This window comes from Primulina huaijiensis, chromosome 13 (assembly GCF_012295235.1).
Source record: "Primulina huaijiensis isolate GDHJ02 chromosome 13, ASM1229523v2, whole genome shotgun sequence".
Taxonomy (NCBI): domain Eukaryota; kingdom Viridiplantae; phylum Streptophyta; class Magnoliopsida; order Lamiales; family Gesneriaceae; genus Primulina; species Primulina huaijiensis.
In genome coordinates this window covers 14329988-14394345 of record NC_133318.1, presented here as the reverse complement: position 1 = coordinate 14394345, position 64358 = coordinate 14329988, and the positions used below count along the sequence as shown (strand labels likewise).

General features: G+C 33.6%; 3 protein-coding genes across 3 annotated transcripts; 2 read left to right on the top strand and 1 right to left on the bottom strand.

The window, feature by feature from the left end:
- The first annotated feature begins 83 nt into the window (after nt 1-83).
- Nucleotides 84-2035, top strand: LOC140956255 (protein neprosin-like). The gene is made up of 5 exons (XM_073412954.1): nt 84-369; nt 581-745; nt 852-905; nt 1013-1159; nt 1523-2035. The coding sequence occupies exons 1-5, from the start codon at nt 154-156 to the stop codon at nt 1898-1900; spliced, it is 960 nt and encodes a 319-aa protein (XP_073269055.1). The 5' UTR covers nt 84-153; the 3' UTR covers nt 1901-2035.
- A 26012-nt stretch (nt 2036-28047) lies between these two features.
- Nucleotides 28048-29989, bottom strand: LOC140991248 (uncharacterized). Its single transcript, XM_073461184.1, has 2 exons — nt 28933-29989; nt 28048-28289 (listed from the first exon to the last, which is right to left on the bottom strand). The coding sequence occupies exons 1-2, from the start codon at nt 29519-29521 to the stop codon at nt 28048-28050; spliced, it is 831 nt and encodes a 276-aa protein (XP_073317285.1). The 5' UTR covers nt 29522-29989.
- A 12769-nt stretch (nt 29990-42758) lies between these two features.
- LOC140991749 (serine/threonine-protein phosphatase 7 long form homolog) lies at nt 42759-44438 on the top strand. Its single transcript, XM_073461886.1, has 5 exons — nt 42759-42926; nt 43011-43129; nt 43216-43303; nt 43408-43851; nt 43942-44438. Exons 1-5 carry the CDS (start codon nt 42783-42785, stop codon nt 44347-44349), a joined length of 1203 nt encoding a protein of 400 aa, XP_073317987.1. The 5' UTR covers nt 42759-42782; the 3' UTR covers nt 44350-44438.
- The last annotated feature ends 19920 nt before the right edge of the window (nt 44439-64358 follow it).

Sequence of the window (64358 nt, the reverse complement as noted above, 5' to 3'; positions counted from 1 at the left end):
TTCCCTTTCCTCTTTTTTTTTTTTTTTAATGTATGTTCCTGTTTCTTTCTTTTGGGCTAGTGTATTATTATTGCATGTTAACCTGATGTCTGTTTTTTTTATTTCCAGGCAAGGCCTAGTTACCATCCAGATGGGCTTTTTGATGAGAACAAGATGATGTCAACAGGGCCAAAGGAAAGAGCAAATTCAATCACCCAATTGTGGCACATGAATGGTAAATGTCCCGAGGACACCATACCCATAAGAAGAACAAAGAAAGAAGATGTTTTGAGGGCTAGCTCTGTAAAAAGTTTTGGAAAGAAAAAGCATAGAAGCGTCCCCAAGCCCAGGTCTGCAGATCCAGACCTCATAAATGAAAGTGGTCATCAGGTAATTAATGTAGAATACAAGCAAGAAATCTTTATCTCTATTTTCTTTGTGATCATTAAAAGAAAACACAAGCTTTTACCCATGGAAAATTCCATCTTACACAACTTTGTTAATATTCTTGCTGATATTTTTTGTTCCTCTTTGGTTTAGTTTTTCTCTTTTCTAAAGTATTAATATTAATTTGTTTTGACCCATCTTTCTTGTTCACCAGCATGCAATAGCATATGTTGAAGGGGACAAATATTCTGGTGCAAAAGCAACTATTAATGTTTGGGAACCACAAATACTTCAGCCTAATGAGTTTAGCTTGTCACAAATTTGGGTTTTGGGTGGTTCTTTTGGCGAAGATCTTAATAGCATTGAAGCTGGTTGGCAGGTATACTAATTACTAATGGATTTTAATTTTACCAAAATTGAGATTGATAATTGAGTAGCTTAGTTATTTATTTTGGAGTTTGATGGATCTGTTTTCTTGATTTCAGGTGAGCCCTGATCTTTATGGTGACAACAACACTAGGCTCTTCACTTACTGGACTGTAAGCTTGTTGCTTTTGCCTTCACGCTCCTATTTTCCTGTTAAAATAAGAACCAGCCGGTGCTAAAAATGTTTACTCGATTATTTTTATATCTCCACTATTTGCAGAGTGATGCCTACCAAGCCACGGGTTGCTACAATCTCCTCTGCTCCGGCTTCATTCAAGTTAACAGTGAAATAGCAATGGGTGCTAGCATCTCTCCTGTTTCCGGCTACCGGAATCCGCAATATGATATAAGTATTCTTATTTGGAAGGTAATAACATCCACGGTCCACCCTCCATCAGTCTCCCTGCCACTTTGTTTGGTATTCCACTTTGTCAAGTCTTTTGCTGCAAAATTTGAATTTGTGCTTTTCACATTGATAATCTTGCGGTATTTGGACTGCAATATCTTTTGAAATTTGGAGTTGCATCTGTACCAAACTTTTAGTTCGGCTGCGTTCGCATGGTCCTAATGCCTAAAATCTTGCTATTTTGTTATGGTTGCATGCCAATATTAACAATTTAGATTCCAAGTTCTTTTTTATTCTTTAGGGGCGCAATGCAAATTAAGGGCATTGTTTACTTGGTTTCTTGATTAAACACTTATCTGACTTGTTTTTTTCGATGATATGTAGGATCCAAAAGAGGGACACTGGTGGATGCAATTTGGCAGCGACTATGTGTTGGGGTATTGGCCATCTTTCTTGTTTTCGTACTTGGCAGACAGTGCATCCATGATCGAATGGGGCGGCGAGGTTGTAAATTCTGAACCCAATGGACAACACACGACAACTCAAATGGGCAGTGGCCATTTCCCGGAAGAAGGTTTTGGAAAATCAAGCTATTTCAGAAACATACAAGTAGTGGATAGCTCCAACAATCTTAAATCTCCCAAAGGTCTTGGCACCTTTACTGAACAATCCAACTGTTACGATGTCCAAACCGGGAGTAATGGAGATTGGGGACATTACTTTTATTACGGAGGCCCTGGTAGAAATCCTAATTGCCCTTGAAAAAAGCTAAAAAGTAGATTAATTTTAAAAAGCCAAAAAAGAAACGATAAATCACCCTTGGATTGAAGATCTAAGCTGGTTAGCACTTGTAATGTGTAACTCCCCTGTCTTCAGTCTATGTATAAGCCCTTGATATATTCTCTACACCCCCCCCCCCACCCCCCATCTATCTAGTTTTCTTAGGTTAATTGCTTGGTAAATGTGAGCTTTGTGGTGGGAAGTTTTGACCCTTCGTGTCTTCCTCGAAAAATTCTCCAGTGGAGGGAGGAATCGGTCAAGTTTCTTGGAAACTGGAAAGAAACAGGCCTGTCTTTGTCATTTTCTCAGTATTTTATTACCGTCTGTTTATACTCCTCCATGGAGTGTACTTTGTTATTATACTCCTCCATGGAGCGTGCTTTGTTACTCTACTCATATGAATGGGTTGTGCCATAATTTTATCCAACATAAAACAAAAATTATATAAAAAAAAGGGCGTCAAAATCAATTCCAATGGTTGAAAATGAGAAATTAGATGTGGGTTTATTGTCTCAGATGGTTTGGGAAGTCAGTGGGATATGTTTAATTATAAATATGTGATTCCAGTTGGATGTGGTGTGCATGTGATAGGGAAAACCTTCTTTATAAGTGCATCACCTTTCTGGAAAGATCCCTTCGCCCCCACCGCACTCCCCTCAATTATCTGTCTTTTGCTCAAATAATGATAATAATATAGTGATAACATAGCAATCTATATCTACATATTATATGCATGTAAAAGTGTGGTGCGGATGATTTTTTCAATTATGAACAAATATAATTAGTTTTAATACGTTTACTTTCAGTTACCAAGTGGAAATTGTGGTATTTTAATATTTTATCTATTAAGTTGCACTAGTATTAAGTAAACTTGTTAATGAAAATTTTCAGTTACGTTCAAATTCATAAAAGGGTGTCTAATGTTGGTAAGCAATCAAAGTTGGAAATTGGGGTTTTTTTTAAAATAATTTAATTTTAAAAATTTTTTTCAAAAATAATGTAAAAAAAAACACATTTCCGAAACTACTGCAATCCGTGCACGGACGTTGGTCCACGTAAGCGACGGAATATTTTAGCGACGGAATATACAACCGTCGCTAATTAGAAATTTTAGCGACGGAATATTAAAACCGTTGCTGTATTGGAATCAGCGACGGTTTAAAAATCGTCGTTAATTGGAAATACCGTGCACAGTTGGTGAAAAATTCCCAATCAAAACATTTCTTTGGGTTCACTCCCTACCCAAAAACTTGTGGTACTATGTCATACAAATTGTGGTACACTTCATGTGGAAATGTGGTACACTTCATGTGGAAATGTGGTACTAAAAAAGTACCCAGAGACTGAACACAAAAAAAAAACGATGGCTGGGGACTGAAGGCCAATTTCCCGAAATAAAGGGGAAGTTGGTGCGCCGCGGATAATATTGAACTTTCAACGGCTTGCAATTTTGCAGCGTGCAATATGCGCTACGAAAAGCTATTTTTGTTGTAGTGAAGATAGAGAAAAAAACAAACAAGAAATTCATCAAGACTGGGATATCTCAATTGAATGTTGTTCATTTTCCTCAACATCATTCTGTGGTCGAGTGTTATGTACAAGATGCTGCGGACCAACATTAAGCAAATTTGTAAAACTGTGTATGTTCGACCAAGACGGAGCCTTAAAATCCTGCTGACCAAACAAACCAAAGTCAGCCACCCCTGAATCGCTGAAAAAGCTAGGTTGAATAGTAGAGGTTCCTGAAAAAACTTATTTTTTGATGAGCTTATTGTTTGTTTTTTTTCTCTATCTTCACTACAACGAAAATGGCTTTTCGCAGCGCGCAAATTCTTTTTCCGCAGTGTATATTGCACGCTGCAAAGTTGCAAGCCGTTGAAAGTTCAAGAAAATCCGCGACGTATATGTGCACGCTTGGCATTTAGCGACGGTTCAAAAACCGTCGCTGATTCCAATAAAACGACAGTTTAAAACCGTCGCTAAAATTAGCGATGTGTTTAATAAACCGTCGCTAAGATTAGCGACGGTTTATAAACCATCGCGGATTCCATTTTAGAGACGGTTTAATAAACCGTCGCTAATTAGCGACGGTTTTCATATATATTCCGTCGCTAAAATATTCCGTCGCGACCAGCATCCGTGGTTACGAAGCGCGGATTGCAGTAGTTTTGGAAATGTTTTTTTTTTTTACATTATTTTTGAAAAAAAATTTTAAAATTAAATTATTTTTAAAAAAAAACCTTGGAAATTGTCACTCCCTGAGACCCAGCGAGTAGATATCGAGGTTGTTCAAAAATCGAAAAATCGTCAAATAACATGTCTTGCTGTACAATATAATTTAAACCAATTTATTTCATAAATATCATAAAATTTTATTGTATTTATAAATCTCCAAAATAATAGCGAATAAAACAAATATGATCGTGGAAGCGTTTTATAACTTTATTCAAATAATGGAAATTAAAGACTGATCTACATTGATTAGGGATTCATCATCATTCCCAAAAATACTCTTGTTCCTATTCTTCAACTTGTTTTTCGTCATTATCTAATGTGAATGTAAAGGGTGAGTATTTTGTGNCTTGAATCGTAAAGCATATTCATACTTCGTAATTTTGACGTCGTAACATAAATCATAATAAGCACTGAAATTTATCTGATTTTTATGTTTACTGATTTCAGTCACTAATTTTTAATTCTTTAAAGTGGTGTGACCATAACAACGATTACAATCTCACCGTGTAAGGGACCATATTATATCATAGTTCGGAAATCCTTCTCATATCTAGTTGTATCCTGAGAATATTCAAAACATAAGGTAATTTTAACACAACACAAAACGAATAACTCAGGCTCGAAACTTTTCGAAAATTGAAACAATTTACATACAAATTATTTTAAAACATAAAACCACTACAGAAAGATGCTCCAAAAACGTGGAAAATAACTAGCAGAAAATTGATCACCCGAATTTTATTAAATTTGCGTAAGCGTTTGTGAAAAATTGAACTATCAAATCGAGCTTAAATTTGGATAACACGTTCAAAAGGGAGTCAACTAAATTGTGAATGGTGAAGATTGGGTTTGGAGATCGTTGGAAGCAATTTCTAGATGAAGAACAATAGTTATGATATTCTCATCCAGAATTTGTGAAGTTTTATTACATATGCTTTATACAAAAATCGAACCATTGCATGGGGCAAAAATTTGTATATATTATTCAAAGCATAAGATAGTATATTCTGAATTGTGGAGATGGGATTTGGAACAGAATTTCGTCTTGAAATGTCTTCGAAAATGCTTCAAGACCTTGAGGATGCTATTCTCGAATTTATGGTGTTTGAGAGGTGCAAATTTTGAGGAATGACATAGGTGTCTATTTATAGATGTAATAGACATCAAGATAAACATATCATCTTCATTTTAAAATTTAAATTTCAAAAATTAGGATAGATTGCAATCCTAATATTTTAATTTTGGTTGCAGATAGATGAATATCGCAATCTTCTTATCTAGTAAATATTTCATCTTGTATTCAAATTTCGAAATTCATGCTCACAATCTCCTTATTTTGTAAATATTTTATCTTGAAGTATACATCTGGATCCATGTACACAAAAAGTCGAAATCTATGAATTTATCTAGTTGAAGTATTGTATCAATGGACCTTGATATATGGAATGGTTATGTGATTCCCGAAAATCAGTCCACATAGATTGCATGTATGAAAATTATTAAATTACTAAAATATTTTAATTAAATGATTTTGGATGTATGAATAATATATTTTGAGTGACTAAATGATTAATTGTGTAAATTTGATCGATTGCATAATTTAAAGATTTTCAAGCAAATATCAGTAGTTGGCCGGGGACGGAGGAGTGGAGACGATTAAGGTGTTAAAGATTTAAAAGTTAAATTTTTATTTTTAGTTAAGAAAATATTTATTTTAAATAATTTAAGAATTTTAGCATTTTTAAGGTCAAATTAAATTAATTTGTGAGAGCAAGGAATTTTATGTAATTTATAAGGTATTTTTGGAAATATGTATTTTTAAATCTTTTAATTTGAGGCCTAATAATTTTATTAATCTTAATGGACCTAATTTATTAATTAAAAATTATGATTGATTAAGCCCATTAATTAAGTATTTAGAAAACCTTTTGTTTTTTGTTTTTTTTAAATATAATTAAGCCTAAACCCTAAACATAGACACACCTACACACACAAAAATTTACATGAAAGTGGTGCAAGAAATGGCCGAAACTTGGGAGCCTTGGCAAGGGAAGATTTTGATTTTTTTTTCTCATTCTTTCTTAGATTTTCTTCCTCTTTCTTCCTTTCAACAACGATCACCCAACTAACTTGCATCCCAAGGTGGATTTTCGGTGGGGTTTTGATGAGAAAAAAGGGTAGAAAATGGATAGAAATCGTCCTACGTTTGTCACCAATAATCCACCGCTTCGGTATTCGTATTTCGAGTGTTTTAAACGCAAAGAAATGTTTTCAAACCTTTATTTATGTACCATTCAATCCATAATATTTCATGTATTCGATTTTGTGTGAAAAGTTCATAAAGATGAGCGGTTATTCATATGCATCTCATGTTTTCAATAAGAAATCCTTGACGTTTTTGAGAATTGTTGAAGGAGTGATCCAAACCAAGAGATCCAAGGGTAGATGTAGCACCCTTACCCGAGCCACTACTAAACAGACTATTAAGCATGCAACATTAAATCTTAATAACAACAATTAAACAGCGGAAACCAAATAACTTAATCATCTTACAACCCAAACGAAACAGAACAAACAACAGCAGTCTTAAACATTAATACAACCATATCGAAAACATAATTCTGAACGAGAAAACGATAAACCACACATAAAACCTCCACTGGATCACCACCGAAAACCCAACTGCTCTAGCCACTGCCCTGGTCATCCGCACCGTCCAACCTAAGACCTGCCCCGTGGAATGGGGTGCCCAAGATGAAAACAAGGACGTGAGCGACAATAGTCCAATACGAGAATGTACGAGTATACAAACTGATATGATGCATGCGAAATTCAATATGCTCGGATATCAAGGATCAAGCCAAGAATCTCATGCTCAGTCTAGAGACGCCTGAGTGTGTAGTCTCTGATCTGCCCTAGGCATGTTTTGGCTCCCACACTCATCATCAAGACGTGGACCTACAATGTCCAGGTCATCAGAGCCCGCGGGTCCCGTCGGACACTGTAGCTCTCGATGCCCCATCGTCCACAATACAGAATAGGGCTGAGCGGCCCCAACAAACGAGGTATATCTCAAAAGATATCAGGCTCAACATGATATGCCATACATAATATGCCAAAGCAGTAAAACATGTATAATGCAACACATAAATATGCAGCATATAAGTGTGTATACTACGCTTGGATATCTCAGTCAGTACATCACGTACATCACTAAAACAATCTGACAGAAAGCTCTTAACCTAAACAATACCAACAATATGAAATCACTATCAAACCAGATTCTGAATTACCAAACATGCTATAAAGTTCTTCCTAAAGGCTTTAGGATTATACCTACGTCCGTCGTCAGCCCGCTGATGATGTCTCGATCTCAGCTCACCGACCCTTCCTCGAGTCGACACTAGCTCCGAAACTTCCCGACACCAAAGTGTCCTAGAAACTGGCTAGAAAACCTAAGGTAAAAGACTAGAATTCTCTCTCTGAAGGATGCGGTGTAGGAAACTAAAGAATTCGGCTTCCATTTATAGGCTGCATCCGGATTATTTCAGAAATCCGAATCAATCTTATCTGTCACTTGTCAAAATCTCATTCGTCTGGTTGGATTTCTTGAGATAACGTAATCGGAAGTAGATCTGGTTATCCATTTAAAATTCGGTGGATCCAACAGATTAATCCCAAATCATCAATTCGTTAATAATACTTAATTAACAACTCTTTAATTATCTCTTAATTAATACTTCATTCAAAATAAGAATTCGGGTCATTATAGTAGACCTAAATGTTTAGAGTATGTTTTAAAGGGTAAGATTCATAAGAGAGGCTGGTTAAGGGCTGCATAGCCCTGCACGCAACAAGAGTGCAGGCCGAGAGGGAAGGGAGCGCGACTTGGGGCTCCTTTGGCTATAGGGGCTGCGTGGGGTCCTATCCGTGGTCTTGAGGGAAGGTTTATGGTCCTAGGAAGGTCTAGGAGGTGTTCGATCAGGGCTTGGACAAGCTCGTAAAGCGCTGTGACCGTGACTTCAAAAGTTGCACTTGTTGTCTTGTTTTGGTACGTATGGTTCCTAGGGCTAAGGGGATGGTGTAAGGACAGGACCATGGTCTGGAAACATGCCTTAGGGTCCTGGTGAGGGTCTGGTGTGAGCCAAGAGTCAAGACAAAGGCTGCAACAGCTACTGGTGCATGCAAAGATCCGCTGCTGCGCAAGAGTGCGTGTGGTGTTCTACTGGTGCGTGGAGTCTAGGGCTTATGGCGTCTGGTATTTGTACAAAATGACCTGATCATGGTCTTATTTAGGATCTAATGAAGATTTCTAGGGCCTGTTTTGGGGTTGTTTCAAGCCGTGGTCCGTCCGGGGTCGTAAATTGTCCGAACGTGTCAAAATAGGGACAAATTGAGCCTAGGTTAAAATTTGGATTCGAGTTTCGGTTTGGGCTTGGGTTTTGGACTTCTAATAGCTTACATTGAGTCTTTGGAGGTTAATAAGGGTTTGGTCTCAGGTTGGTTTGAATCGAAAGGGTAATTTGGTCATTTGTTTAATCAAAAACACGAAAACGGTGGTAAACGAGTCATCCGGTAAGCGAATTGAGTCTTTTTTGAAGCATAGGTCTTAAGATTGAATTTCGAGGAAGCTACTGAATATTTTTGGAAATTTAGAAGGTTTGAAATAGAGTAGTTTTCGTTAAGTCAAGGTCCGGGGTCGTCCAGGTACGTATAGCGTTGAATCGTGGACGGTCGGTTCGAGGAAAGTCCAGGACGGTTTGCAACTTCCTAAAACAAATCCATATCATGTTAAATGCTATTTTAAAAGTTTTAAAGTATATGTATGATAGATGCTATTTTCAGAAGTTTTAAACGTATCTGCATGTTTATGCTATTTTTAGCAGTCTCGACGTATACGAGTGATATAAGCCGTTTTTGGAAGTTTTAAGGAATATGAAAAGTTATGCATATTTTTATGAATCGATAAAGTGAAGGAAAATATTTTTGAGGACAGTGAATTGATCGTGATGTAAAAGTAGTAAGGGATTCGTTGAAACAGGAACGGTAAACTTGCAATGAAAAGGGAGTGAAATGTCGAAAATGAGGGCGGTAATCTCAATGATAATAGATTCGTTGAAAAAATGAACGATGAAGTTATTTTTATGATAGTCGGAGGGATAGTCGAAGAAGTGGACGTTGAACCCGGCGGCCTAGTACTATAGTTTATAGACTGATCAATTGATTGAATGTTGTTACTATCGATGATCGGACTTCAAATAAAAATGCTATTTTAAATGGAAAAAGTTCATACTTAAGCATGGTTTCAAAAGTTGCATATTTTTGGAGATTTCGAGGTTCTATGAAAACAATCTATTTTTAGTAAACATAATTTCCACGCATGTGAATTGTATATTAATGTACTCGTTATATTCGGCTAAAGCTTGCTGAGTCATTAGACTCACTAGGTTTGAATGGTTGCAGGTGATGACGACGTTGAGTCATGAGGTGCGAACTATCTAGTCATCCGAGAGGCGCAGTGCATACCCGAGGACCTATAAATTCCGCATATGTTAAATACTTTTGACAATTTTATGGATTATTGCTTTTATTTATATACTGGTAGGATGTTAGAATTTATTGAGTTGAATTTTAGACTTTTATTGCTTTATTTACTTATTCCGCATGAAGTATTATGGATATTATGAAATTCATTTATTTGATTATTTATGCTATATTATTTATGATGAATTAATTTTGCATGGTTTAGGGGGAAAAAAACTAGTGTAAATTAAATGAATCGTTTCAGGTTCTCCGCCTTGACACTTGATCCTTCATATCCACAATTCGAATAGGAAGCTTTTCATTTTCCAATAGGCGTGTCAATTCAGATGGGTGAGGTGGGTTGAGTCGGGTTGAGCAATAATACTATTAAAAAATTTTCCAACCCGAACTCGAGCGAACCCGAATACTCTCAACCCGAACCCGAACCCGAACCCGAATCCACCTCGATAAGCCCGATCAACCCGATTAACTCGATTTTGAATTTTTAAATTTTTTTTAAATAAAATTAAAAAAACTAATAATATTTTAATTTAAACACATAATAGTAAAATCTCCATCATATATATGATTTAAATTTGAAAGTCTAATTGTAGAAAAATAAAGTATATTTACTAAATCAAATAAACAATTATTTAAGAAATAAATTTATGTTATAAATATACAATAACTATTTTTTTAGATATAAAATATATAAAATGTAGGCAATATTTATTAATTATATTTTTTTAAAAAAAAAAAATTTTCGGGTCGACCCGAACCCAACCTAACCCGATCATTTTTTTGGGGTCATCTATCAAGTCCAATCTAATCTGACCCAAACCCGAAAACCCCAAACCCAAACCTGATTTTTTCGGGCTGAACCGTGTCGGGCTGGGGGGTCGTGTCTGATTTTGAGATCCATATTTTCCAATTCTTCTCCCAATTAACCTTCATCTAAGACGTTCCAATTTCCAAAACATGGTTCGGGTACGGGATGTTCTCTTCTCTTATAAGCCTGCCAAGAGCCTCTTATTGTTTGTGTAACCTCATGGAACCGATGATCACCCTTGCTCTGTTCGGCCCCAGGTGTCACATGCTTACTATCTTCCACTTAGTTCGTCCCCGAACCACACCGTATTAGAAGAGATCGACTCTGATATCACTTAAATGTCACTCCTTAAAACTGAAGCGTGAGACATTATGCGTTGTTCAATGATCACATAATTTTAAAATAACAAACCTCGTAGTATAATATAAACCAAACCAGTCTATTTCATAAATATCATAAAATTGTATTGCCTTTACAAATTAAATCTCCAAAATAATAGCGAATAAAACTAATATGACTGCGGAAGCATTTTATACTTTTATTACGACAACGAAAATAAAAGACTGGTCTTCATTGATCAGGGATTTGTCACCACCCCCAAAAATACTCATGTTCCTCTTCTTCAACTGGTTCCTCGTCCTTATCTTGCGGTTAGTATTGTATGAAATACTCAACAAGTGAAGGTCGTTTGAGACACATAATAACACACACACACACATATATATATTTTAGAAATATTTGCATAACATATCTGTGGGGACCCGGACGCTAATCATGTTTCTTAATCGTCATTGGGACTAATTAATCAATTATAATAAACAGGGTCCAAATTTTATTTTATTTTTTTAAAATATAATATCAAATGCGGAACGTAATGGAATCACTCTACTATACATATCAGTATAAAAGTAAAGTACAAGTCTTATTTTAACTCCTGAAATCTCAATTTTGTCAATTAATCAATGTCTGACTACAGTACTAAAAGCTCGGGCATTACATTTCTCCCTCCCTAAGATCTGATTTCGTCCCCGAAATCACAGGCAATCAAATCATATCAGAAAGAAATGTATAACAGAAGCTAAATAGGAAACTCACATCATTGAAATAACTCTGGGAATCTCTGCCTCATATCTGGCTCAGTCTCTCAGATAGCTTCTTCGATGCCATGACGACTCCACTGAACTTTCACAAGTGGAATAGTCTTCGTTCTGAGCTGCTTTTCTTTACGATAGAGAATTTGTATTGGCTTTTCGAAGTAACTCAGTGTTTCGTCAAGCTCGGCCTCATCTGGATGAATAATATGTGAAGCATCAGAAATATACTTCCGCAGCATAGATACATGAAAGACATCATGTATTCCAGATAGAGAAGGCGGTAATGCGAGTCGATAGGCACAATCTCCTATCTTCTCGAGAATTTCATACGGCCCAACATAACGTGGAGACAACTTCCCTTTCTTGCCAAATCTGACAACTCCTCTGAAAGGTGAAATCTTCAAGAATACTCGGTCTCCAGCCTCAAATACCAACGATCTTCTTCGAACATTGGCATATTTGGCTTGTCTATCTTGAGCTGTCTTCATTCTCTTCTGAATCAGCTTTACTTTTTCAGTCATATCTCTGATCATATCAGGTCCAATCTCAGGTACCTCAGAGATATCATCCCAATACAGAGGGGATCTGCACTTCTTTCCGTACAATGCTTCAAACGGTGCCATCTCAATACTCGTCTGATAGCTGTTGTTGTACGAAAACTCACAAAGTGGCAATGAATCTTGCCAACTAGTGCTAAAGTCAAGCACTACAGCTCTCAACATATCTTCCAATGTCTGAATAGTCCGCTCTGACTGTCCGTCAGTCTGTGGATGATATGCGGTACTCAGATGCAACTTCGTACCAAGAGCCTGCTGTAAACTCTGCCAAAAGTGCGAAGTAAACCGAGGATCACGGTCTGAAACAATCGACTTCGGCACTCCATGCAATCTGATCACTTCTCTGACATAGATCTCAGCCATCTGGTCATGTCGATATGTCATCTTGTATGGAATAAAACATGCGGATTTGGTTAATCGGTCAATTACAACCCAAATCGCATCACAACCTCGGGAGGATCTCGGTAACTGCGTCACAAAATCCATGGAAATGTGATCCCATTTCCATTCAGGAATAGACAAACTCTGCAGTAGACCTCCTGGTTTCTTTCTTTCTGCTTTCACCTGCTGGCAATTCAGACATCTGGATACAAACTTTGCAATATCAGCTTTCATTTGTTTCCACCAGAACTGTCTTTGCAAGTCATTATACATTTTTCTGCCACCAGGATGAATGCTGAATCGACTGCTATGCGCTTCTGACAATATCTGTTATCTCAACTCGGAAACATCTGGCACCATAATACGATTATTCACATACAGTACATCATCACGTACCTGATATTCTGATCGATGCTCTGCTCTGACCATCGATATCGAGTTCTGTACATTCTGATCAACTTTCTGAGCTGCTTTAATCGTCAAAATCAGCTCTGGTTCGGCTTGAACAGCATATAATCTCAATGGTCTACTATCTGTCTCAAATATCAATCCAGACAAACAGCAATCTTCTATTAAATTGGAAACACTTATTGTCGATAAGGATAAAGAACATACCTTTCGACTCAGTGCATCAGCTGCTGCATTCGACTTTCCCGGATAGTACTTGATTTCACAATCAAAGTCTTTCAGCAAATCAAGCCATCTTCTTTGTCTCATATTCAATTCTGACTGCGAAAACAGATATTTTAAACTCTTGTGATCAGAATAAATCTCAAACTTCTCACCGTAGAGGTAATGTCGCCATATCTTCAAAGCAAATACAATAGCTGCCAATTCAAGATCATGAATTGGATAACGAGTCTCGTGTGGCTTCAACTGTCTTGAGGCATAGGCGATAACATGCCCTCGCTGCATCAGAATACAACCCAATCCTCGGTGAGGTGCATCACAATAAACCACAAAATCACCAGTACCTGACGGGATAGTCAACACCGGAGCACTGGTCAATCTCTTCTTCAACTCAACAAAACTGGACTTACACTCCTCAGACCAGACAAACGGAGCATTCTTCTGAGTCAGCTGCGTAATAGGTTTAGCAATATTGGAGAAATCTTTAATAAATCGTCGATAATATCCTGCCAAACCCATTAAGCTGCGTATCTCTGGCACTGATGTCGGTCTCGACCAAGAAATCACAGCCTCAACCTTGTTGGGATCAACTGATATACCTTCTCCGGATATAATATGCCCTAGAAATACAACTTGTCTCAACCAAAACTCACACTTCGACAGTTTAGCATACAGTTTCTCAGCCCGCCAATTTCTCAAAACAGTTCTTAGATGTTTAGCATGCTCAATCATATTCTTCGAATAAATCAAAATATCATCGATGAATATAATCACAAAATCATCAAGATATCTCTGAAAGATACGGTTCATCAATCCCATAAATACAGCCGGTGCATTCGTCAAACCAAACGGCATGACAACAAACTCATAATGTCCATACCTGGTTCTGAATGCTGTCTTCGAGATATCAGAATCCCTGACTCTCAGCTGATGGTATCCAGATCTCAAATCGATCTTGGAATATACAGATGAACCCTGCAACTGATCAAACAAATCATCAATGCGAGGCAAGGGATATTTATTCTTTTCCGTTGCTTTATTCAGTTGCCGGTAGTCGATACAGAGTCTCATAGAACCGTCTTTCTACCTCACAAACAGCACTGGAGCACCCCAAGGAGAAACACTCGGTCTAATGTATCCCTCGGCCAGTAAATCTTCTAACTGCTCCTTCAACTCTTTCAATTCAATAGGTGCCATTCTGTACGGAGCTTTGGAAATCGGAACTGTACCTGGTACCAATTCAATGCTGAAATATATCTCTCGAACCGGAGGCAATCCCAGCATCCCATCTGGGAAGACATCAGCAAATTCACACACCACTGGCAGGTCCGCCAATGATGGACTCGATTTCAGTAAATCAACTGAATAGACAAGGAACCCCTCTGCTCCTTTCTGTAACAATCGAGTCATAGACAATACGGATATCAAAGGAATTCTAGATCGAGCACCCTTACCGTAGAATTTCCACTCATCAGCCATATCCGGTCTGAATCTCACAATTTTGTTAAAACAATCAACAGTGGCTCTGTACTTGGTTAACATATCGATACCAATAATACAATCAAAATCAGATAACCCAAGCACAATACAATCTAACTCAATCTCATGCCCATCATACTGTAGCATACAACGTTTCACAGATTTCACTGATATCAAACATGTCCCCAACGGAGAAGAGACAGACACTACAGCAGATAATGACTCAATAGGCAAAGAATGCATCAATGCAAATCGTTCAGATATGAATGTATGTGATGCACCAGTATCTATCAATACATATGCAGGATAACTAGAAATAAAACAGTTACCTGCAACAACATCGTCTGGTGCGTCCTGAGCCTGCTCCTCAGTAAGAGCGAACACTCTGGCCTGCTGTCTAGGAGGCTAGCTAACTGTCTGGCTTCCTCCTGGCCTCGGCTGTGACTGGGATGGTGCTGGTTAAAAGGAGTGGACTGCAGCTGGTCGTTTACCAGTCTGAGCTACGGATCCAGATGACTCGGCACCCTGTGACCTCTGAGTATCTCTCTGGGGACAAACTCGAGCAAAATGTCCCTGTTGCCTACAACTACGGCAACTGCCAAACACTTCTCGGCACTGCTCTGTGGAATGCTTCCCTCCACAAGTGTTGCAATAGGGTCCTGTATAACTCTGGCCCTGACCGGTCGGTCTCGAGCCACTAGAATTGGATGAACTACTTCCAGATTTCTTAAATTGCTTCCCCCTAGCTTTCAGAAATTCTTTCTTTCCACTACCACTGCCACTCTCAAATTGGGGAGATGGTGGAGGCATCTGGGGTCTCGGTGCCTGTGGCACAAACGAAGCTCTTCTCTGTCTCATCAGACCGGCTTCGGCTCCCTTAGCTCTGTTCAAGGCATCAGTAAAATTATTCGGTCTCCCGGTATTTACCAAAGTAAAGATTTCCGGATTCAGGCCATTTATAAACTGGTCCGCAACGGCCTCATCATGTTCAGCTACGTGGGGAGCAAACCGCAACAGTGAAGAGAATTTGTCCACATATTCCTCAATATTCAGCTGGCCCTGTCTCAAATTGGCAAATTCCGCTCCCTTGTCTTTCCTGTACGACACTGGAAAGAACCTCTGATAAAATTCAGTTCTAAACACATTCCAGGTAATAGCCGTACCTCGGTGTTCCAATGCCTTTTTGGTCGTGATCCACAAGTTCTTGGCAACATCATGCAACTGGTGCCCTATCAGTTTCACTCTCCGCTCGTCAGTGTAGTCTAGGGACTCAAACAGCATCTCGATATCGTCTAGCCAACTCTCACAATCTATTGAAGTCTCGGTACCTTTCAGAGTCGGCGGATGAAAAGACTGAAATCTTTTTAATAGTGTCTCCATCGGAGTAGCTGTAACATCCATCGGAGGATTTGAAGTACTGCCCTGTTCCGGTAATCTTCTAGGAGGCATATATGATTAACAAAAGGATTAATAACCCCAACCAACCATTCTGTTTCAGTCCTCCTCCGATCATCTTACTGCTGATCTAGAATCGTTGCTATTGTATTCTCAATAAACATATTACCATATCAAATCAGATAATTCAAGTAACATGTATTAAAAGCAGTAAACATGCTGGCAATCAAAAGCAAGGAAGGAAAACTCATTCTACCTCGCTCATTAGCTTCTATTTCAGTCTAAAGGATCTATCGCTCTGATACCACCTGTTGTGGGGACCCGTACGCTAATCATGTTTCTTAATCGTCATTGGGACTAATTAATCAATTATAATAAACAGGGTCCAAATTTTTTTTTTTAAAATATAATATCAAATGCGGAACGTAATGGAATTACTCTACTATACATATCAGTATAAAGTAAAGTACAAGTCTTATTTTAATACCTGAAATCTCAATTTTGTCAATTAATCAATGTCTGACTACAGTACTAAAATCTCGAGCATTACAGTATCATAACTTGAATCGAAAAGGATTTCATGCTTCTTAAACTTGACGTCATAACATAAATCATAATAAGCACTTAAATTCATCTAATTTTCATGGTTTATTGATTTCAGTGCCTAATTTTTAATCCTTTAAGAGGGTGTGATCTTAACAATGGTTACAATCCCATTTTATAATGACCTATATCATATCATAGTTCGGAAATCCTTTCGATATCCAGTTGAATCCTAATATTGCTTAAACATAGGGTACTTTCAACACTACAAAAAACGAATAACTAACGCTAAAACGAAATTTTCAAAAACTGAAACAATTAAAATATAAATTATTTTAAAACAAAAGCCCTCTTATTCAAAGATGCTCCAAAAAAGTGTAAAATAACAAGTTGAAATTGATCACCTGAATTTAAGTAACACACGAGGAAAAAATATATGTTATTATCATACACCTACTATTTTTACAAAAAAGAAGGAAAAAGAAAAGGAAGAAGAAACCCCATTCCCCAACCCGAATCCGAAGGCCATCCAAGCAGCAGCTCCAGCCGTCACGTCGCGCCACGCTATGCCACCAGCTGCTGGAGATGAAGCGTAGAAGCACAACATCGGTTACCTAGCTCAGTGTCCTGTTTCTGACTTGAATAGAGAAGGAAAAAAACCAGCTCGTTTCCAACCATGTATCAGCTCATTTGTGTGAGAGCTCTTGATTCGATTCAGATGAGATTTTGGTTCGATTTCTAGGTATTTTATGACTTTTTTAGTGCTTAATCGAAGCCCTACACTTCCCTTGTGTTTCAGCTAATTTCTAACCAGTTTAGGGTGATTCCGGTGAGTTTCCGACAGTGTCTCTGGTGAACAACCACCATGGGATCGTGACCGACGATTTCGGTTGGGAATAAATTTAGCAAGCGGACTATGTCAAGTTATAATAAATGGATGATGAGTCCAAGTATCGATCTCACAGAGACTGACATTTAATTACTAGAATTTTTATCACTTAACTTAAGCTAGACAAAATAAATAAAAAGATGATATGCAAATTATTAATCTAAACTATTAAATAAAATAATTGCAACTAAAAATGACGAATTCAACTATCAAGAGAGATTCAACTTCAAATAAAGAACTAATACACACAATAGTACCAAACTCTACTATGTTGACACGTGTTAAAATTCAATTAATTATTTAATTCTTGACAATCACGGTGAAATCTCCAATTTTATTTATTAAATAATTCCTCGAGTTAATAAACCAATTTAAATCTAAAAGGCCAATTATTTCTAATTGAATTTATTAAGATCTAAATGCATTAAATTTTTGTGAAATTTCAGTTTTCACCTAAAACCGCACATTGAAACCGAATACTATTTCTAGTTAGTTTAACCATGCGTTGATGACGTCTTTGTTGCTATATTTAACCAATCATATTTCGATTCGTGATTAATCAACAAACATGTAAATAGTTGATCATGCTATTAACAAAAATATTAAACTAACATCAATCAATAATTAAAATCAAGAAAATAATATATTGAAAATAAACTAAATATCAAACAAAGTATTGTTTGACCCTATCGTAATCTTAGTCTAAAGAAATTTATTCCATAAATTCAAACAGAAATGAAAATTCAGATTTAATTTCATAGAAGAAAACAAAATAAAGAAGGAATAAGAGGAATTCTCAGTGATTTTTGGCGTGTGTTGAGGAATTCTTCATGCTTCTGCCTCTTCCTCTTTGCTGTTGTCTTCCGTGTAGTCTTCTGTTCACCTTTGTTCTCAGCTTCCTCCCTTCACTTTTGCTCCCTTCTATATGTCTCTCTCCTCTTCCTCTCTCTTTTTTTCTCTGTTCTTCTCTCCTCCTTCCCCCTTGCTTCTCTGCCTCTCTCTATCCTCACGCCTCTTCTACACTGCTTTTTTTTCCTCTTTTTACGCCCTCCTTCCCTTGCTGGTCACGTACGCTGCCTTATATATTTCTTCATGGGCCTAATCCTCCAACTCTTTGAAGCCCATGTCAATTCCAAAATTGTAGATAAGATTGTAGAGAGTTTATTTATCAAGATCTGCATAGATTTTTTTTCAAAACTTCAATATTCTCAAGATAATAAAATATGAAAATATTTATTTCCTTTCTTTTGGTATTTTGTTTCCTATGAAGTTTTCTAAAATCATCTTATCTCCCAAATTAGACTTTTTTCCTCTTTTATTTAAATCTACAAATATTATAAAAATTAGTTCAGATAAACACATAATTAGAGAAATAATTACAGATAAGCAAAATATTATAAAATAAAATTCCTAAAATCTCTATAAGATTTGGCCTTATCAGACTGCCATCTACTAAATGAAAATCCGATCTTCGTATTTTCAGGTCCGAAAATCCAAGTTCTATTCGAGTATTTAGGCTGCCGAGTTCGGGGATTTTGTCCACTTTGATTTAATTCGTTTTGATTTCTTTAAATGTGTTATATTGATGTATATATCGGGTTTATGTTATAGATTCGAAGGTTGGAATGTGTTTAAGGTCTAATTATTCAACCAATGATTTAATATTGAATTAGTTAGTGCGTATATTGAGAATTATCTTTTGAACATTGATAATTGAGGTTATTGTGATAACTATGGAGTAACAATTATTCAAATAATTGGTTTGTTTGTAAAGTTGAGAATTAAATGGCTTGTTGAATATTTTGGAGATTTTAGTCTATTAATGGATCTAAATTGTGAAATAGAGAATTAGTGAAAATATTATGTGACTCGGTAGAATATATATTGAGAACATTGGGACAAAGTTTTGATAATTAAGTCATTTAGTTGAATTTTTAGCAAATAAATTCAACTCTAGTAATTTTTTGAAATAAATTGGATTATTTTAGTTTTTTTGTGGATTCTAGAATTATTCGAATTAATTTATCATTGTTAGGTCGAGAAAATTAAAACAATCATTTTACTATTGTTCAAAAGGGTATAGGTAAGTTACAGTTCTGTAACATATGACGGTAACATATAAATTATGTTTTAAACATATTTATATGTTATTATGGCTTCTAATATGATTATGTGGATTGTATGAATTTGTTAAATGTCGTATTGATTATATGTTCATTTATTGATATATTTTATGGCATTTAGTTTTAAGTAGGTCTCTTTTGAAACATTCTCACGAATCTTTATCAGTGAGACGGGTCAACTCTACCGATATTCACAATAGAAATTAATTCTCTTAGCATAAAAAGTAATATTTTTTCATGGATGACCCAACTAAAAGATCCGTCTCACAAAATACGATCCGTGAGACCGTCTCACACAAGTTTTTGCCTTTAGTTCATGACATGATATTATGACATACATGTGGAGCCCTATCGTTCTTGTTAACCATTGTTCTGTTGTATTGTATTTCTGGAAAAAGTGGTTCTTATTTTGGAATAAGAGGGTTACTTTCGAGCCTAGTTTTCCCGAAGACTGAAAGTATGATTGTCTATTTCTTGATGCATTTTCTGTGTGATATGCTCTTGAAATCTTGACATCATAGCTGTTCATTATTGTTTCTTCCAATTGTATCATCATCAGCTGTATGGAGGTCGAGTCGTGAGTGTTTGATTGGACACAACATGACATACCTTGCCTACTTGACAAAGCATTTTAGCTACATGATGATGTAACTCTCCTGTGTGTTTGTTAGGATCGATTAGGGGGGCAATCGTTGAGCTACAATAGCTCGGTTCTTGAAATATTGAACACCGATGAATTAAATCGAGTTTGGTGTTCAAACCAAGCGGAAGAAACTCGAAATAATCCTTCGTAGAAATCGATTAAACATTTTTTAAACCATTTAAAATATATGCAAGTTGAATGACNGACTAGTTGAACTGAACGACCAGTTGAGTTGACTAGAGTTGACCAGTTGACCAGAGTTGACCAGTCGGGAAAATGCCCAGCAAGACGAATTTGACCGTTACAATTTCAGAAACATTACAAAAACTTTCCAAACGGTCATATTCTTGTGTCTAACGTATATATCATTGTTGGGGCTTATAAATACATCATCTTGAAGATCAAACAAGAGCTTTTGAAGTGGATTCAAAGCATGGGCAGTTAGCATGAAGNCTCACACAAGGGCTTGTGCTCTCAACTAGCTGATTCTTCATGCTAACTGCCCATGCTTTGAATCCACTTCAAAAGCTCTTGTTTGATCTTCAAGATGATGTATTTATAAGCCCCAACAATGATATATACGTTAGACACAAGAATATGACCGTTTGGAAAGTTTTTGTAATGTTTCTGAAATTGTAACGGTCAAATTCGTCTTGCTGGGCATTTTCCCGACTGGTCAACTCTGGTCAACTGGTCAACTCTAGTCAACTCAACTGGTCGTTCAGTTCAACTAGTCAGCAGCTGGTTCAGTTCAGTTCAGTTGGTCAGCTGCTGGATCGGTTCAGTTCAACTGGTTCAGTTCGTCTGATTCAGTTCAACTGGTCTGGTTCAACAGGTCTTCAGCTAGTCTGGTTCAGTTCCAGCTAGTTCAGTTCAACTGGTCTGGTTCAACCAGTCTTCAGCTGGTCTGGTTCAGTTGGTCAGCAGCCGGTTAGTTCAGTTGGTCTTGTTCAGTTTCAGTTGGTGTGCTGAAATCAGCCTAACTGATTTCAGTTTGTGCAGAACCAGTAGTTTCATCATCATTTATCAGCATCTTAAGCTTCGATTCATACTTTGACTTCTGAAGATGATTTGTAGATCTTTGTCTTATCTTTCCAACGCATACTGAATCGCTTCATTTCAATAACTGACTTGAAAGATATGACCAAAATACCGCAACTGCTCAAACTCAACTGATTGTTGTTTTCGTGTGATCAGTTCGGTAATTCATTGATCAGTTAGACCATGATAACATCCGATTTTGCCCAACTGACGTGAAATACGACTTGTTTCAAATTGAGTTTTCTGATCAGTCTAGCTATCAGATTGTCATTTGCATCATCCAGCTAAGAGATATAATCAAAACACAGAAGCTCGCCAGAAAATTCAGTTTGTGCAGAATTCAGTTTCAGCTTGCTTCTTGTGTTAACAATTTCACACTTGAGTAAATATGTTAGAAACACAATAACAAGTTTTGTTAACATCAAAATCAAGATTGCGAACTTGAAAAGTTCCAACAGTGGTGTTGCTCGATCAACACTATTGTTGTTATCGTATTGTTTATTGGCTCATGTTATCATATTGTTATCGAGTCATGTTCATGCATTACATATTTTATTTTATTATATTTTATGCATTATTTGTGATTATTTTTTATTTAACAGTTTCATACCATAATCCTAACCACATATTTTATACTGAGGGACTAGTGTGGCTTCTGTTGGGCACCATAGTAGGTCACCTGAATAGTTTTGCAGCATCAGGCGGAGGTTCTGTACGTGGAGCTCGTGAGTGAGATATGATTTCTCGGTTGTCAGATGTTGGAGTCTCCTAGTTAGTTTATATATATTATTTTGAGTCCTTGTCAGCTTTAAATCGTATTTTATTTATCGAGGAGTTGTCCCGTGCATCTGTATGATTATGTGGAATTATTGTAGTGGGTTTGGGTTTAGCTTATAATATTGTGAGCCTTGTTGTCTTTATTTGAACAGTTGCTTGTGAGTTATTGATTTGTGCCTGGCCGACACTTGCCTGTGACTGTTTATGAATACAACAACGTCATCCTTGAATTATTTTATTTTTATAGCTATTTTAAATTTTTGATATGTCATATTTAAGAAAAGGTAATGCCAAAATTTTTATAAGCCATGAGGTCTATTTTTAAGTATTTTAAACCATTTTTCGTTGCAGATTTAAATTAACCAATAATGTTGATAATTAATTTTAATAATAATAATTTGGCTTCACAAGGATAGATTGCCATTCGGAGATTTGAATTCTGATTGCAAATAGATGAAGATCACGATCTTCTTATCTAGTAAATATTTCAATTTGAAAATATATATCTTGTACTTAAATTTCAAAATTCTTGATCGCAATCTTCTTATCTTGTAAATATTTTATTTTGAAGTATACATCTTGATCCATGTAAACAAAATCTGAAATCTATATATTTACCTAGTTGAAGTTTCGAATCTCTTGGATACAATCTCATACAAACTCGAAAACTAATCCAGTTCAAATTTCAAGTATTTTAAAAAATAAATAANCCAGTATGTAAAGTTGAACAATACAACTAGCTCATTTTTCTTACAATAAAATATAGTGTACGCATAAGGTATGTAAACCTCCTGTTTGCTCAAACGTTCAAGAACATTGATGGCTATGACTACATTATTATTTAGCCCATTAGATTGGACTCATTATCCAGCCCACTAAATCTTGTACACTCTCTTTTTTATTATTCATTAAGGTGGTTTATCAAGGTCCAAAAATTCAACTAGGTTCGTAGAAGTCAAAGTCCTAAAATTCTCCGAAAATATGTAAATAGATCAAATCACCTCGTTTTTAATGTACGTTTTATATTATGAATCAAATGATCTAATTCTTTAGTACTTTTATTGACAGCTAGTAACTTGAATATGAGAGTGTTTTCGTCAGACACACCTGAAGCCACTCACTGTCCTTCACGATGCATGTAATAACCCAAAAAATTCGGTCTCTGGACTTGATCGAGTGTTAATCAGTCACTCGAATCTCCACGGACTACCCGGATCTTCCATAATCGAGTAATATCATTTTTTAGCTACATCAACTTGGCGTCGTCTGTGGGATTAGTTAACTCATCATTTCAGAACGTATACTCGATTGCACACATCTCACGATGCCAATTGAACGGATGCCCTCATCATGTTTCTCAACAACAACGACCGGTGTTCATAAAGGCTACTGATAAACATAAAAATAGTATATTATTAAGCCTATTTTAAAATATTTAAATAGTTTAAGCTTTATAAATATCTAAATTTTATAAACTTTTTAATAATTTTTATACAAATATATGTTGTTGTGTAACTGTAATTTTTTTTATGTTTCACAAGTCCGGTAAAAAATAAGAATAACTTTGACTTCGGAAATGATATTTAGATTATTTTTGAACTTGTAGAAATTTGATTTCAAAATGTTGATGAAAAGAATTGGAAAAAAAATCTCATCACAATTAAAGTCAAATTAAACAACAAATAAAATTTGTTCCAATGGAATAACAGTTTTACCATGCTTGAATATTTTGACAAATTCTCCTGAAATACTTAGTAGAATGACACCAAAATTTACCACAAAGCAGAAAAATCAATTATCTACCACTTTTGTTTCTTTATGCAACTTCAAAATCCGAAGAGAAAATTGTCAAATATGATGATCAATATGAAATAAATGATTGGGGCATTTATGAAGTTTAATTCCAAAAAAAATATTTTATTTATTTTTGTTTCTCCAAATTTACCTATAAATAGATGTGTAATGTGATGTTTGGCCATCTTTCGTTCGATGAACAAAATTTTGAATTCATAAATTTTTTTCTTTATTTCTTCACTTAAATAAAAATTTCATGTTATTACATATTCAAAGTTCTTCGTTAGTAGCTAAGTTTCTAAAATGAAGATGAAAATGTGAAGCTCTTGGTACGATAAAAAATTAATTAAAATAAAATAATATATAATTTTTATTTATTGTTCAAGTTATATATATAAATGTATATATAAATATATTTAATCATTATTATACGCTACTTATAGGTGATAATTTTGATTTATATTTGTTAGAGTAGGTCTCTTGTGAGACGGTCTCACGAATCTGTGAGACGGGTCAATCATACCGATATTCACAATAAAAAATAATACTCTTGGCATAAAAAGTAATACTTTTTCATAGATGACCCGAATAAGAGATCTGTCTCACAAAATACGACCCGTAAGACCGTCTCACATAAATTTTTGCCTTGTTGTTATATGTTAAACCAAATTCTTGGTATCATTTAAATGTTAGCTTGGTTTTACCATCTGTTTAAATTGGGAACGTTGATTTACTATACATAAACTATCTTGTGATATTAAATTTTTGGTACCATTTAAATATTTTTTCGGTTTTACCAGCCGTTTAAAGTTAGAACTTTGATTTGGTATTTATAATTATATAACACAATAATTATTTTATATCATTTATAAGTTGTGGTATATATAATATTACTATTAAAGAAATAATATATAATAAAACATAAATTAGGGTTAATTAATGTTTTTGAACCATTTTATCAAGTGGATTACAATCATGCATGTTCATTAATACTAACTTTATTAAAATATCTAGAGTGAATCTAATTTTGACTATTTAATATAAGATTTGAACATATAATAATCATCATTTAAGTCTCGGAAAATTAAAAGTAAAAAAAAAAATATTATAATGAACTTGTAATTTCATTATCTTCTTGTGGATACCACATTCTAACTCATGAAGTTATACTACTTGTGGACAACATATTATTGGGTGTGCAACAATCAAATTTGTAGCAAGTTTTCTACGCCGTTGCCGAGAAACCATAATTTAAAGTAAAATCTATCTGAATATACTTTTATTTATAGTGTTTATTTTAACTTTTATCTTTTTCTTTTGTTTCATTTTCATTTTCATGAGCATTTGGTCATGTTCACATAGTGGTCGACTAATTCGTAACAACCCCTTATTCTTACAAAACATGGAGGAAGCAACCAATCAATTGAAAAATGAAGATGAAACGCAATCCCAACATGATCATAATAGACGAAGAACATTTAAAAATCATGTGAATCTTACACAAATTAGTGCACCTTTATGTCTAGTCTGTTCTCCTGATACATCTCATTTTAACTTCAAGCCGCCTAAAAGAGAGTTCGTAGAAGTGTACAACACGTATAATGATTTAAATTGTAGCATGAATATCATTAGACTTAAGCTTTTTCCTTTTTCTTTAAAACATATAGCTACAACTTGACAACAAAATCTTAGATCAGGATCCATTACTTGAGATGAATTGCAACAACAATATTTGAATTTTTTTTCAATCTCATATAAAAAATTCTTTCAAAATACAAATCATCACTTCCACTTAAAAACAAAGAGAAACTTTTTATCAGTGCAGGGATTGGTACAAAGAATTTCTTAATCCTTTCCCACATCATAGTTTTAAAACTTGGAGAATTGTTTCTAAATTTTACGAAGGTTAGACACCTAAAGATAGGCAAACAATTTAATTTATGTGTAATGAAACATTTGAGTATAAAGATCTAAATGAGACAATTGAGTATCTTGAATCATTAGCTAAAAATTCTCAAAATTAGGACATTGTAGGCACAATTAAATCATCAAACAAAATTCAATCTCCCACATCTAGCGGAGGTATGTATACTCTCAAGGATGGACACGATCTTCAATCTATATTTGCATCTTTGGAAAGAAAATTTGAGGCATTCGAGATGAAATATGTGTAAACTAAAATCTGTTTAAGAGATTGCGTGTCATATTTGTGAAACTAATGATCATTCTACAAAATATTTTCCCACTTCGCCTTTTTTCAAAAAATATCTCAGTGAACAAGTCAATGCTTTAAATACTTTCAAAAAACTAACTTTGAACAATACTCTCAAAGTTACAATCATGGTTGGAGAAATAATCCAAATTTTAATTGGAAGAATGATAATGTTGCACAACCTTCACAACAATTTTTCCAAAATCAACAAAATTTGAAAATTATATATGCAACTTATGTTCTTCCACATAAAAAGTACCTGGAAGACACATTGTTTCTTTCATCGCCAAAAAATAGTCTATCAATACTCAAATTGTCCCAAACATAGCAGATTTAAAAGACACTTTTGCGAAATTTGTATCTGCATTTAATTTTCATGAAAAAGAAAATTTCCTTCACAACCCCAACATAAACCCAAGGATCATCATTCAAAACTGGAACTTCTGGAACTTAATCTCACAGTCGTAGTCCTTTACTAACTCAAGCCATCTACCTGCCTTATATTCAGTTCCTTTTGGGTGAAGAAGTATTTTAGACTTTTATGATCGGTGAATATTTTGCACTTCTTCACATAAAGGTAATGTCTCCAAATCTTCAATGCAAAAACTACTACTGCAAGCTCGAGATCATGAGTATGGTATTTTTTCTCGTGAATTTTCAACTGTCTTGACGCATAAACTATAACTCGGTCATTTTGCATCAGAACTGTGCCCAAACCAAGTTTAGAAGCGTCGGTATATAGAACATACTCCCCTTGCCCCGATGGCATAGATAATACTGGCGCTGAAATCAAGGCTTGCTTTAACTTGTCAAAATCGTCTTGACATTCGAGTCTCCATACAAACTTTGCATTCTTCTTTGTCAAGGCGGTCATAGGCACCGCTATGGATGAGAACCCCTGAATAAACTTGCGATAATAGCCAGCTAGTCTCAAGAAACTGCGAATCTCGATAACACTCTTAGGTACTAGCCATTCTTTAACTGCCTCCACTTTACTCGGATCAACTTCAACGCCATCACTAGAAATGATGTGGCCTAAGAAAGCCACTCTATCAAGCCAAAACTCGCACTTGCTGAATTTTGCATAAAGCTTTCTGTCTTGCAGTACTTGCAGTGCTATCCTTAAATGACGACTATGCTCCTCTTTATTCTTCGAATAGATCAATATATCATCAATGAAGACTATAATAAACTGATCCAGATACGACTGAAATACGCGATTCATGAGATCCATGAAGATCGCTGGCGTATTAGTCAGACCGAATGGCAAGACCATAAACTCGTAGTGCCTATATCTAGTACGAAATGACGTCTTGTGAACATCCGACTCTTTCACTTTCAACTGATGGTACCCAGATCGAAGATCAATCTTAGAGAATATCGATGCTCCTTGCAACTGATCAAATAAATCTTCAATTTTTGGCAGTGGATACTTATTCTTGATAGTGACCCTATTAAGCTCTCGATAATCAATGCAAAGACGCATACTAACATCCTTCTTCTTCACAAATAATACCGGTGCGCCCCATGGAGAATAACTAGGGCGAATAAAACCCTTGTCTAGCAATTCTTGTATTTGATCTTTTAATTCTTTTATTTCAGCGGGTGTTAGACGATACGGTGCTTTAGATATAAGAACGGTGCCCGAAATTAGCTCAATAGAGAATTCTACTTCACGATTGGGTGGAACACTAGAAACATCTTCGGGAAAGACGCAAGGAAAATCTCTGACAATATCCACATCCTCCAATTTCTGACTGATGGGAGCATGTGAGGTAGTGACACATGCTAGAAAAGCTTGGCATCCATGTTTAATAAGCTTCATCGCACATAGACAAGAGATAATGTACGACATTTGCTTGTTTCTCGCCGCCTCAAAGACAAAAGATTTACCACTAGGCAGTCGAATAGACATTGTTCTCTGAAGAAAATCAATCGAAGCTCCAGTCGCTGATAACCAATTCATCCCAAGTATAATATCAAATTAAGGCATAGGAAGCACAATAAGATTTGTCCGAACCATATCTTTGAATAAACGAAGCTCCAGATTCTTGACAATTTTAGACGTGAGCATTTGATCACCAGAAGAAATAGAAACTTTGAAACCCAAACCCATATCTTGAGGAGTAATATTCAGTCTTTTGATGAAGGTTTCAAATACGAATGAATGTGTAGCTCTTGAATCTTGCAGTGCATGGGTAGCTACCCTTTGAATGATAATCCTCCCTGCGGTGAAAACGTCTTTTAAATCTTTTTGTGTTGAAGCTTAATGAATTTCTATCGTTAATTTCCCAAAGTTATGTGAATATTGCGTGTTGAACTTAAGCATTTCTTGAAAAATTGCATTTTAGCCCTTCAATCTTTCGAAATTTGCATTTTAGTATCCAAATTTTCGATTATTTACAATTTGATCCTTAAATTTTCGAAGATTTATATTTTAGTCTCTTAAATTTCAAAATTACATTTTTGGCCCTTAAGAATTCAGAAATTGCTTTTTGGTCCCTTAACTTTTGGTTAATTGCATTTAGGTCCCTAAATTTTCGATTATTATATTTTTAGTCCTCAAAATTTCTAAAATTGCACTTAGAACCCTTCAAAAGTTCGAAACCCCTTACAACCCTTAATTATGATTTTTCTTTAATTTTGGTTCTAAAACTTTTATTTGGATTTATTTCATCCTTTACCTAAAATAAGGCACAAAATTCAATACCAATTTCTATGGTTCCCAAAATCATATCTTAAGTCCAACTAAGTAGAACATGCAACCTAATTTCCACTAGGATAAACTTGGTCCAAATTCAATTCTAATAACCAATTTAACATTTCATGCAAATAGGACCAATACAAAAATGTTAAATGACTAGGTTACCCGTGATAAGCGTAGTGTCTGCCTCCTCCTCGGCTTCTTCAGCATTCATCACATAAGCTCGTCCCACTGTAGGTGCTTTCCTTTTCGGGCAATCAGCAGCCTTGTGCTCATTCTCCTTGTAGTAGAAACACTTGAATGTCCCACATTGGCATTTGCCAAGATGTAAGCGATTGCACTCCTTGCATGGTTGCCTCTCAGCAGGCTTTGGTGCTACAGGATTTGGTGGCTTTTGCTGTCCTTGCTTTTTGATTTGACCCTGGGGCTTTTGAGGCCCTTGAGGTCTAGGAGGACCCTCTGTATATGGTTTCTTGTTTGGCTGATTGTTATTATGGTGTTGTTGCCTCTTGCGTTGCATTTCAAACTCTATGTCCCTCAAAGATTGCTCAGACTGCAATGCACAAGTAGTAGCAGTAGCGTAATCCAGAGGATCCATCATCATGACATTATTTCGTAATTTAGGTCGTAGACCATCCATGAAGTGTCTAAGCTTCTCCGCAAGATCCTTCCCTATAAGGGGTACAAAGTGACAACCCCTATCAGATTTCTTCACAAACTCAGCAACAGACAAGTCTCCCTGACGGAGGCTCATAAACTCCCTCTTCAGTCGCCCTCTAACATCAGCAGTAAAATATTTCTCATAGAATATCTCCTTGAAATGAGCCCATGTAATAGTAGCAATATTAACACCATGCTCGGCTCCTTCACACCATAAAGAAGCCTCATCCCTAAACAGGTAAGTGGCACACCTCACACGGTCAGTATCCACCACATTCAGATAACGAAAGTGTACCTCGAGTGAACGAATCCAACTCTCAGCAGCAAAGGGATCAGTGGTGCCAGAAAATTCATTCGGCCCTAGCCTCCGGAACTGATCATATATGTCATGTTGTGGCCTAGGTGCCTGCTGTAACTGCTGCTACAACTGCTACTGCTGTAACTGTTGCTCGAAGAAACGAGCCATCCCCTCTAACGCACGACTAGCAGCATCCCTTGGAGGAGGTGGTGGTGGTGGTGCATTCCCTTGATGGTTCACACTGTTCTCGGCTTGATTCTCATTAACAAGGGCACGTCTAGGAGGCATTTTATCTGAACGTTTTCCAAATTCTAACGTAACCAACATGCATTTAAATCTAAATTTTCTAATCATGTGACATATCTTTATTCATTTAGCAATTTGAGCATGCAAAGCATATATACTCAAAAAAGCTAGTAACATGTATCGTAAACATGTTATTCATGTCATCATGCAGGTAACATCTTAATGAATCATATAAAGCATGTAAAACTTACAAATTGAGGCTTGACGACTGATTTTTTCGGCGCTGATGGTGGCACAACCTTTTACAGAAACCTTTGCTCTGATACCAACTGAAACGTCTGCCATTCTTATTGCTTTAAAAGTACTAGAATTTTTTTTTAAACTATGAAATCGGCTGAACCCTTAACCATAAATACAAATATTTTTATAAAATATTTTGCATCATTTTAAAATAATAAATCAAACAACTAATATTTGAAAATCCAAAGGAAATAGTCCAAACATGAAATCATCAAATGTTATACCAAACCTAAAAAACAATAAATTTGAAAAGTATAGCCCATATTAAACCTCTAAAAAATCTCTCAAAAGCATAACTAAATAATCTTAAAAATCTTTAACTTAATCATAAACGTAAATCATAATTGCATAAAAGTAAAAGCGCTGGTCCTCGGGTCATGTGCATCTTCAGTCCAGTCAGGTCAACCATCAAAACCTCCATAAAACTCACCTGCATCCATCACACCTAGTGAGTCTAAAGACTCAACACACCATAATCTTTATAACAAATAATGCGTAAAAAATCACAAGCAACAGTGAAAATACTTTTACGTAAAAATAAAATTTTCATGACATGCATAACATAAGCCTCAACATTTTCGTTTTCCTCATTTCATAACATGTATCCTTTTATCATGATCATAAACATTTTTTTTTNAATTCATTCATTTCCTTCAACGTTTCATATTTTCATCACTTTATAAAAATCATGCATTTAATATCCTTTTTCTTTTTAAAAACAAGCATGCAACATGTCTTTTAACTTTATCGTTACGTCATAATTTCCATGAATAAATCATAAAATTTCATAAACCTTTAACATGACCATTTTAGCATATAAAAATTCTTAAACATTTAAAATGATCATAATAGCATATAAAACAGAATTCAGAGCACTGCCATGACATTTACTAATTTTTCGGGTGTAAAATTACAGTTTTATCCCTAGACGTAAAATTTTACGTTTTTGACTTTTTCTTAATTTCATTGACTTTAACAGGTCCCAAATAATTATTTGAGCTTAAATGAATTTTTCCATAATTTTATTTAACTTAAATAATAGACTTTTTAATTAATCGTTTTACGACGTTTTAATCCCGAAAAATCCCAAACTTTAATATAAAATTCTCATATTTAAAACTTAGATTATTTATAATATTTTAGCCCTCGTGGACCACGACTCAACCCCCGTGAGCCGTGTTTTGATTTAATTAGCAAGGGAAAACCCTAACTTGACCCTTGAAAGTCCCACACGAACCATGTCCCGATTTCCTCGAGCCACCCTCGAGCCATGCTGGACCAGACCCTGACCAATCACTTAGGACACCCTCCTGGACCCTTGGAACCCACGGACCAGCCCCCCAGGCTTGAACTGAAGCCACACCAGCAGGTGCCAGCAACGACCGAGAACTTCACTAATGCATGGACTCTACGTTTTGGTGCATAGGACCCTAGCTGACAGAGCCACCCTTGAACCAGCCTATTTTACCCTCACCTAGGACCCTAAGGACGCACCCTAGCCCAGCTCGAAGTCCCCATACCGAGCCATGTCTCCTACGCAAGCCACTGAACCCATGTGACGCTACTTGGACCTCTTGGGTAGGAGTCCTAGCTAGGACTCCTACCTGCCCCCTCAACTCGAGTCCTAGCATGGCTAGGACTCTTCCCTCGACTCAACCAGCCCCTGGCCGAGCCATGGCCCCAAGCCGTGACCAAGCCACCCACCTATACCTGAAAACCGAGCCCTATGATCATTCTATGCCCGATTTGGTTCCAGCTTGTTGTTTCATGTTGTGCTGCGTTTTGGATGGTGTTCTAGGACCCTTAACTCATTTAGAAACAAGGCTTGATCATATCCTAATCATGGCAGCCTCTTGAACAACATAAAACATGATTTGGATAAAAAAAAATCATAATTTTAATACATGTATGTGCAATATTACGAAAATATTAACAAGAATACAATGTTTTTCATACCCACATAATTTAAAACAATAATACGATGTGATAGACGAGAAAAAGAGATGTATGGCGTGTCTTTGTGCTTTAAACGCACGATTATACGTTGACGATGCGAAGAACTTTGACGAGGAGGGCCTAGGCTTGTGTTCCCTTGAAAACTTCGACTTCCTCTCTTCAAACTAAGATGTGTGTGTCCTGTGTTTTGATGGAGAGAATTGTGAGAGTGTGCAAATCTGAGTGTGGACGTGAACAATGAGGGTTTGGGGGTGAGTTTTGCACTTTAAATACTCCTTAAATCAACTAATAAGGCTTAGGCCTATTAAGGGTATAATTAGGCCCATTAGTATTTAATTAAAATACTAAAAAATAGTTTTGTTTAAATAAGTTCGTGAATTTAATAGCCGGGTTGCCAAAAAAGTTCGTGTTTTTGTTGAAAAACCTACACCAATAAAAATTACGTCTCGGCGTATAAAATCACATCGAAACCTTTATTTTCAAAAATATGAAAAACCATCAACCATATTTTAAATAATTATTTAATAAAAACATTTTACGTTTTTCAGCCCTCGGTCTCCGTTCCTCGATCGCATCTTGAATAATATTTAAAAATATAGTTTTATGCAGAATGATAAAAAAAAATCCTATTTAACCTATAATCATGCATGTCACATAATCAATTAAGCAATTAAAATAAATTAATTAGCCATTTTTCATAATTCCTAGATTTGCATGCAGTTGGGTTACGTCATCTTAATTTTGGAACTTACACTTTACTACCAAAAAGGGAGAAGAATATGCTAGGGAAAGAATAGAACTAGATGCTAGGGAAAGAGCAAAACCAAGCAACAGGTCCTGAGTGATACATCTGAATGAAAGTGATGAGATCTAAGAAATCAATTTTGTTGAAGAGTAGATAGTAGAATCAGAACTTGTTTTTATGCCTTATTTTATTAACTGATTTTGACTAACAATTGCTCTTATTTCAGTCGTAATGTTATCTAATTTGATGATCTTCGTTCTTGTCTGGTTTATTAGTCTTCTGGGTTTTTTCATCACCATAAAGGAGAAAATTGTTAGGAATATCTTAATATTGGTGATTCGAATTACTTAAGAAAAATCAGAACTCTTTTATAACTTAAGAAAAGCAGAACACATCCTAAGAATAAAATAATAGAAGACTTCCGCATGCTTACATTTCCGTGGTACTTAACCAAAAGAAACAGTAGCCCTTATTATTAGAAACCAGAAGTAATAGTCATATTGATTGTCTTTTATGATGACAAGTTAGATTATGACAATTCTTATAACCGCTTTGTTCAGAGATTATTTATATTTATTGTAATTGTTTTAAATCAGTAGTACACTTAATTAAATTCCCTTTAGTGAAACTTACTATTGCTACCATATTTGGGTACAAAACAAATAATAAGTCTAAAATCTATTCAGGTACTCTCAACTGACAATAGAGTTGTTCTTATCCACGTTGAAGAAGTGATATATAAGGATTTTCGATCGATTCATGAATAGCAAGTGATATATCGATCACTATATCAAAAAAAATTTTTTCAATCACTCTCATACTCAAGCTCTTCATATATTCAATATCTGAAAATCCAGCACACGATTAAAGTTTTTATCTGATTCAGAATATCACTTGTTTTATTATTTTTTACACTCATTCTTTTATCATCAACCGTAAAGTGTGAAGTATTTGTAACATGTGGAAAGAGTTTTTCCCATAACCAGATTTTATTAAGTTTTGAATTGTAATTGTAACACCCCATTCCCATGACAATAACATTTAAAAGAAATGACACACGCGAAAGCCTTAACATTGAAAAGGAAAATGAACCATATAACATTTGATTATAAACATTTTCTACTAATGATACATAACCATTTACAAAATATCCAAATGCCACTACACTTTAGTTCCATTTACCATAATACATGTCTATTAAAAATTTTCCCATGTTCACTACACCAAAAATAAGAGTGACATAAACAAAAGTTTTTCCTTTCCATAGCCATATGACTTCTTCTTCCTCGAACAATCCGCTTCAATCTTTTTTATCACCTGCATCACATGACATTAACTGAAATGAGATAAAACTCATTAAGTAGAAAGCTATACATAACAAGTACATATACATGGCTTGGCTTGAAACATGGCTATGGCAATGACAATGAAAATAGAGTAATACCATCTTCAATGAACAATACATAATCAAGGCAATAAAGATGGTATAACATGGCACAATTAACGGAAAGGAAATGATAGTTCTATGACCTGTGACCTGTGAATAGTATCTCTTTGGTATATAAATATATCAAAACTGTGAGATATACTCATAATTATGAGATTGGCTAATGACATGCATGAATACTATCATTCTTTGGCTTTAATTATAGGAAAATTAATTGGGACATTTTAACAAACACTTGGTAGGAACAAAGAATTACTAGCTCTTTTGTCAATCAATTCAATTGTAATCTTTGAACAATGAGTATATAACAATATACCTATCAATTGTATGCCAATGAAAGGAGCTAATTAACAATAACATGACTTGATACATATATAAATCATGTGAACATTTGAAAGGAAGCTTCTACTTACAACCCACAATCACTTTGGTTGCTATGATGTTCTTTGAATGATTCCTACAACAATAATCACAATAATATCCATAAATCATTACCATTAATCCAAGGAAACAATAATTCAAATTAACCCTTCATTACTTCAAACCCTGCCACCTCCAAGAATATAAAATTTTTTACCTTGTAGCTTGAAGTCTAAGATAGGAGACACTAAAAATCAACTATAATCCTTGCAATTGGAGTAAAGAATGAAGGAGAGTAAATCTTGAAGGGAAAAGAGCTAGGAACGATCCAAGGAAAAAGAAGAAATTAGAAGTGAAAAGAATAGTCTAGAAAGTGGATTAAAAGCCTTCAAATCCACCAAAAACGTGTTTACAACAGCGCCGCGGAGCTGCCCAGCAATGCTACAGCTCTAGGCCAGCGCCTAGCAGCGAGGCAACGCTGTGGCGCTGTCCCCTGCACCAAAATACACCCCAACACAACTTTAAATCCAATATTTTCCAATACCATTCAATACCAATAAAATTAGCATCCCAATACATCCTCAATTTATCCATTAAACCATCACAACAATCCATTTCCATAAGCAACACTAACCATAAACATAACATCAAAACAATAACTATACTTTTACCATTTCAAATAAACATAACCATAACCATAAACAATAACCAATCCTCAATATCTCTTCCATCACACCATATTAAATATCTATTAATCATATTTCTTAAACACCAAACCATAGAATACATCATAAACAATAACATAATAGAAGGTCGGGCTGTTACAGTAATACTAAAAGTTTGAGTACGCGAAGATAAGTCTTACTGAATTGGGTTTGTACAAGATTGTACTTGTCAAAGTTTTTTAGTGATGCCTTATTGAAACAGAAGAAGGGCTAGTCCTTCGAACTTCCAGAAACAAGCCTTGATTTATTGTATTATCTACTGCTTTATTGTTTCACTCAAGTGTTGTGGACTATTTCCTCACTTATAATAGTCTACTGCGCTTTATCATTTGAACGGGATTAGCTTTTGACCTCACAAAAGGTCTGATTCACTTTTTCAATAGTAGAAAAGAAAAATTTTGGAGTGTTTATTCAACTCCTTTCTAAACACTCCATCAATCCTTACACTCAGAATATATGTGTACCACAAGCAATTGAAAATCTCTCAAAATAGAATAATAAGTTGGAAATGTCAGTAGCGTGTATCAACAAATCTCGCAACACATAATACAATTTCATTTTTCTTCACAAAAATTCGTTCACAAGAACCGATACTCTCATAGAATAATACAACATTTAAAGCTCACGGCCTCTCTCGACCACACATGGTCACATTTAACAATCTTCAAAATGAATGAACACTCATTTTTTTAGAAGACCTCATCATATCCAAGATATACATTATCTTTTCAAATCTTACATCATATCTTTTCATGTCAATCAAGATAATATATTTCTATATTTTCATAATATCTTCGACTATCACAAGATATATACAACAAAATATTTCCCTCAATTATCTCTTTATGTCAAAAATTTTCAAACCAAAATTTTAAATTTTCTTGTCATAATAATTTCAAAAATTAAGCCTACCAAAAATAACAACTAACAAGATATATTCCTATTATTTTTGTTTAATTTGGAGTTGGAAGCTAAACAACATTTAAGTGGAACCCAAAAGATGGAATCAACTTTGCAAACTTCCGTTGATGGAGGAATCCAAATGTCTAATCTTAAAAGTACTTTAAATGCTCCACAATAATGAAGTGGTGGGAGAATGTCCATAATATTATCATGTGAGAAAAAGACATTGATAATTGAGGGGTGTGGTGGTGGGGTAATTGAAGGGCTCTTTCCAGAAAAGTGATGCTTCGATAAAGTAGTTTTTCCTATCACATGCACATCACATCCAAATGGAATCACATATTTATAATTGAACATATCACATTGAGAGTCCCCATACCATCTGAGAAATAAACCCACATCTAATTTATCATTTCCAAAAATTGGATTTTGACGATTTTGACGATTTTGACGCTCTTTTCTATAAATGATTTTTATTTTATGTTGGATAAAATTTTAGCACAACCCATTAATTTGAGTTGAGTAACAAAGTACACTTCATGGAGGAGTATAATAAAATAGTAATAAAATACTGAGAAAATGACAAAGACAGGCCTGTTTCTTTCCAGTTTTCAAGAAACTTGACCAGTTCCTCCCTCCACTGGATAATTTTTGAAAGAAAAAACAAAGTGCAAAACTCACATTTACCAAGCAATTAACCTAAGAAAATTGGATAGATGGAGGGCAAGAGAGAATATATCAAGGGTTTATGCAGGGCCTTCGACCTTACATGGAAGGTAGTACCTCCATTGCAAGGAATAACTCAGATTTGACCATAAATGATTTTGACGTAAAACCTACATATATTATGTGGATTTCATATAGAATTGGTCAAAACTACCTCATCTGTAAGATCGAATTTCCCGGCTTATGCATAGACAGAGGACTGGGAAATTACACATTACAAGTGCCAACTAGCTTAGATTTTCAATCCGAGGGAGATTTCTCGTTTCTTTTTCTTTTTCTTTTTTCCTTTTTATGACTTTTTAGCTTTTTTAACGGGCAATTAAGATTTCTACCAGGGCCTCCATAATAAAAGTAATGTCCCCAATCTCCATTACTCCCGGTTTGGACATCGTAACAGTTGGATTGTTCAGTAAAGGTGCCAAGACCTTTGGGAGATTTAAGATTGTTGGAGCTATCCACTACATGTATGTTTCTGAAGTAGCTTGATTTTCCAAATCCTTCTTCTGGGAAATGGCCACTGCCCATTTGAGCTGTCGTGTGTTGTCCATTGGGTTCAGAATTTACAATCTCGCCGCCCCATTCGATCATGGATGCACTGTCTGCCAAGTACGAAAACAAGAAAGATGGCCAATACCTTAACACAAAGTCGTTTCCAAATTGCATCCACCAGTGTCCCTCTTTTGGATCATACATATCATCGAAAAGAACAAATCAGATAGGTGTTTAACCAAGAAATCAAGTAAACAATGCCCTTAATTTGCATTGGGCCCCTAAGGAAGAGAAGTAAATTTGGCAGCTGAATCGTTACAATAGGCATGCAAATGTACAATGTACTCCCGACCTTTATTATGTTCCACTTGAAGAAATGGAAAAATTGATAAATTTCTCTTATAAGTTTATAATTTTTTGAGTTGGTCTCATATGAAGACCGTCTCACGGATCTTAATCTGTGAGACGGGTCAACCCTACCCATATTCACAACAAAAAGTAATACTCTTAGCATAAAAAGTAATACTTTTTCATGGATGACCCAAATAAGAGATCCGTCTCACAAATACGACCCGTGAGACCGTCTCACACAAGTTTTTGTCTAATTTTTTTGTCCGATATCTTTGTTATATTTGATTTATATCCTATATCTCTACATTATTTAGACATTTGATCTTTTTTTAGCTAATTTCAACCATAATTGTTGAAGTGACATTTTCCTTAGTGACATGTAAACTTTGAATGGGTGGTTTGCAATATCATACATAATGTGGAATTAAACAGACGCATCAGCTTTTATTAGAGGGAAAGTGGGCACCTCTTCCCTTCTATATCTATTGACATTTATGTTAAGGGAGAAACAAATCTCTATTTTCACTAAAAAAATCTCCAATTTTCTGATATAAGAGAAGTTATTTTTACAAGAAATTCGGATTCAATCTGCATTTGATCTTTATATATCACCACCGAAATATGGCATGTAATCTTTATTCCTTAAGCTTCCATGAGATGTTTTTCAAAGGCTAATACTGGTTTTATAGTGATACAAAATGAAAAGCATTTGAAGAGGATATGTGAAAAAGGTTTGAAAACTTTTAGAGAAGAGAACGTATACAATGAGGAAGGGCATCACAAGATTCTTTTCAGCAGATATTCTCATGATAAGGATTCATGTACCAATGAACAAAAATTAGGTTGTTTATAGTCACATTGTATGATGTTTTTCTTTTGCTAGAAGTGGATCAAAATTATGTTTGAATTGTATGAATGTAATTGTTTATATTTAGTGTATTTGTTTGATAGATTGGTGAGCCCTGTGGATATAGGTCGGTTGGACCGAATTACGTTAAAATTACATATGTTCTTATTTTTACTTTCATTTTTACATTTACTAGGAAAAAAGACGTGAGACACATTCAAAAAAGTTGTTTTGGTAAAAATTAATTATCCAAATGAATTAGTGTCACGTCTATTTTTTTATTTATTAGTTTTGACATTGATATTGTTAGAACATTTAGTTTTGGTGTTTGATAAAAACATCACAACCGAATTCGAGCAGAAACTGAAATCATTAGCCCAACTGATCGCAGCCCAAACTGATATCCAGCATAAAAATCAATCTACCAAACTGATTTAGGGACTTTTGATTTCAAACCGACAGACTATCACTTTAAACAATATCGTTACAAGGACCTTATCGATCAGTTATTAAAGACCAAAACCTAAAGTAATACAGCTTTTTGTTCACACCGATCAGTGTTAAAGATCAGAGTGATAGTTGAACGAATATTTTTTTGTACGAGTTATTATTAAAGATTGAGACTATATATGAAATCAGTTGAACCAGCCAGAGACAACAATTCTCGACTGCGAACAAAGCCAAATCTCTTTACAAAAATATTACAAAAAAAGTCAGATTAAAGAAGAAGCACACACACTGATTCGTTATTTATCTGATCATATCAAGGACAAAATTCTTCTGTCTACTTCACATAAGTTGTGAGCAAGAAACTCTACTGGTCCAAGTCTTCAGTTTTAGTTTCACTAAGAGTTTCAGTTAGGCAATGTTAAGGTAATTTCAAATCACTTATAATTACCAAAGTCTTTTATTACAAACTGAAGGATCGAGTGTGCTAGTGCCTTCGAAGGAATTTCGAACACTACATTCTTCAATGAGCAGCAACAGCTCGTGTTCTAAGAATATTAACACCGATGAATTAAATCGAGTTTGGTTTAAAACCAAGAGGAAGAAACTCGAAGTAATCCTTCGTGAAGAATACTGAAATATTAGAAAACATTTTAACTTATGTAAACTGACTAACCGAAGAAAGACAGATTAGTTTTTGCATTCTTCAGTTCAATTATGGTGACAACTGAACTAACGGATGCTCTAACTGATCAAAACAATTTGAAAACAGCAGTTAATCAGTAAAATACACAAGATATGTTTATGGATGTTCGGAGACTTCAACTGCTCCTACGTCATCCCTTCTACCTCCACGGGTAGGTTTCACTAGAAGACATTGATTTATACAACTCTTTGTACAAAACCACTCAGCTAAGACTTACATTACTGCCTAAACTGAACTCCTAGCTACAACTGAATGCAGCACCTTCCAGCCAACATTTCTTTAACGTCTATGTGTCAAAGACTACATACACAAATTTAACGTCTTTGTGCAAGACGGTATTTGAGTGGATTTGAGAGTGAGTGTGTGTGTGAGAACTGAACAAGAATGTTCTCACACACTGAGAAAAAATGGCTTCTAAACTAAGATGATACAATGATGAAGATTCTCTCTGGGCTTTAAGTGCTTCTGAAAGCTGATATGCAACTGAGCGTGCCCTTTTCTGTTTTTCTTCTCAACTCTTTTCACTCTCGTATATTTCTCTTGTTTGAGTTTTCACTGATCTTCTCTTTATATAGGCGGGAAAAGCTGATCGTACACTGAGACTCAATTATTGTATCTGTTGCATTTTTATCGGCTCCTTGGACTTTGTGCTTCGACTTTACGACTGCCCTTCTGGAGCTTTTTGTCTTTTAATGCTCTGATGCAACGTCCATTATTGTCCTTTGACTGGACAATAGCTTTGTACCTTCATGCACAGTTGGAATCAATTTACTGTAAGCTTGTCTTGATCTGCAACTGAAATATTCTGACTGAAGCTTTGAACTGGTCAGATGGGCTGATCTTCAGTTGGGCTAGTGAAATCAGTTGACTCGTCAGTTGAACTGATTTCACTCCTTCAGTTGAACTGGTTAGTTGGGTTCTTCGTCAGTTGGACACATCATAGGCTGGCCAGGCTTTTGAGATCTTCCTACTGAATCACCTATCAGTTTGGACAATCAACTGAACTGTTTGTTTGAAGAACCAGTTAAACTGATTTAGTCTAGGCAATCAGTTGGTTCAATCAGTTGGCATCTCCGATGGCTTCAGTTAATGGTTTTGTAAACTGATTAATTCAGTTTTAGTTGTCTGCGCACTAAGGTAGATTATTATAAACAAAATAATAAGTTTTGTTAGCATCAAAATCAAGATTGCGAACTTGTCAAGTTCCAACATTATGTATTTTGATGTATATTGTGCATAAAAATTCGTTCGTTATGTGCAAAGTTTGATGGGATATGATTTAAACGATTTCTGAAAATTTTGAGTCACAAAACCCACTATTAGCTGTCATTTCGATTCCTGCGGTTTATAGGTCCATTTTTGGGAACGTTTTCAACATATGATTTGTAGTACTCTGTAATATTTTGATTTTATAGAAAATTCGTTATTTCTGATAAGAAACGAGGGAGATATGATTTTAATCATAAAACCGCACAAGCTGTGAAATTTTTGTATCACAAAACCCGTCACCTTCTGTTATATCGAATTCTGCGACTTATATGTTGGATTTCTGGAACTGTTTTCAACATATGATTTGTAGCACTCTGTGTTAACTTCGATTCAATAGCAAGTTTGTAATTTTCTGATAAAAAACGAGGGAGATATGATTTTTATTGTAAAACCGCAGAAACTGTGAAATTTCTATGTCACAAAACCCGTCACCCTATGTTGTTTCGAATTCTGAGACTTATAGTTTGATTTATGGAAATTTTTTCAACATATGATTTGTAGCACTCTATGTTATCTTCGATTCAATAGCAAATTCGTAATTTTTTGATAAGAAATGAGAGAGATATGATTTTTATCGTAAAACCGCACAAGCTGTGAAATTTCTATGCCACAAAACCCGTCACCCTCTGTTATTTCGAATTCTATGACTTATAGGTTGGTTTTTTTGGAAAGATTTTCAACATATGATTTGAAGTACTCTGTGTTATCTTCGATTCGATGGCAAATTCATAATTTTCTGATAAAAAATGAGAGATATGATTTTTATCGTAAAATCGTTCAAGCTGTGAAAATTTGTGCATGTTCTTCACGTTTTCTCATGTTTTGGTTGCAGGCTTCGTTGGGATCTCCTGGATCTTTGCTGCTGTGGATGGGGCAGCATGTCCAGAGCATTCCAAAGAAGCCCTCGACGTTTTTTAAGTATGATCAACGTGCAAAAATATTTTATTTTGGAGGTATGTGATTTGTCTTGTGGCCACCCGATAAAGCATGACTGGGGATTTATGATTATGGGATTGGAAAGCGGTAAAGCATGACCGGAGACCTCTCCACCTGGTAAAGTATGACCGGGGATTTATGTATGTTGGAGTGGACATCCGGTCGAAAGGTTGTGGTGATCCATGTCAGCCAGTACTGTGGTTTAGTCTGATCAAGTATGAAAATGTTTATGCAGTTATGACATGTCTATGTTTATGTATGTTTATGTATGTTCAACTGTTATTTCGTACACGTTAATTTCAAATGCATGTGATTTTATTAGCTACTATTTGCTATTCATGGTTTATGCGTGTTGAGTCTTTAGGCTCACTAGACTTGATCGATGCAGATGTTGATGCTTTTGAATATATAGGACGTGCTGACCAGTGAGCTTGCTCGGGCTGTGTGCAGTGCAAACCCAAGGACCGCTATTGATATGAAGGATTTTATGCACGTTAAACTTTTTACTCTGATTTTTATTTATTCAAAATTTTGTGGGCAAACAAGTATTTTCAAATTCACGTTTTGGATAACNCCGGACTCGGAAAGTGCTGCTGTGAAACTTATGTATTTGCAGTTTCTTGAGGATATAGAAATAGTGAATACGTTTAGCTGGGGTTCTGCTGTGTTGGCATATCTTTATAGAGAGTTGTGCGACACATCAATGGGATTAAAGGTTGATTTGTGTGGCCCTGTTCAGATATTGCAGGTAATTTTACACTTCTACTGTCATTATATTTGTTGTAATTAATTTTTCGTACGATTTGACTATTTATGTTGTATGTTATTACAGATTTGGGTGTGGTCTAGAATTACTCTTCTTTCCCCCGATAGAGCGCAACAACTATCTATGTCAGCAGAGCATGCTGGAGATGTGCTTCAGGGTCTACCATTCCCACCATACGGCGCACGGTACTAATAAGAAATAATTAACATTTATTATTATTATTTTGTTATTTAGTTTTAATGAAACTATTGTGTACTTTTATAAATTGCAGGTGGAGACGCGGTTTCTCTTGGACACATACGGCCCATCATTCTGTCCGTATAATGAGAGATATGCTTGACAGGATGGTAGAAGGGCAGGTAGATCAATAAATTAGTTGTTTAGAGTTTGAAATTTTTTACAAATTCAGTCTGAATTATATATTATCGACTTGATAATCTTTTTTTCATTTTATTTGCTTCAGTTTCTATGGACAGTTTATGATATTGAATCCCCGGAGGTTGGCAGAATTCTTGATGGAAATAGAATTCATCTATGTCGGTCGGCATGCGCATTGATCAATTTTCATATAGTTGAGATGCATAGACCAGAGCGGTGTCTCCGACAGTTTGGAATGCGTCAGGGTATTCCGCCACATGCTAATAACTTCGACAATTTCCATAAACTGACGCGACAAGGCCGGAACAACTGTGATTGGGCGACATATCACAAAGATTTTGTAGAAATGTGGAATGATAGATATAATTTTGTGATTGGTGGGGATTATGTCATACCTGGTTCACCCGCCATCACAGTGGACTATATTGGTTGGTATCATCGCATTTCACAAATAGTGCTCTCGCCGCCAGTGGTACCTCCAAACATCATGGGCTACCATCCTGTTGATGCAAACTACCGACAATTTATCGTAAGACATGTTCAATTTATCTACATATGTACGTAAATATAATTTACTGTATTAAATATATGTTACATAACGTATGCATCTATGTCACAGACACGCCCAGCTCATGTGCAATATCCACCGATGTGGACAGGAAATGAGTTTGAACCCGGACCATCATCTTCAAATATGGCATACACTACTCCGCCAGTGGTTTCAAGCTTTCCATCGTATGACGCTGGTTACTACACTCCATTTGCTGGTAGTTTTACGCAATTTTTACAAAGTGACTTTCGACCGGGTATGAGTGAGAGTCGCCCTACATTTAACACGTCGCCCATACAATTTGAACAATATTCTGATACAGAAGGGTATGAGGTTGGTGGGAACATTGCCGATACCAGTACATCTGCAGCCCAAACAAGTACGCATGGAGATGATGAACAGATGTTAGGTCGTGGACGTAGAGTAATCAGAAGACCACCGTGTGGCACTGGAGGGCATCGTTACCATCGACATTAACTATTTATTTAGATATACACAATTACTTACATCGTATTGTTGTATATTTTTCAATTTTTTTATTTTTATTTTAATTACAAGTAGTTGCTGCAACATATTTTTTAAACATTCATATACAATTTTTGTATTATTGACTTTTTAAAATTTTAGAATTTATTGATTGTGATTTATTATACTTTAAATTTATTATTAATCTTCGTATTAGTAATTTTAAAATCAAATAATAATAAAAATAACAAATATAACAAAATTATACATAATATTAAAATACAACCGAAAAAATTAGAATTACATTAATAAAACGTAAATAATACAACTAAAATATAAAAACTTATCGAAATTACCTTTTCAAATGTGGTTGTACGGAATTTGTAAATGAATCAGCGAACGATGTTTAATATCTGCAATAAATTACAAAAATTATCAGAAATATAATACAAAAAATAAAAATCAATATAAAAATAAATAATAGAGATTCGACTAAGACTCGGCGCAATTCTCCCAAACTCTGATACTCAACACAATTCTCCCAAATCAACTTCTGAATTACCGAGACTCGACGTAAATCTCTAAAATTTTGATATTCTACAGAATTCCTTCAAATCAAATTAGAAATTCTAATAATCATACTATCGACGTAATTTATAAAGAAAACATAGTTACGGATTCTAAAAATTATAACTACCATAAAAAAAACGAAGCGAAGAGAAAACACTGAATTGTCATAACAATACAATACTAAATTGTAAAATCTACGTCACAGACATAAATATTTGGCACCATAACTCGATCTTCTCACATGCACCCTACCTGCAATGAACAAGAATTATAAATACATACAAAATTTTAATTAATACACAATTTTGTAATTAAATTAATAAATTCATATGTTATGGTTAAAAAATAATGTACAATACGTTATTGTACATCTTTTACCTCCCACGTTGTATCTCCCTCGATGATGACTGATCCATCTCGTTTCTTATGCGTGTCGTGCGATCTCTGCCAGCCTGCCTCCTTTGTCGACGAACACTATTGTGTTGTAATTGGAATGTAGGTTCATCCCAATATTGTTATTATTATTATCCCACGTTGTCTCTCCCTCGATGATGGCTTAACACAAATTTTTGTTTTTATAATAATAAAAAAATTGTTATGTCTTATATTAAAATAAAGAGTTTTAAACATGTGTAAATAAAATTTTCAAATATATTAAATTTTCAAATTAAAAATTTAAACAATTAAGAGTATAAGTAAATTAAAAAGAAAAATAAACATAATAAAAAAACAAATGAAAAATTTACAAGATAAATTTATATTTTTCAAAATTGTTTTACTAAATATAAAATTTATGTTAACTTAAAACTTAATTTATTTAAAAAAAATAAAAGATTTTTAAGTAAATTAATTCAAAATATATCATTGAAAATTCAGGAGAATTTTTATTATTATTTTTATGTTAACTTAAAACTTAATTTACTTACAAGATAAATTTATATTTTTATTATTATTTTTATTTATTATTTTTACGTACTATTTCTAGTACTCATGAAAACTTAATTTTTTATTATTATTATTATTATTATTATTATTATTATTATATACTTTATGTTAATTAAGAGAATTTTTATATTATTTTTTAAAAAATAAACTTATAAAACACAACATCTGCAATACAATTTTTCATTTGTAATGACGAGAATTTTCATAAAACCTAAAATTCTCCAGTAATATCTTAAATTTTTTAAAAAATATTTTGAATAGTACGTAAAATTCATGAATCAAAGAATTTTATTCAATCACAATCACAAATTTATAATTTATTTCACATAAAAATATATTACAAAAACATTGGCCGTACATATATTTAATCACAATTTGTGACCAAAATTACAAAAATAATATCATATTAATATTAAAAAAACAAAATTATAAAAATAGTATAATGCAACCGAAAAATTATAATTACAGTAATACAACATAAATAATACAATTATAAATTTAAGAAATTATAAAAATTACCTTTTCAAATGTGATATTACGGAATTTGTAATTATATCAGCTATCGAAATTTAACATCTGCAATAAATTACAAACATTATCAGAAATAATATACAAAAAAAACTTCAATGTAGAAAGAAAAAACAGAGATTCGACTTAGACTCGACATAATTCTCACAAATTCTGATACTAAAAGAATTCTTCGAACGCAATTTATAAAAGAATGAAATAACTGAACTTTTATAACAAAAAAAAACTGACGAACACTTAAGCCGAAGGATGTGAAGAATTCGATAAATACTCGGTGTCCGTGACACGCTATCCCGGATTCAGAATCCGGGACAGTCTGTCCCGGATTCTGACCGGGAAAATTTGTCACGGATTCAACAGAATCCGTGAAGTCACGAAATTTTTTTTTAAAAAAAAAAAATTAGAATCCGGGATTTGAAAGTCCGGATTGTAATATTTTCACAAACTTTTAGAATCTGTAATATTTTAATAAATAAGTTTTAAATATATATTATTTTTAAAAAAAACCCCATGAAATACAAGCAATTCTTAAAAAGATATTCGAGGGTAGTTTTAAATTTTAATACAAAAGCACTTGGTGTTTTTTATATATAGAAAAAGAATGACCTTATTACTTTGGGTTTTTAACTCCTTTTCAGAAACCCAATAAGTTGACTTAAAAAAAAGGAAAGGAAGAAAGAAAATTGCCTCCCATAATTAATATTGCATAACGATCATGACATCATTCTTAGCACTGCATTCTTGATTACTAGAAAACACAATCTCTTGGGTCCGAAGCACATAATGTGCAATTTCACCTCCCAATTCATTAGTCACAGTGTATGTTCAATTATTTCTTTTTAATTATTAATTATTTGCAATTAATTTTGTTAGGATCATTTAATCTAAGTTTGAATAAAAATAAGATTTTGCATTTATAATTTCTCAACGGTGAACTTGAACTTCTATGGTTGGAGGTTGTTTGTGTTTTAGTTTAATTTAGAGAAATTTAAGCCACTTCCTAAGCTTTTGTGGCGTGTTTTAGCCACCGCTGCCACGAGTCTGCCGTTCGCAGCATTGGGGTGCCGGACCTCGACCTTGCTGGAAGAATGGTTAAATTTTCCGGCGTGTTTGAGAATTGAAGCAGTCACACAGAACTGGGGAGGGTCTTTCAACTCCTTCAGTAAGCTGGCACCTCAGGTTTCTGTTGTACATGTATGTATAAACATTTGGTCTAACAAACAAATACCTCTCTTAAAGTGATACTGTTTATTTTGCAAATGGTATTGAGAACAAACCATTTCCCAAATTCAAATCCTTTATTGTTTGCCTTTGCTCATATGACATGTATCATGTCTTGTATAAGTCTTCACTTCAGGTACTGTGCACTAGTTAGATTAAGGAAAACTTAAAGAGAGGCTGTTACTGAAGACAGCTTAAAATTAATGGCTTCAGTTGACAATTTAGGAAGCTTATATTTCAGTAAGATATGTGGTGTGGTTACTTGATCAATAAGAGAGCTTAATATTAATTTGATGCTCTGCCCAATTAACCAACCATAATTAGTGTGCTTACTAAGAATTTGTTGTAGACAGTATGATCTAGTATTGTGGTCATGTGCTGCTATATAAAGCTAAGGTGGAAAGAATGCAGACTTGCTGTTTGTTTTTTAAAAAAAATTGAACTTGCCATTAGTTTATTTTGAAAATTATCACTGATCTGTTATCATCCGTATGTTGATTGGTTTTAGCGGACATTGATATATCCGGATCTGATTGTGTTGAACATTTATTGTTGTCTCTTAAGTTTCTCTTCATTTTTACTTAGACATTAAAACAAGAGTTGTTTAGACTCCAATATGTTGTACCATGGTTCAAGATGTTGCAGAATTATTTGGGATGATGGTTGAACATCACAAGTTCTTCCAACCAAATATGAGAAACTACACGTAAGAACTTTTCATCTTTTGGATAAAATCTGTCATTATGAATTCAGCATTGATCTTTGAACCATCGGGTTATTTTCCTGCTGTTATGATGGTTGTTTTGTGAATCGAAATTCTATGTAGATTTTTCTACGTATTCAGGTGTAGTTTATGTGGTTAGATTCCTGCAGTTTTTTAATGAATATCTACTTTACATAAGATTGTATATTTGATAAACTTTGTGTTCTGAATTATAACTCTGAAGATGGGAGTGTGAGACCAAATTTTATCATTATGAGGGGATCCACTAGCTCTATATCTCTGAGCATTATGCAGAGAAGGTGTGAATTATATTGCTTCTTAACACCATCTTTTGAAGGTTTCAAATGTGAAGGGCTATAAATCTTTAATGAACATACTACCATTTTCTGATCCAAATATTAACTTATTAATCGAGGCTTAGCTTGTATTTTAGGAGATTCTTTTCTGTTCATTTCTTATTTAGGGATGTGTACCATTTTGGAGGATAGAACCAGTATTACAATCAATCTCAATACCATGAAGTGAGAAATGAATTGAGCGAATTCGATTTTTAATTGTAGCTATTGTGGTAATGTTTATATTTTTTCAATTTTGGTGAATTAAAAAATACTTTTTACTTCACTACTTTATTAAAAAAATAAAGTTAAAGGTAATTTAAATTTTAAAAAATTGTTAAATTAGTACAACAATAATCAACAATAACTTCGTAAAATTAAAATTACGTTGATCGAACCGGTTCCGAGTTCGTGACCAACTATTATTATTTTTAATATAAATTACTTTTATTAATAAAATTTTTTTTATTTAGTATTTTGAGTTGAAACAATACTAACTGATCATAAAAATAAAATAGTTTAAACATTGATTTTACAATTGAATATCTAAAATTAATCACGATTTATTAAAATATATTTTGAATATTCCGGATTTTCGTCGGAACTTGAGCTTTGAAATTCATCGATTGTTTCAGCAGTCCTATTCTTTTTTACGGCTGCAAACAAATCTCATAGGCACGTTAACATGCAAAATGTTTCTAGCTTTAAATTAGTTCTTTGTTCACCAATTACTCTTCCACACACTGAAAATGTTGATTCGTAAGCAACACTTGAACTTTGAACGGTAGGACATCTCTTGTAATTGCCGCTAACACTGGATAAAGTTGATAATTTACTATTCACAAATCAAGAACATCGAAATTCTCTGTAGTCTCAATATATTGGTTTAGATAAATTTAGATTTCGTTGTAATTTGTTGTTGTCACCGATTTTCCTTTGAACTTTTGTCGTTTCAAACTTTGAAAGAAGTTGAGTGCTCCACTTTTGCTTTTATTTGTCGGCCCCTCCTCCGGCTACGCACTTGGTTCACATCGTTCACTAGAATACAAATCAAACAATTCTTGAAGAGAATGCATTATTGACTTCTCTTGATCGTCAACATTCATCTGAAGAAATTTAGCATGATATTCAAAAAACACATCTAATCTCCTTGATTTTGACTAAGATAAAGTAATGTTAAACCATGCACAATTGGGATATTCTCCCACTATTTTAAAATTTTTTTCCCATATTCGAAACAAAATCGCGCATAACAGAAAGATCATGATATTCAATAAATTTAAAAAACATATTGAAAAGCAAATGTAGAAATATGGTTGAAGTAGGGTAGTTAATGCCAGAAATTTCTCGATTGTTTCTTTAAAAATATCTAACAAAGAAGCACATTTACTCAAAATATTCAAATCATCGCCAGTCAGCATTAAAAAGTCTACCGCATTATTATTGTAATATGGATTAACTAATCTTGAAAACGCAATAAAATATGAAGCAACTGATATAAAAAATTCCATCTAGTTTCAACAGGAAGAGGAAATTTTAAAAATTTAATTCCGTTTGATTCGACTAGTGTTTCTCAATCATGTCCATGTCTTCTTTCACGTAATAATTTCTCACATACATTGAATTTTTCTATTACAGTGAACAGATGCTTATCACATGCACATTTAACACATAAGCTGATAATATGACATACACATCTAATATGATGCAAATTACCATCTAAAATCGGTTTTAGCAAACTTTTAAGATTTTTAATCGTAAGAGTATTGACACTCGCATTATCTAATTTGATCGAAATTATTTTATCTTGTATGTCATAAATCTTAACAACATTTAAAACATATGTTAGGATCGGTTAAGGATGATGATGTGTTTAAAAAGGGGGTTGAATAAACACTTCGGTTTATGTAATCTTTTTTGAATATAAATCAGTTCTTTAAGGAACTGATTCAAAAATATTTTGTGTCGATATCAATCAGTTGACTAATGATTATAGTGCGGAAATAAACTGAAAAATAGATTGAATAAATTTTGATAGAGTAACAAAAACAGAATTAATAGAATGATGAACACAGAATTTTATGGATGTTCGGAGTCTTCAACTGCTCCTACGTCATCCCTTCTATCTCAAAGATAGGATTTCACTAAAAGACTTTGATTGATTACAAAAATTTGTAATAACCCACTTCAGTTGGACTTATACAATGTTAAACTGAATCTCTTAGCTTATCTTCTTTACTTATCAGTTTGATAACTGAATAACTCAGGTAAGTAGCATGAATGCTACAAATACAACAATGAAGTAAAAGCAAAATTATTTCCTTTGTAAAATGAATAAAGTTGAGAGTAAATAACAGATAACTGACAGTTGTTCTATTGATATTTCATTTTGTTTCGTAACCTTTCATCAATTGAATTTATCAGCTATAAATAGTATTTGATTCTAATGGTCACATTGAATGTATTTAATGGTTAATATCCTTTGAATCATCTTCTACTCCATGTAGACGACTTTATTCTGACAGAGGTATGATGTATTAGATTGTTCTGTTTAATCTGTTCTGCTTTGATGTTTTTCAGCTGAGTATTTCAAAATACAGCTGATGACATGGCTAACTGATCAGGAGTCAAACTGGTCGACTGATCAATTTAGCTGGACTCATCAGTTCTAATTGATGTCTTCTCAGTTTGAATACTTCAGTTGAGATAGTTAATTTCAGTTCAGTTTTGCGTTGTCTTCAGTTCTGATCTTCAATCTGTCTACTGAGTTTCGAGACTTATTTATTCTTATAAGAACTTTAGTCTATTAACTTCAGTTCTTAATCCGTTTAAGTTCAATAAGTCTCCTTTCAGTGACGATCTCTCAGTTACATCAGTTCAGTTTGGTTCTTCAGTTCTTTTACGGATTTGTTTGTCAAACTCTAAAACTTATAAATTCCAACACTGGAGCTGCTTGAGCTCTCAGTTTCTGATGCTTCGTTGTCAGTTTCACTCCATTTTGACTTGTTCTCTTCAGCACTAGGGCTTCGTGCTTTCTTCTGGATGATTGTTCTCGTCCTTGAATCTTCTCCTGTGCTCGAAAGGCTTCTTACCCTTTTAAACTGATCTCTTGTTGTCTTTTTCCGGTTTTGGACAATTAGCAATGAAGTGACCAATTTTTCCGCAGTTAAAGCATGCATTTGGTACCTCTTTTGATTCATTCCTGTGATTGTTTTTTTAAAAGAACCTTGATTCTTCTCATGAATTTTCCGGATTTCCTTACGAAAAATGACATTACATCATTGCTCAGTTGTTCAGCTGACTTCTCAAATGAAACTGTTGGCTTCAGTTTCATCGCGCTTAGGCAATTGTAACTGTAGGGACTATTGGTTCGCCTTCCCTTGTTTGCATCTCGAATACATAGGATTTTAAATTAGCAAACAACTCATGTAGCTCTATCTTGTTCAAGTCTTTTGATTCTTTCATGGCCATAATTTTGACATCTCATTCTTTGGGAAGGCCACGCATTACTTTTAGAGCAATCTCTTTGTTTGAATGCACATTTCCTAGTGCATTCAGTTCATTTACGATGCAGCTCACTCTTCCATCGAAGTCATTTATTCATTCTCCAGCTTTCATCTTGATATTTTCGAACTTCTGAACAAAAACTGAAAATTTGTTCTCTTTAGTCTGCTCGTTGCCTTAACACAACTAAATCAACTTCTCCCAAATTTCTTGAGCAGATTTACACATTTTGATCTTGCTGAAAGTGTTTTTATCCAGCGTCTTGTACAGAATGTCCTTGGCAACATTTTCCAATCTTGCCTTCCTTTTATCTTCTGTGGTCCACTCATCGCATGGGTTTTTGATACAATGAGGCTCTCCGTCAGTTAGAGCAACAACTGTGTTTGTTTCATAATTTTCATGGGTTTGTCAGTTATGACGTACCACATGTCAACATCTTCTGCAGTTAAATGAGCTTGCATTCTGATTTTTCAAACATCGAACGCCTCTCTGGAGAACATAGGGATCTTGTTGAATGAAGATATGGTTAGCAGTTTGAGCGTATGGAATATTCAAGACAAAATTTTAACCGCTCTGATACCATTTGTTAGGATCGGTTAAGGATGATGATGTGTTTAGAAAGAGGGTTGAATAAACACTTCGGTTTATATAATTATTTTTGGATATAAATCAGTTCTTTAAGGAACTGATTGAGAATCTTTTGTGTCGATATTAATCATTTAAATAATGATTGTAGTGCGAAAATAAACTGAAAGATAGATTGAATAAGTTTGGATAAAGTATTGAAAACGAAATGAATAGAATGATGAACACAAATAATTTTATGGATATTCGTAGTCTTCAAGTGATCATACGTCACCCCTTCTATCTCAAGGATATGATTTCACTAAAAGACTATGATTGATTACAAAGATTTGTAATAACCCACTTCAGTTAGACTTATACAATGTCAACTTGAAATTCTTAGCTTATCTTCTTTACTTATCAATTTGATAACTGAATAGCTCTGGTAAGTAGCCTAAATGCTACAAATACAACAATGAAGTAAGAGCAAAATTATGTCATTTGTAAATTGAATAAACTTGAGAGTAAATCACAGATAACTGATAGTTGTTCTATTGGCATTTCGTTTTGTCTCGTAACCTTTCTTCAACTGAACTTATCAGCTATAAATAATATTTGATTCTAATGGTCACATTGAATACATTTAATGTTTAATATCCACTGAATCGTCTTCTAGTCCATGTAGACGACTTTACTCTGATAGAGGTACGATGTATCAAACTGTTCAGTTTCATCTGTTCTGCTATGGTGTTTGTCTGCTGAGTATTTCAAAATGCATCCGATGATGTGGCTAACTTATCAAGAGTCAAACTGGTCGACTAATTAGTTCAGTTGGACTACATCAGTTCTAACTGATGTCTTCTCAGTTCGAATACTTCAGTTGAGATAGGTCATTTCAGTTCAGTTTTGCGAAGTCTTCAATTCTGATCTTCAATTTGTTTACTGAGCTTCGAGACTTATTTATTCTTATATGAACTTTAGTCTATTAACTTCAGTTCTTAATCCATTTAAGTCTAATAACTTTTCTTTCAGTTACGATCTATCAGTTACGTCAGTTCAGTTTGGTTCCTCAGTTTTTTACGGATTTGTTTGTCAAACTCTGAAACTTATAAATTCCAACATATATAGCTATATTGTATGTGTTGTGTGACGATTCTAAATGATCTACCGTTAAAATTATTTTTTGCATAATCTAAGTTTCATCAATCCAATGACATGTAACAACAAGATAAGATTCATATTTCAAATTAGTCCAAATATCAATTATCAAACTAACTCTACAAAAAATATTTGAAATATGCGATTTTAGTGTTTCTTTATATTCTTTATAAATATCACAACAATATTTTTTAAGTGTGTGCTTAGAAATATTGTAAAAACTATCTTGAATAGTACTATTAAATGCAACAAAACCTTCTTGTTCAGCTATTATAAAAAGTTGAAAAAATTTGGTAACAAATTTTACGATGGTTTTTTGAGAAATTTCTTTTGTAATTGTGAAAACTTTACCAATTAAGTGATTAATTTATTGTTGTGTTAGTCCCCTACCGAATAGTTGTAGCGTATCAGGGTCAAGTTTATGTACCTTAACTAAATGCTTTTTCAAAGTTTCGGTACCATGAAACCACCACCCGTTTTGTAAAGAATATCTCGTTTTGTAAATTTTACGTACGGCAAAATAGTTTTTCGTTCCATGTTGTTCAATATCGAAGTGATCCCAAACTTTGCTCGGGATGTCGTCATGCTCATTAACATCGTGTTGCTTGCTCGGATAGACGATATCGTCCCTACATCTTTGTTGAGGAGTTCCATGGCTTTTTCCTCCTCGTGGCCATGTCCGACTTTATCAAAGTCGTGGGATACAGCCAAAATGTTTACACATATATATATGTAAATTGCAGTCGTTGGCCCAAAGGCTTTATATATATAAATTTTCGGGTTTCGTATATCCGAATACGGGTCGGGTCGAAATCAGAATCGGATCAGTAATCGGTTCAATCCATTAAAATATGAATTGAACACGGTTTCGGGTCCGGTTCACCCTTACCGAATTCGGTTCCGAGCTTAACGGACCGGTTCTGGTTAATACAACAAATATACCTCATTATTTTATGACCCAAATGAAGTAAAAGGCATTCCATTTGACAATCAATGTAATGTGTGAAGTCATATGTGAGAATTCGCTTCGTTAATTAGCGAAATCGATGAAATAAAAAACATTGTTTTACTTCAGAATTGGTCCAATTTCGAGCCAGTTTTGCCTTCTTGGACCGGACAAAGACTTCGTTTTTATGGGTTATAACTTCGATTTTAATGTAAAGTAAAAATGTACTTTTTTACTTTACGCATGTCTATTTCGATATTTATCTATCTATTAATTAGTTTTATATTTGAATTATATTGACTGACGATTTCGATTGGGAATAAATCTAGCAAGCGAACTAGGTCGAGTTGTAGTAAATGGATGATGAGTCCAAATATCGATCCTACAGAGACTAATATTTAATTACTAGAATTTGTATCACTTAACTTAAGCTAGAAAAATAAATAAAAATATTATATATGAATTATTAGTCTAAACTATTAAATAAAATAATTGCAACTAAAAACGACGGATTAAAAGATCAAAGAAGGATTCAACTTCAAATAAAGAACTAAGACACATAGCGTTACCAAACTCTACTATGTTGACACATGTTAAAATTTAATTAATTATTTAAATCTTGACAATCACGGTGAAATCCCCAATTTATTTATTAAATGATTCCTCGAATTAACAAACCTATTTAAATCTAACAGTCCAATTATTTCTAATTGAATTTAATTAAATCTAAATGCATTAAATCTTTGTGGAATTTCAGTTTTCAATTAAAACCGCACATTGAAATCGAATACTATTTCTAATCAATTTAACCATGTGTTGATGACGTCTTTGTTGCTATATTTAATCAATCATATTCAGATTCGTGATTAATCAACAAACATGTAAATATTTGATTAGACTATTAACAAGAAATATTAAACCAACATCAATCAATAATTAAAATCATGAAAAATAATATATTGAAAATAAACCAAATATCAAACAAAGTATTGTTTGTCCCTATCGTGGTTTTAGTCTAAAGAAATTTATTCTATAAAATTAAAACAAAGCAAAGACACAATTTTTGAATTCATAAGAATAAAATTTAGGAAGGAATAAGAAAATTTCAGTATGGTTGACGTGATTCCCCATTTGAAGTTGTCTTCCTTATTTCTCTCAAACTCGAATTGCTTATGTCTTCCTCCAAGTCTCTCTTCCTCTCTGTTTCTATCTGCGTGAAGTCTTCTGCCTCTCTGCTCTCTTTCATTGTTGTTCACGTGTAGTTCTCTGCCTCTTCTCTTTGTTCTCCTTCTCTTCTTCCTCCCTTCTGTTCTCTCCATTTCTGCTTTTTCTCTCTCCTTTCCTTCTCTTCGTACGCTGCCTTTTATTTTTTTCTTAAAGGGTCCAATCCTCCAAATCTTTTAAGCTTATGTCAAGTTAAAAATTTGTAGAGTGTAGATGTTTTATTTTCAAATGTGAGGCTTCAACTTTATTAAGATCTGCACAGATTTTCTTCCAAAACTTCAATATTATCAAGGAATAAAATATAAGAATATTTTTTCCTTTCTATTGGTATTTTATTTCCTTCGAATTCTTGTAAAATCATCTTTAATCACAAATTAAGCTTTTTCCCTCTTTTATTCAAATATACAGTCATTATAAAATTAATTCAAATAAGCACTTAATTAGGGATAAAAATTCTAGATAATCACAAATATTATAAATTACATCCCTAATATAAGATTTGGGCTTAACATACATCAAAAGAAATTCTACTAGTTATTATTTAGTTAGTTAGTATAAGTTATGAGCTCAATTTGACTATATTTTAAATACATGTAGCTATTTTAGATCAGTTTTATTGTATAAATGTATCTTATAGGCAAGAACTGTTTTAGAAAGGAAGACATTTGAGTTTCAATACAATATTTGGGAGTTTTCTATTGTGTTTAATTTGGACGCGTCGAACTTATCAAGATTCAATCGTGTGAGTTTGAAAAGAAAAAATTATTTTTGTGTTATTCTAAATACTGAAATATCATCACCGTTAAGTGTGATATCTTCACTAAATCTATCGTATAACACAATTCATGCTTTTCTAAATATTTAGTTGAGGTTTTTATCTCATGCATCCAGCGAATTCAAATGCTTCGAGTACGAGTACAAATACTAGGCAAATAAAATTTAAAAAATACTATTATTGTGTGTTGTTAAATTTATTTTATCAAAGAATATTGTTGCACGAAGATGTGTATCAGCGTGGAATATTTAAGCTCCACTGAATGAGTTAGAATAATGGTGAAGATCTTCGGGATGTTGCGAAGCTTCACACATTTGGCCATGTTTTGGCGATTAATTAGTATATTGTACGATGCAAACCCTTAAATATGGCATATTCAACTTCAATATAAAATCATTACTCGATTCCTGATGAAAATCCTATAGAATTGTGTTAAATTTCGAGGAGCAAAAGGAAAAAGGGGAAGTTTTGAAATTAAATAGAGGTGATTGGTACTTGGTAGATTATGTTTTTAAAATTTGAAACGATGAGAGTTAAACTTTACATGTGAACAAAATAGTAAATTTATTGATTGCTTATCTTTAATTAATTTGTCATTTGTTATGTTATTTCCAATTCATTATTTTTTGGTTACTTGTGCTATTTTAATTTTAATAAATTCTCGTTCAACATTTTTTATATGTTGTTCGTGCACCGTAACTACCTATATGTCCACCATTGATGTGGAATCACCTATTGGATGTATAATTTTGATATGTTTCATCATATCCAATAGGTAATGGCATGGTAGATAGACAACATATCAAAATTGTATATGCCAAGTACTCAATAATTTATGATGATTTAATTCCTAGTGATCAGTGTTCGAAAAAACGATAGACGGGGGGCTACCTACCGCTAACTCCAAGGAGTTTTTTTTTAAACCTGAAATCTCTTGGCACATTCATGAGTATTATGTTTTTGTATGAAATATATATTCTTATAAATTTAAAATTGTAATAATAAATTAATAATATAGAGATATTAATAATTTTTTATTCATCAATTATCCACATCATATATTTACTACAATCTTCATACAATGAAACTTAAAATTCTTCAACATTTTACAAACATAATACATAGATATTAAGCCTAAAAATCTAATTCTTCTATTTCATCTCTATATTTTTCCAATAATTCAACAGTATCATGATTAAACTCAAAATCCATGGGATTTTCCTCCTCCTCTTCATCCGATATAAATTTCCTCCTCTTCATCTGATACAAATTATTCTTCGAGAAGTCCCTATTGTAACATTGAGTTTTGGTGATTGGTAAAAAGATCCCAACTGAATTCAAGCAAGAAACTGAAATACGTAACCTAACTGATCGATCGCAAGCCCAAATTGATAACCATCGTAAAAATAAACTTAACCAAACTTACTCAACCGACAGACTATCACTTTAAACAAGATCGTTACAAGTACCTTACCAATCTGTGATTAAGGATCAGAACTTAAAGTAATACAGATTTTTTGTTCCTACCAATCAGTGATGAGGATTAGAGTGACATTCTATGTCATAAGTCAACTGATATCATAAAAGACTATGAATTGACAACAAGTACATTTGCACTCATGAATGGATATCTTTTGTACAAGTTACTGTCGAAGATTGAAACTATATATAGGATCAGTTGTACCAGCCAGCAAAATTAATCTTCTACTAAAAAGAAAGCTAATTCTTTTTGTAAAAAATTTACAAGAAGTCAGATTAAAAGAAGAATCACACACTGATTTGTTATTTATCTGATCATATCAATGATCATATTCGTACATAGAATTCTTCTGTTTAGTTCGTATAAGCTAAGAGCAAGGAACTTTATTGCTCTATGTTTTTCAGTTTCACTAAGTGTTTCAGTTAGGCAGTGTTAAGTGCTACTGAAGTGTGTAATTTCAAATCACTTGTAATTACTAAATTCTTTTAGTACAAACCTTCCTTGAGGAAGTAAGGATGACGTATGAGTATTGAAATCTCCGAACATCCACAAACATTCATGCATTCATTTATTATTTAGTTTATTTGCTCTTAACCACCAAACTGAATAGCCTTTTGTTCAAAATAGTTTCAATAAGCCTTCTTCGGCACAGTTTACACTGATTGACTTGCTGAGAACTCTACTGAAAAGAAAATAATTTTAGCATTGTTAACACAATCGAAACAATTGGAAGAAAATTTATTTACCCATCTCTAAATTTCTAATCTCGGTCCTGATAGCATGTCTTCAAACCATTCTTGTTGTTCTTCGATTTGTGTTGGTTTTTTTATATTATAGGAATTTTAACAAAATAAAAGTATTATAGATTTAGTATTTTTTTTATATCATACTATCATATATCTTTAATGTGTTAAATGGAAAGTATGTATTACTATGGCTTGCTTTGCATTGTATTTTCTTCTATTTGTGCTAGTTTATTTGAATTATCTCTCTTGTGCATTTTGTTTTAATGAATAATTTTTTGTTTGATTGATTTTTTTGGTATGATTTGCATTTTGTTTCTTTGTGGAGTTTTTGTGTTGCTAAATTTGAAAGTATATGTTGTTTGGACAAAATTTAAAAGTTTGTTGTATTAGAATTGGTTATAGTGATATTGTTATTTTTTTATTTTATGCAAAAAATAAAAATAAAAAATTGATGAAAATGAGGTTCATATATAGAGCAGAAAAGATGCAATGTCAAGATATTCTTCTCATATTAAAAAAGTAATGAAAAAATCTTGAACCAAAACTCAATGAGAGGCAATGAGCAAGAATCATAAGTGCTCATTTTGGTAAATTGTTGAAGATTCCTAAACTCTCCATCTACGATACCAGAGTTCATTAGGTACTAAAGAGTTTCAACAGTGACTCATCTTCTTTTGTCTTTGGGCAGGACATCGTTCTCTCTTTCACATCATTCGAGTTTTCTATCGTCCTTGGTCTGTTGCCGAGGGGCCAACCTATAAACCAAGACCTTGGAACAAAGTCAATTTTTCATCACGTTATTTTGCAGGGAAGCTTAGCAAAGTCACGAGGAAGACAGTTTCAAAAATCTCTTGTTATTAGATGAATCGCTTTTGGATGATTTTGTTAGAATGTTTATTTTGTTTGTGTTTAATTGCATAGTATTTGAGTACCTATTTGACACTCCGGTTTGAATTTTCTTACATTGAAGCTTTGCCGAATTTTTTTGCATAATCATGAGGAAACGATGTAAATAGATTTCTATGCAATAAATTCTGAGGGTAACCACATCACTCTTCTTGAAAACTACTGTCTAAATTTAGTGAGTAAGAGTTAGGAAAACAAGTTTTTACCATATTTTTTTATATACCAAATAAAAGGCTATAGCGTAGTCATTATTGGCATGAAATAGGTTAATTATAGCATACATTAATATAACTTTAGCATATTTCATATCCAATTTGGTACATACATCGAGAATTTGAGCACTTATTCGGAGGAAAACCACCTTACTCTTCTTGCAAACTCATGTCTAAATTTAATTAGTAAGAGTTAGGAAAACATGTTCTTACTATAGTTTTTATCTATGAAACACAAGACAATAAAGATATAATTTTTGGCACAAAATAAGATACTTCGAGCATACATTCCTATAAATTTAGCATATTTTGTATCCAAATTAGTACATAAACTGATAATTTGAGCATGTATTCAGAGTGGAACCACATTACTCTTATTTCAAACTCATATCTAAATTTAATAAGTTAGAGTTAGGAAAAAAGGTTATTACCATGTTTTTTATCTAACAAACTAAGGTAATTATGATATAATCATTGACACGAAATAGTTTAATTCTAGCATTTGATATGAATTTAGCATGGTATCAAATTAGGTACATAAACTGAAATTTGAGCATATATTTTGAGGTGAACCACATCACACTTTGTGCAAACTCTTGTCTAAATTTAATGAGTTAGAGTTAAGAAAACAGGTTATTACCAAGGTTTTTATCTACGATACACAAGACAATAACGATATTATTATTGACACAAAATAGGTTACTTCCAACAAACATTCATGTAAATTTTGCATATTTTGTATCCATTTTGGTACACAAATTGAGAATTTGAGCATTTATTTTGAGGAGAACCACATTACTCTTCTTGTAAACTCATATCTAAATTTAATGATTAAGAGTTAGGAAAACAAGTTTTTAATATTATGGTTTTTATCTACCAAACACAATGCAATAACGATATAATTTTTGGCACATAATAGGTTAATTCGAGCATATATTAATATAATTTCGCATATTTTGTATCCAATTTGGTACAGAAACTAAGAATTTGAGCATATATTTTGAGGAAACTCACATCACTCTTCTTGAAAACACATGCCTAAATTTAATGAGTAAGAGTTAGCAAATCAAATTTTTACGATGTTTTTTCACCTACCAAATATAATACAGTAACGTTATAGTTATTAGGACAAAATAGATTACTTGCAGCATACATTCATATACATTTAACATATTTTGTATCCAATTTGGTATATAAACCGAGAATTTGAGTATATATTCTGAGGGAAACCACATTGATATTCTTGCAAACATATGTCTAAATTTAATAAATAAGAGCTAAGAAAACAAATTCTTACCATAGTTTTTATCAACCAAACGCAACACAATAATGATATAATTATTGGAACAAAATAGGTGACTTCCAACATACATTCATATAAATTTATCATATTTCGAATCCAATTTGGTACATAAAATAAGAATTTGAGCATATATTCGGAGAATTACATTAATTCATACATTTCTAAATTTAATGAGCAAGAGTTAGGAAAATAAGTTCTTACCTTGATTTTATCTACCAAACCAAAACAATAACGATATAATTATTGGCACAAAATAGGTTAATTTCATTGTACGTTAACATAAATTTAGCATATTGAGTATCAAATTTGATACATAAAATGATAATCTGAGCATATATTCATAGGCGAACCATATCCCTCTTCTTTGCACACTCATGTTTAAATTTAATGAGTAGGAGTTTGGAAAACAAGTTATTACCATGGTTTTTATCTACCAAACACAAGGCAATAACGATATAATTATTTACACAAAATAGGTTACTTCCAACATACATTCATATAAATTTAGCATATGTCGTATCCATTTTGGTACATAAACTGAGAATTTGAGCATATATTCTCAGAGGAACCACATTGCTATTCTTGCAAACGCATGTCTAAATTTAATGAGTAAGAGTTAATAAAACAAGTTCTTACTATTGTTTTTATCTACCAAACGCAAGGCAATAATGATATAATTATTGGCACAAAATATGTTGCTTCCAACGAACATTCATATAAATTTATCATATTTTGTATCTAATTTGGTACATAAAATTAGAATTTGAGCATATATTCAGATAACCACATTACGCTTCTTGTAAACTCATATCTAAATTCAATGAGCAACAGTTAGAAAAATAATTTCTTTCCTTGATTTTATCTACCAAACGTGAGACAATAATGATATAATTATTAACACGAAATAGGTTAATTCCAGCATACATAAATATACATTTAGCATATTCCATGTCAAATTTGATGCATAAACTGAGAATTTGAGCATATATTATGAGGCGAACCATATCTCTCTTCTTGCAAACTCGCGTTTAAATTTAATGAGTAAGAGTTAGGAAAACAAATATTTTTTACCATGGTTTTTATCTACCAAACACGATACAAAAACAATAAAATTATTGTCACAAAATTGGTTACATCTAGCATACATTCATATAAATTTAGCATATTTCGTATCCATTTTGGTACATAAACTGAGAATTTGGGTATATATTTTGAGGGAGACCACATTACTCTTCTTTAAAATGCATGTCTAAATTGAATGCATAAGAGTTAGAAAAACAAGTTCTCACCATGCTTTTTAACTACCAAACACAAGGCAATAATGATGGCGGTTTCTCTAAGAATTTATGCCCATTTTATCATGTTATATACCAAATTGCAAAAAACAAAATGCTGCAATTGTTTTAATTTGTCTCAAAATTAATTTATTTTATGTCAAATATTTAGTTGCTAGTGTCTTGGGTTTAGTAGATAAATAAAATTGAACAAATTATATGTCACTCCTTCTCTTTGGAAGTATTCACTTAGAAGATGAACAGTGAAAATTGAGAGGAATGGATATTTATTGACTACTCACTTCATCGATTTATAGGCTCTGATCCAACGGTCAGCAAATTGATCAATTAGCTTCAACAATCAGTTTTCCTTTAAACAACAATTTGCTTCAGTTCTGGCAGGTCTAAGTCGATTTGTGGTTCTCGCATATTAGTTTCATTTACAAAATTCAGCTTGGTTAGGATATAAATTCTTTCATAATTTCAAGGCCTTTGTTAGTCATCCAGGACTTTAATTGATCCAACAGTCAAGACATATAAGTTTGGGTCAATACGATGCTTGTTTCCCTCGGAATTTATACGCATATTTTCATGTTATATACCAAATTGAAAACCAACTATACTGCAATTGTTTTAATTTATTTCAAAATTAATCTATTTTATCTCAAGCATTTACTTACTAATGTTTTGTTTTTAGTAGATGAAAACATGATAAGAAGAAGTTTTCCTAAACCTTACTCATTAATGATAGAATATAAGTTTGGGTCAAGATATAGTGGTTTTCCTCAGAATTTATGCTCATATTCTGACGTATGTCCAAGTTGTAAATAAATTATATTGCAATTGTTTAATTTGTGCCTAAATTAACCTATTTTATGTTAAGAATTTATTTGCTAGTATCTTGTGTTCAGTAGATAAAATACATGATAAGAAGTATTTTTCCTAAACCTTACTCATTGATAAGACATATAAGTTTGGATCAAGACGAAGATAGTTTTCCTCAGAATTTATGCTTGTGTTCTCACTTTATGTACCAAATCACAAACAAATTATACTACAATTATTTTAATTTGTGCCCAAATTGACCTATTTTATGCCAAGAAATTAATTGATAGTGTCTTATGTTTAATAGATAAAAAAACTTGATAAAAAGTAGTTTTCCTAAACCTTATTCATTGACAAAACATATAAGTACGGGTGAAGACGATTGTGGTTTTTCTCAGAATTTATGCTCGTATTCTAACGTTTTGTACCAAATTGGAAACAAATTACATTGCAATTGTTTTAATTTTTACCAAAATCTACCTATTTTATGCTAATAATTTAGTTGCTAGTGTCTTGTATTTAGTATATAAAATACATGATAAAAAATAGTTTTTCTAAACATTACTCATTGATAAGATATATAAGTTTGGGTCAAAATAATGATGATTTTCCTCATAATTCATGCCCATATTCTCACGTTATGTACCAAATAACAAACAAATTATACTATAATTATTTTAATTTGTGTCAAAATTGACCTATTTTATGCCAAGAATTTGGTTGCTAGTGTGTTGTGTTTAGTAAATAAAAAACTTGATAATAAGTAATTTTCTTAAACCTT

What these genes read in the sequence shown, in the direction of transcription:
- LOC140956255 (XM_073412954.1), top strand. Translation starts at nt 154, where the DNA reads ATGATGTCAACAGGGCCAAAGGAAAGAGCAAATTCAATCACCCAATTG. An exon ending in GGCTCTTCACTTACTGGACT is followed by an intron (nt 906 to 1,012) that starts GTAAGCTTGTTG and finishes CACTATTTGCAG; the next exon opens with AGTGATGCCTACCAAGCCAC. An exon ending in TAAGTATTCTTATTTGGAAG is followed by an intron (nt 1,160 to 1,522) that starts GTAATAACATCC and finishes GATGATATGTAG; the next exon opens with GATCCAAAAGAGGGACACTG.
- LOC140991749 (XM_073461886.1), top strand. Translation starts at nt 42,783, where the DNA reads ATGTATTTGCAGTTTCTTGAGGATATAGAAATAGTGAATACGTTTAGC. An exon ending in ACAGGATGGTAGAAGGGCAG is followed by an intron (nt 43,304 to 43,407) that starts GTAGATCAATAA and finishes TATTTGCTTCAG; the next exon opens with TTTCTATGGACAGTTTATGA. An exon ending in CAAACTACCGACAATTTATC is followed by an intron (nt 43,852 to 43,941) that starts GTAAGACATGTT and finishes TCTATGTCACAG; the next exon opens with ACACGCCCAGCTCATGTGCA.
- LOC140991248 (XM_073461184.1), bottom strand. Translation starts at nt 29,521, where the DNA reads ATGAGCCTCCGTCAGGGAGACTTGTCTGTTGCTGAGTTTGTGAAGAAA. An exon ending in AGACACTACGCTTATCACGG is followed by an intron (nt 28,290 to 28,932) that starts GTAACCTAGTCA and finishes TTTTCACCGCAG; the next exon opens with GGAGGATTATCATTCAAAGG.